Source organism: Anarrhichthys ocellatus, unplaced genomic scaffold (genome assembly GCF_004355925.1).
Source record: "Anarrhichthys ocellatus isolate YVR2014 unplaced genomic scaffold, GSC_Weel_1.0 scaffold30, whole genome shotgun sequence".
In the NCBI taxonomy this organism is placed as follows: Eukaryota; Metazoa; Chordata; class Actinopteri; order Perciformes; family Anarhichadidae; genus Anarrhichthys; species Anarrhichthys ocellatus.
Window position 1 is genome coordinate 3,046,831 of NW_022280060.1, and position 59,952 is coordinate 3,106,782.

The 59,952-nt window shown below is 40.3% G+C and overlaps 4 protein-coding genes across 5 annotated transcripts in view; 1 reads left to right on the plus strand and 3 right to left on the minus strand.

Annotated features, from left to right (window-relative positions):
- Nucleotides 1–1,576, minus strand: part of tpm4a (tropomyosin 4a) — a 22,312-nt gene extending 20,736 nt beyond the window's left edge. For both annotated transcript variants that reach the window (XM_031863899.1, XM_031863898.1), the window contains exon 1: nucleotides 1,254–1,576. In XM_031863899.1, coding sequence (XP_031719759.1) covers nucleotides 1,254–1,367 — 114 coding nt within the window. In that variant the 5' untranslated portion in view covers nucleotides 1,368–1,576. The remainder of the gene's footprint in view (nucleotides 1–1,253) is intronic.
- A 16,184-nt stretch (nucleotides 1,577–17,760) lies between these two features.
- On the plus strand, nucleotides 17,761–42,820 carry LOC116392423 (disintegrin and metalloproteinase domain-containing protein 10). Its single transcript, XM_031863855.1, has 15 exons — nucleotides 17,761–17,911; nucleotides 19,477–19,624; nucleotides 19,775–19,893; nucleotides 20,230–20,382; nucleotides 25,540–25,625; nucleotides 26,432–26,554; nucleotides 29,378–29,470; nucleotides 30,012–30,180; nucleotides 34,662–34,822; nucleotides 38,062–38,233; nucleotides 38,382–38,526; nucleotides 38,811–38,994; nucleotides 40,169–40,265; nucleotides 40,610–40,830; nucleotides 42,480–42,820. Exons 1-15 carry the CDS (start codon nucleotides 17,851–17,853, stop codon nucleotides 42,582–42,584), a joined length of 2,037 nt encoding a protein of 678 aa, XP_031719715.1. The 5' UTR covers nucleotides 17,761–17,850; the 3' UTR covers nucleotides 42,585–42,820.
- Nucleotides 42,821–44,796: 1,976 nt separating this feature from the next.
- Nucleotides 44,797–51,606, minus strand: lpl2a (lipoprotein lipase 2 a). The gene is made up of 10 exons (XM_031864160.1): nucleotides 51,388–51,606; nucleotides 50,410–50,606; nucleotides 49,868–50,047; nucleotides 49,489–49,600; nucleotides 49,138–49,371; nucleotides 47,705–47,947; nucleotides 47,226–47,346; nucleotides 46,722–46,940; nucleotides 46,444–46,551; nucleotides 44,797–46,010 (listed from the first exon to the last, which is right to left on the minus strand). Exons 1-10 carry the CDS (start codon nucleotides 51,485–51,487, stop codon nucleotides 45,989–45,991), a joined length of 1,536 nt encoding a protein of 511 aa, XP_031720020.1. The 5' UTR covers nucleotides 51,488–51,606; the 3' UTR covers nucleotides 44,797–45,988.
- A 5,758-nt stretch (nucleotides 51,607–57,364) lies between these two features.
- lpla (lipoprotein lipase a) overlaps nucleotides 57,365–59,952 on the minus strand; it is an 8,052-nt gene continuing 5,464 nt past the window's right edge. Inside the window, exons 7-10 of the mRNA XM_031864146.1 lie at nucleotides 59,588–59,708; nucleotides 59,139–59,321; nucleotides 58,894–59,001; nucleotides 57,365–58,764 (exon numbers count right to left, since the gene is read on the minus strand). Of these exons, the coding sequence (XP_031720006.1) occupies nucleotides 58,713–58,764; nucleotides 58,894–59,001; nucleotides 59,139–59,321; nucleotides 59,588–59,708 (464 nt within the window). The 3' untranslated portion in view covers nucleotides 57,365–58,712. The remainder of the gene's footprint in view (nucleotides 58,765–58,893; nucleotides 59,002–59,138; nucleotides 59,322–59,587; nucleotides 59,709–59,952) is intronic.

The following is a 59,952-nucleotide window of genomic DNA, read 5'->3' on the forward strand; positions in this document are numbered from 1 at the left end:
TCTCTCTCTCTCTCTCTCTCTCTCTCTCTCACACACACACACTCACAGTGTTTAGTGTTCCCCCTAATCAGTGCCCCCCACAATGGCCCATGAAGTACTTCTGATAATCCTACTGAATTCCATACTCATTCTCTCCTGGTGTCTAAAAATACAGCTGTTATCAGTGAGAACACACAGACGCCTCGGACCATGGGCCTAATAAGTTTGTGTGTGTTTAATCTCCCATATGTGTGTCCGCCTCTATCCATTTGCATGCTTCTCATGTGCGTGTGTTGTCTCCTGTGTTGGATACACCTGTTAAAAAGGCTTTATGACACACAGAGGCTCCATAAACTCTCTTCCAACTGGTCCCGAAGGGAGCTGGACTCGCGTTTTCCTCTCAAGAGACCTGATTCTGGGTGGTCTCATCACCTCAAGTAGCCAAAACCACCATGAGGGGATTTGATGAGCTTTCTATCAGCCTCACTGTAAACAGCATTAATATTGACTTATTTGTGTTACATTCAGTTCCTACTGATCTCTGTCAGTATCTGTTTGTGGTGTTTGGGTGGTGACTCTTGAGTTTTCTTTTACCCATAAGCAACTGCACAGAAATCTACCCTGGTGATCAAAATAATGTGTTTATATTTTGGGATGCCTGGATGTGTTCTTCATATTAGGTTATACATTTTAGTTGGAAATGAAGTACATGATTACATAAAATGGAGACTCCATGGCTTTCGAAAGCCTATGAAAGTGCTGCCTGGCCTTTTAGGGAGGTATTTGTGCTTCCCACAGCCTAATGTCACAACAAGATGTTGAATTTAACATCCAGTGTCTGAGCAATGGCAAAAAAATATATATTTTGAAATATTTTTTAGCTGTGATATGGCGATAGAGCTGTAAATTAGCTTTGAGGAATGTAGTATAGATACATGTGAAATTTGCTTACAGAAAGTTTCATTAAAGGTATGTCTGGTATTATGATTAGTTTAAGAACAGGATAAAGAGGACAGTCTTAAAGGAAAACCTCAAGTAATGCCATATGCCAGGTTTGAAGCACTTTATTTTTATAAATAGGTTTTGCAGCTCATCCACCAAAGGTCAAAGATTAACACTTCCTTCAGGAATAAATTATTCCTTTCTTAATCCATAACTTTAATGTTACTATTGTATTCACTTTTTAAGTGATTGAAAACAGCATCCCTGAATATTTTCTAATTGTGGACATAGTCTTTGTCATGACTACTTTTTATGTCCTCTTTCATTCCCACCTGCTTGCATTTGTCCTCTGCTGCCTTCTTGTCCGTCTCTGCCTGCTCTGCCCGGTCTATGGCGTTCTCCTTGTCCAGTTTCAGCATCTGCATCTTCTTCTTGATGGCCTCCATGGTGGCTGCTTGGTTGGATTTCCCTCTGAGATGGGAAAATTGCAGCTTCAAAAAGCCCTAATCTCCTGTTGTGTTGAGGAGATTCTGTTTTACGTACAGCAGCTGGAGAGAGCTGGAGTCCAACAAGGCTGCAGAGAAAGAGAGAAAGAGAGAGAGAGACAGAAGGGGGGAGAAAGTGGGAAGGAGACAAACAGAGCTGTGATGGAGAGTTGAGCCCTATATGGGTAGTTATTTAAACTGCAAGAGAACCTGCCTCCAGCCTCTGATCACCACCTCCTCCTCCGGCCGTGATCTCACCCCTCCCTCCCTCTTTTCATCCTTTCTCTCCATCGTCTCCATCCATTGCTCCTTCACTCACCACTCTGCTTCCATTCCATGACGATCACTCTCTCAGACACATACCACCCGTCCAAGGTTTTTCTAAGGATTGGTCTGGCTTCTTCACTCACTCTTCCAACGTGGCTGATCTCCTTATTTGGGTTGTTGTGTTTTCAGTGAGAGCCGCAGGTCAGACGGGAGAGAGAGTGCAAGAGAAACGCAGGTCCTATTTCCACATTTAACCTCCTGGATAAAGCTGGCGCACAACATCTCACACTCAGGGCCTTCAACAGTGTATATATTAGAAGATGAGAGAGGGAGAGAGTTAAATGCAAAGTAGACGCTGTCATAATATTTGGGGATTAAAGCTGAAGGTGGTGCCCTGCCAAAGTCCACTGTTATGTCAAGGAGTCTAGTTCTAAAGAGAGATTAGTGTGTTTCACTCAGTTGTGGCACACTATGAAGCAGTGTGATGGTACATACTTTCACATCCTGCAAATGTTTGCCTCTATCATGGTACCACTGAGTTGTTTGGGTTTTATGACAATGTGATGAAATCCAGGCAGCTCCTGTTTGGTTATTTCATATGTGATGATCATTATGGGCAGCGAAAAAAAAAAAAGTGTCAGACGTTGTGAGAGGTTATGAAACACAGTCTGAAATTTGAGCCCTTAGCTCTGTGCACCAAATATTTGAGTTTGATGAGTGAGGGATGAAAAGCAGACTGACAATCAGAGTTATTGTGAACAATGGAGACCAGTGTCCATGGTTGGTCACAGTCAAAGAGAGAATATGCAGAGAGATGGATGGCTCTTAAAGTAGGAGATCCATTGAATATATGCACACAAGTACAAAGAGACACACTTATTCCCAGGACTGGCTCGCACCAGCTACTGTAAATACGTCACTAACTCTGTGTGAACTACTCGCTCATTTCAAAGTACAGAATTTGTAAATCGATTTGCACCATTGAAACTGAAGAAATGTCTTAATTAGTAAAAACTTTAGTAGTTTGAAAATCAGTTGCAATAAGCTAAACATCTGTAGCTTTATCCAATCAAAATCATGTTAACGTCAAGCTGTAGCATAATTTACAAATTTACTAAATGTAAAAACAAGCTGAAAATCCATTCAAAATGTAGGTATATCTAAATATACAAACATGGAGAAAAATATGTCTTTTGGAGTCAATAACATTCATTTAGAATGAAATGCTAAGCTAACCAATGCTATATTTAGTCTCAGCATTAGCTCAGCAAACCTTATTAGCATAGCGTTTTGTCATTTCAGGGATATTGTTTACTTCTATGAAATATAGTTTAAAATCTCCCCAGTTTACATCATCAGTTTAAACATTTGATCAAGTATCAGGTCAGATATGTCGACCATCTTACTCTAACGTTAATTATTTTACTCTTCAATAAAGACGTCCTAGCTAGCAAGCTAACATTAGCGTTGTCTCAGTTATGCTGCGTAGAGGTTAACCTGGCAGTTACAACTCTCAATGTTAAAAGAAGTTTGTGTGGTGCATCAGTTTCTAGTTCAGTGATGCATAAATATTTATTTCACAAATGTAACACTAATGTTATAATAGGCTACGTTTGAACCTACAGACAGGCTGCGCAACTGGCTACCCAACATATAGGCCTAATCTTTTAGCTGTGTGCAATTCCCCACCTCACTTAAGCCCTAAAAAAAAGGGCGTTGTCACATCCTGATTGGTCAAGAGGGGAAAGGCACCAAGCTGCTCTCAATTCCTAATTAGGAACCAGTCCCTACACCCTGCGCAACAGGTGATCTGAATAACCCTCCAATCAACTTCATTCAAATTGTGACATTCAGCTAAAATGAATTGGGAAAAGGGAAATGGCATACCAAAGAATGAGGGACTGCTTTACCAGTCTATCAAGTAAAAAATAAAGGACATTGCTCAGATAACCAACAGTTTGTGTGAGAAACTGACACTGAGAAATGTGACAATGCACCACAGCTTTAGCTACGATACTGCTGATGTATGTAACAAGTAGTGTCTCAAAGACACTTTACAACATCTCCCATTATACCTGACCAGTGGTTATTTGTTGTTCTGCTCATTTTTTTGCATTTATAATGATATATGCATGTCAATTTCAGCTGCATCTTCAAATGGCCTTCACACTTGGCAGATATATTGCTAAGGACCCAAGAAAATGTAGTGTTGAGTGTCAAAATTTGAGATCTACGGTTAGTGATGTTACTGTGTAGTGTATTAGGCAGGGACTCCTATTGACTGTTACAACACCAATGCTGGGTTGTAGCGAGAGGCAGAACACAAGCTGTAGTCTACAGCTTGTGTTCTGCCTCTCGCTACTGTCATGGATGTATAAAGAGAACTGGATACTCTACTGCATTGGACGCGAGGCCCTGTTCATTTTTATAAAAGTTGCTCAGTGGTGTATGAAGCCAGAAAACTCTGACAGCTGGTTATAAAATTACCCAGATCTTCCGCATCCATAGAACAAGTATTCTAGCATTTCTTTTAACTCCGCCTCCCAACTACTGGACTCGCTCACTTGAAGGCTAATTTGGCTAAGAGTAAATTTTATAACTTTTAGGGCATGTTGATTTAGAAATGTAAGTGTTGGTACTAGGAAGTTAATATACCTCTCCTCCAAAAAAAAGCTGCATTGATTTACAGACGTCTCTTTCCAAATGTAATGATCTATGGAAAAAGTATTTTTGTGCCCAATGTCCTCACGTTGTTTGAATGAGCGGATCTCCGGAAAGTTGCAAGCAGCAATACTGGGGTCAAGCAGTCTGCCCGTTCCAAACGCATATGGGAGAAGTTTGCCTTTATAGCTTTCTGCCAGCAATCTCTTAAGACACCAAACCTTCTTGGTGAGGTTTAGGAAAAGATCATGGTTTGGGCTCAAATAAACCCTCTCTGGCAGAAATCCCTGGAGGCAAGTTTCTTCCATTTGCGTTTTGGTCCGTACAGTCCGGCTGTTTTGAGCGAGCATTGCACTAGTTATCGAAATGACAGTGTATCATATCATTAACACCTACAATAAATCCATATTTTTTGTCATTCTAAGACAGATGTTTTGAAGTACTACAGGCTTTACTGATACAAATGTAAAGAGTGCATTACATAACATAACATTGTTCACAAAGACCAGTTATGACCAGTGGAATGCAGACCCTTTGAATACCTCTAACTGCCTGTTCAATCCATCACACAAATTGGGTTTTGATTTAAAGCATCTGCTCTCTTTGCCCGCAAAGCATTCCGAAAGAAAAGCCAGAATGAAGTAAATGGCCAATATCCTAAAGAAATTTCTCAATAAGGTTTTATTAGGAGTAAATGTGTTGCACAGTGCAAAGAAAAACCCTGCTGAAACTGCACAGTTTTCAGCCGCTGATGTGAGTTACAGTCCCTCCTTCTGTGGAGCAGAAAAGAGTGCCCGGAAAATGATCTACTCATAATCAACTGTTGCCTGGTCTCTTCAACGTGTTTCACGATGCAAACGGAGTGATCCACAATCATCATTTAAAGAGTTTTGTACAGTTTTGGAAGAATTACTGAAGACTAGTTTTGTGGTTCAGATTCATGTTCAGCTCAGGTATGAAGTAACTAAACTGCAGCATGGATTGTTTCGTCTGCGGAGGACAAATGATAAATCGGATTCATACATTTGGATGAAACAAGCTGAGGTAGCTTCATGTCAGATTGTTTGCAAATTTAATGGCAGTCCATTGAATATGTATCATTATAATTGACTCAAAAGCAAAGAGGTCAACCTCATATTTGGGCTTGAGGAAAAATGGAGGGGGAAGTCATTAGGTTTTCTTCTCTGGGGACCATGAAATGAACAAACTTTCATGGAATCAAGGCATCCGATTGTTGTTTGGACCAAAATGGTGGAGCGTACAGACCGACACTGCCATCCATAGAGCCATGCCAGCAATGTGGCTAAAAAGACCAACTAAAAGAATGTCTGGGTGTAGCATTAGTTCACTTTTAAATTCTTCATTTTAAAGACACAATGGCATTACAACATGAACACAAGCGAATTGCCATGAGTGTGCATGTTTTACAGCATAGTGGTTTATTTATAGGGATCCTGTTATTATAGTATATATTCCAGTGGGAATCTATTAAATCTGTTGCCAGTGAAAGCATCCCCTCTGTCCTGAATGTGAGCAGCAGTCTCCTGCTCTGATTTGGGAGGCTGCAGTTGTAAGTCTCCTGCATGCACTGCATGAATGTTGCCATGTTCCACCCAGCCGCTCACTGAGTGATAATTTAGTGTCTTCAATATCCTCTCCCGACGTTCCAAGTATGCTTTCTCTAACTTACTCTGCCACAGAAATGCTGCGGAGGGGCCCAGACTAAACATGAAGACATTTTGCAAATGCAAGTTGAGCCGCCAATTAAAGGGTATGCTTTGGATTTATGATGGAAAACGGAGCACATTGGAGAGGATGAAGAAGGGACAGACCTGGAAAACTTTCTGGACTGGTGTCCTGAAAGCTAAACAGAAAAATCATCATGGTTTTAGCATAATTGAAGCTTCGGTCCCTGCTGTAGATCATCAGGTCCTCTTTGTTTGGGTGCATGTGTTAACTCTTATGGCCTGGGGCAGAAATATACGTCATTACTCACCTAGACAGCACACCACCTGGACTCTGGTGACACACATTTCACAGATGTTTGGATCATGTTTGAACACTTCGTTTAAGGTAAGTACAGTGATGTCATAAAGTGATGTCAGAGGGCGCACTGTTTCACAATTTCACCTTCTTCTCACAATCATATCATCAGAAGATCATATCAACTGTGCAATGAACCAAATAAAATGCCCTCATGAATGTGTTGTGCACATTTTAAATGTGATTCTCAGTCAAAAGAACGAGTCTGTCAGGTTTTTGATTGGTCCCAATTGTTATTCTTCCACCTCTCAATAAGTTTATAATCAGTACACAATAAGTCAGCGTGCTGACAAAGAAGCGTTGTCGGGCCATCTGGAGACAGGAACCTGCAGATCAGGTTTAGATAGCAAGAATTTAATCACGGAGCATAAACAGGAATCTGATTGCTCGCATGTGAAGTGGTGAGATCAGAAAGGATCGCGTGTTTTGTTGCATACCTCTTTATTTCCTCTGTGTCTGACAAATACGCTGTGACCTAAACCAGCTCGCAGGTCTGATGGTTCCCAACAGCAACATTGTCAGATTATTGTTTAAATAGGTTTGAAGCAACCATGTTTGTGAAATATATGGTCTAGTTTAGTCTTGTAACATTTACCCAATAATGTAGAGTAATGAAATAGTTTTTACACAATATACCATGACAAACTATCTGTGAATGTCTGATGATTCAACAACTTCCTCTTCTTAAAACAAGGGGGAGCTTTCAAGACTCATTCACGAATTACACATCAAATAGGCTACCTGAGATGGAAGAGATGTGAAAATGCCTTCATTCATTTGAATTAACTATGAAGCCTTTTTCACGGTTCAACAAATATATAAAAGTTGTTAACCCTTAAAATAGTTGATAGATTGCATTTTAATGTAACAAATCTATAACTCTTTAAATCTGCAAATATGATTTATACATGTCTACAGTGAGACAGACTGACAAAAACCTGATGATAGAACAATAAAACCTCTGAAAAGGAGGCTGGGTTTGTATTCACAGACAAAAAGAAACAGATAGAGAAAGTCAGACTGGGTACAGTTTGGGATAGTTATGACTTCATGCTGACATGGTGGTGACACACCAGCAGCTGTAGCTCTGACCAGTTCACCCGTGCAGATTGGTCTTCAGCACTGACCTTATAAGGACATTGTCCCTCTTACTCTTTTACTATCTGACTGACTGACAACTGACGAGCCGACTGTTGAGGGAGAGGAGGCAGGGAAGTGAGGCGCTCAGCGGCTTCAACCTCAAATGATCTGGGGTCCCAGTTGCGTTCATTATCACCGCTCCACACTTCTTCCTTGAATCATAATGCATTTCACTTGCTTCACTTTCACTTTAATTTCTGACACCCCTTTCCTCTCTTTCTCACTTCCCTGTCTTGCCTGCTGTCTTTACTCTTTGTCCCTCTCATTACCGAATTTTCCTGCGTGACCGTGTGTTCAACTCCTGGTAAGTAAAGAGGTCAGCGTGGACAGCACACACACATGAACACAAACTTATACACACACATCTGGCTGAAGCTGGATTTCACCACTTGGTTGGAGTGTAAAAAGGAAGGTGTGTGTGTGTGTGTCTGTGTGTGCGTGTGTGTGTGTGTGTGTAAGTGAGAGTGGGAGTGACTAAAGCCGTCAGGGTGAGAGAGGATGAGGATGGGCCCGGCCTCCAGCTCCAGAGTCAGAGAAGGGAAAGCCCTCCCACAGGAAACCAGCGCTCCACTCCACATGGCCTTTTAAGGTAAAAAACTCCCCAAAACTCTTCTCACTGGGGAATAGAGCTAAGATATAGTCCCATTTAAAGCTACAGAGAGAGCAGGGGAGAGCAGGATGGAAGCCTGTGAGTGAGGACAGACTTCATGAAAAGTTAAACAGAACAAAAATCCAAAAACTTTTTATCAAGACAAAACTTTCTTTCATTTTGTAATAAAATGATACATAATGAGTGCAGCCATTTTCGTGGAATGTGCTTGGCTGTAACTCACATTTTCATAACATTTCACTATCAGATAATTTATGACTGAAGGGACACATTAGTTCTGGTCATGACTGTATCTTTACTGCTGCACAGACATGAGAAACATTCACGTCGTCTGTCTGAGTCATATTAAGTGGAGAGGAGTGTGGGAAACAGACCCCATGCATTTCCTCCACATGGGAAAATTATCTTCAATTTAAAGCAACTGTAAACAAAACATGCCTTAGTGGAAATTGTTGTGTATTGTCAGGAGAGTTGCACAAGTTCCGATATAGGTTTTTGTCTCTTTTGGTTCATTACAATCAGCAAGAGTATTAGGTATATGTGAGCACCTGACATGACTGTATTGTTGATTTAATTGCAACTGCTGCCAGATACGTGTTACCAAGAGATGTAATTATGTACAAACATTCACATGTGATGCCAGGATGCATTAATATCTCTCATGACCTGATCTGTGACATCTGTAACACTCCTGATGTTGTTTTTGCTGACAAAGGCCAGAGAGAAGTTTCAGCAGCATGGCTCTAGTGATGGCAATGTCGGTCTGAAGTCCAGACTGAATTATCTCAACAACTATTTTATGGCTTTTCATGTATTTTTGTGCGTTCATGGTTCCCAGTGGGTGAAGCCTATACTGCCTTTGGTGATTCACTGACCTCTCCTCAGACATTCACGACCCCCTGAGAATGAGATGACGTGAAGCACTGTGTTGGCCAATCATGTACTTGTACACATTCCTGGTGGACTACTTTGTAACGTGAATTTACCTCGCGATCGTTGCAACAAAGAGAAACTAAATGTTTCTAATTTTCCAGAGTTGTAAAATCCTGAGCATTATAAACCTCTGTGCAGCATTTTGGCATCTGTGAAGCCTTTAAATTCATCGGTATGTTACTCAATATCCTCTGAGATCGAATTTTATGTCTCATCGGTGCCTGAAGAAACACATCTTCACCAGATCCATGCCTTGTTTTAACACTGGGCTGAATGTATATTAGAGACATTGAAGCCGTTCACAAACTGACTGTTAACGGGTTAAGATTGGCAGGTTGACACAAACAAAAGAGCAAGACAGCTGGTAAAAGTTGGTAATTTCTGTAAAAATTTGAATCAAAAACAGGCCTCCGGTAAGTGTTGGATTGAAATAAGTTGTGTGTGTGTGTGTGTGTGTTTCCCTGAAAGACTTTATTGTGTGACTCCTGCTTGCGGCGCTGCCCTAAGGAGGGCATGGTAACATGTTAAGTCAACCCTCAGTTCCCTTTATTGGCTTCGCCACGACCAAACCCTTAGCGTGTGCGTGTAGGTGTGTGTGTGTCTGTGTGTGTGTGTGTGTGGGTGTAGTATGCCTATGTGTTCGCGTGTGTGTGCCTCTGTGTTGGTGCTGCCTCATCTTGCCTGCTCTTATCTGGCCTAACATTTGCCTCTTTGACATTGCTCACAAAGGATGTGTAAATAAAGCTTGTGGTTGAATGGCTGGAATGAGAGCCTGTCTTACACCAGTTATTCAGATTGTTTATCACCTCATCACACTCATTCATGAGAGACGGGCTGACAGAAAGAGAGGAAGGAGAGGAGGGTAAGCATACAGTGTACCTTTTCTGGTGGCAGAGGACAGAGAGGAGAGAAAAGGGAAAAAAAGGGGGAACTAGTGTCTTACCTGACACTTGGTATGATGAAGTGGAAAAGGAAGTCTATTTAAAACTATAATAACATTGTATTCTAAATGACCTCAGATCTCATTATAATCACTACATAGATATTTGCAAAGCGTAAATATGTTTCTTTGCAGCTTCCCAACTCTGCTCACACAATTAGCATTCATTGATTCGACTTTTGGTAACATTTTATAATAAGGGATCAAACTCATGTTTATGTAACGCATAAGAAATGATGATTTACTCCATAAATACACATAGTATGTTCTGTATCATGAATTCCTGTTGCTCACCGTTAACAAACAATCAGGTCACTGAGTTTATATGATTTGTAAATACCTAATGGATCATCAATTAATGAATGTTAGCTAACAGTTAGGCATTTCAGATCCATGCAATGGATCAGTAGAAGAGCAGAACTCCTTATTTCATAGAATAATGAATCTATACATGTTGCTGCTAAATATCCTGCTCATTTGACATAATATGACATCATTTAGTTTCAAAAATTCACTCATCATCATGGTACCCTGTGATCAATCATCAACATCTGTTTGAGAACATTGTATTTAATTTATTTCTGGTGATCTGATGAATGTAAATCCTATATTCAGGCTCCTTTTAGCTCTGTTTTATAAACTTTTTTTTTTTTTAGCTGCTAATAGCTCCACTTTTTAAACCAGCCTGTCGATAACTTAGCATGCTAACTGTATCTACTGTTTGGTGCTTTTCACAAAAAAAAAAAACTGCTGCCCACTGGAGAACAAACCCTAAAGTTAAGGGCCGTAAAAACCAAAACAATTAGCTAAAACAGGCTATAATGCTCCGCAGTGCTGAGGGGAACTGCAGAGTTGGGTCATAATTCTCTGTGGGTTTGTCACTGAAAGCAACCCCTTTCACACCACACACATTGGACCCATTGTTCATATAAAAACATTGATTAGTGCAGCTTTCAAAGAGAATTACATGCTGCAAACTGCAAACATAAGATTGTGCATAGTAAATATGCCTCTCCGAATGTACGTTATGTACACAGTATTAAAATAGACCTCATGTCTTTCTAAAAGGTGACTATCCAAGGACAAAGCTGTTAGCAGTTTAACAAAGCAACAAGGTTATCTAGGTGCCACACTCAAGAGCCCATGCAGGAAGAATGTATGACGTTATCCCGCAGCCGTTCTGCTGATATAGCTGCCAGCAGAGCCCAGCTATGTGAACCCAGAAGCACTGCCGCTGCCAACATAGTCATTAGAGGTCAAAGGGTACTGTATGAGTGATCAACACCCTTCCTGGATTAGAAATGAGACAAAGAGGAAGACGAGGTGCTGAGGAGAACAAGTGACGACTGTGTGAGAATCGAGAACGCTGCTGTTAAATCTCACATGAAATGGATCAAATCTAACAGCTGTTTAACATTTCGAATCAAGCTCCTCATCCAGACACTAGTCTTACTGTAACTCCCTCTTGGCTGAACTTCACTCTGTCATACATCAGCACCTCATCCAAAACACTGCTTCATGCCTCGACTTTTACCTCCCCAAAACTCTCTCTTCTTACCCCCCTCCCGTGCTCCCTCCACTGGCTGCTCACATTAAAGTCTGAAATTATAATACTATTGGCACACCCCCAAACGTGCAGAACAGGTCAGCCTTCTTGTCCAGCACTGCTTGAGCTCGATTTGTGACTGCTGGCTGCCACCTCTTCCTGCCCTGCGGTAACCCGCATAACAGCCTGTTCTGCAATGTTCTCTCTCCTGATTTCCCAATGTGAGACTGAACCTCCCACCCACGTCAGGAAACAACGGTCACTCCCTAACTTCTTTTGTAGAGCTTGCTCCTCTCTCTGCTGCACAGCTATCTAACTGTAAAACCACAAATACATTTCTAGCATCTTCCTCCTCGACTAAAGACCAAACTCCTGTTCATTTATCACTTATTTACGACATAAACTATACCAACGTTTTAAACGAGCAAATGAAGGAGATGAACACTCATTACATATGAATAATTTGTCAGGTGGCGCTGCTGGCCATAGTGTGTGTGTGTGTGTGTATTTGCCTGTGGTTGTGTTTTACCTGTCTAGTAGGGACATAAACCTGATTACACAGTTACATTGTGGGGACTTGCCTTCCCTTTGGGCCAAATTGCACGTCCCCACAATGTAACTCATCACGTTTAAGGGCTTCAATGTTAGGGTGGGGTTAGTTTTAGGATAAGGTTAGGGTAAGGGTTAGGATTAGGCTTGTAGCGGTTGGTTAGGGTCAGTCACCAGGAAATTAATGTAAGTCAATGTAGTGTCCCCAAAAGTCAGGAGAAACACGACTGTGTGTGTGTGTGTGTGTCGTGGCTGAGAACAGATCTGTGTCTTTTTGCCTCGCCCACATACTGTTAGACATATGGCTTCATTTAGAGACTAATGGAAGGGGGTCATTTGTCATCAGCAGTATAAACAAACAAGGACACACACACACACACACACACACACACACACACACACACACATAGGCCTGATCTTTTTAGAGATCTTTATGTTATGTTGGCTGTTAGAATATATTGTCTGTTTTCCCATTCATCCAAATCATTTCAAAATCAGTTTTAAAGTGTGATTCTGTGTCAGCCTATTCTCCCGCTCTCCCTGGTAAAACATATTGCTGGTTTCTGTAGGGGTATCCCTTTTACCCTCTGCTGTCCTCACTGCTTTCTCACAAAATCCAGTCCCTTTTCTAAAAGTGTGTGAGCAGCTCCCTCTTCAGGTCTTTCAGAGTATCACGAATGGCGAGGGGAGCGCCAAACTGGCCCCGTTTGTTCTTTCTTAGCATCTTTTTCTTGCAAGTGGGATTCGTGTGGGAATACAGACTTCTTGAACAGATGCATAAATGGAGATTCTCCTATTGTGTCTCTCTCTCTCTCTTCCTGTGTGTGCATGTTTCATTCTCCTTTTCGTGTGAATGATATGCTTAGTTTTGCCTGTATTTGTGGAGCCTTTCCTCTCTCCAGGTTTCCAGGTTTTTGGGTTCTATCTGTTTGGACCTGGGAGTTGCTTGACATCCTCTTGGACCCAATCGCCATGTGTTTTCAATTCGTCTATTATTGGACTTTCTGATTGTCTATACTGTAATTGTTGTTCGGTCCAGTGTGTACACATTAGATCTATTGCATGTTTTTGAATTTCTTTCACAAATTTGTGACTTATGATATACTGGGCTATATAAATAAAATGGACTTGATTTGACTTGAAATACACTCTCCACTCCTTTTGGCCAAGATGAAATCATTTAGTACGATTAAGATCTCTTTTTTTAAACAAAAAAACAACAAGAGCTAAATTACAAGTGTGTAGAATATTTATCATTTATCATATTCGTATTTGACATGTTATCAATATTCTATAAGCTGAATAGAGAGAATGACGCACACTTAAGTAGTTTTGACATGTCACAGTAGAAAAACGTCCTTGTGTTAATAACAAAATGAACAATGCTTGAATTCCATTTAGCTGCTTCAGTTTCGGGGTCCTGGTATTGATCTTGTTGGCTCACTGTCACACTGTCAAAGCTAACTGCAACACTTGGGATAAAACAGTGCCATCATTAATGTTAGCACTGAAGCTCGGATAAAGACCCACTGAGGGAGAGCGACTTCATTCTCTGCTCAGGTAGACACTCTGCAATATGTTTATATGGCAATAGTTGTTTGCTGGTCTTTCATACATCTCCTTTTAAGCAAACAAGCAAACATGGAAAATCTGTGTATGTCAGTGTGGAGATAGAAGGAATCCGTGGTTGGACACATTGTCTTTTTTTGTTTATTATTGTAACACAATTCAACATGACACTGCATTTTACCTTGAAGCCATACCAAATAAGTTGATCCTGATGTTAGTTTAATGGGCATGATACTGTTCCTATCTCTATTGATCGTCCCCACAGTTGTTCTGTAGTCTTCTGTCCTAAAGACGTCGGCTGACGGGGGTGTGAGCTCGGCCTTTAAAATCGACTGCGAGTCTTCTCAGTCATGTGCGATATCAAGGGATTTGAGATAGTGCTGCAGGGGGATGTTTGCGCCCAGTACCACGCTTGTCTCTGTTGAATAAGTCATGCTGACTTCTTCCACTTATGTCATCATGATTAGGAAAGGCAACATGAAATGTATACTTCAAGTAATTGTAGTGGCAGTAGACAAAAATATAAATGGGACTGTCATAAAATTTGATTTTTTTAACATCATGCAACAAGGACAATTTCAAAACTCTTTCAAAATATTAAAAGGAAATCATGATGAAGATGTGCACAAACAATGAAAAAAGGAAACATAACTACATTACATATGAATGAATAATCCATGCAGCTCTCTGGTTTGTATGCTTAATTTCTACACGTTGACTCTAGGGGGAAGCATTGCACTGCAAGTGGACTGACTTTTGCAGTAAAACTCTTGACAATTCAACTGGCTTCCTGTCTTTGCCTGAACTCAGAGATTCCACCTGAGTGAAGATTACTTTAACAAATATGCTAAACTTTCAGATGACTCCTAAATCTTTTATGTTCGCTGCAACAAGGAATTAACGGTAATTTACTTCCAAATTTTGCAAAAGAAACTTTGTGACCTATTAACATACACAAGGCAATATCTTGTTTATGATGACTTAACTGACATTTTAACTATGAATATTATAGATGTATGATACATGGTTGCATTCAACAAATGCTTTCCAGAGTGTGAAATCAATATTTCTATCCTACATTTAGGTTAAATCAATATTTCTATCCAACATTTAGGTCGAATCAATATTTCTGAAACTACAATGCAGAGCCATGTCAAAATACAGTTTTTTAAAGTACAATAGGTGTAAAAGAGGGCGCAGCACACTGATTTGGAAACAAATTAATTAGCATAATGGAGAAACATGCAGTAAGTCTTTCGAGTGCTGAGTGTATCAGCTGTCAGAGATCAGGCGAAGGCATCACATGCATCAATAACAAGACATAAGATGGCAGCTTGCTTATCTGCTTAGCTCAGATCTATGTCAACGACTTGAATACAATGCACTCAGTATGGTGTGTGACACAGGCTGGATATTGTATGGTGCCCGGGCATGAAGAAAGGGAAGGCTGCGGCCCTTTGTGAAGTGGGTCAAGTCCATGCTAAGAAACCTGCTAACGGCCTGCAGTCGCACAATCCCATGATCCTTTGTCTGGCACTAAATAACAAGACGTTGTGAGGTCAGATTGGATGTCATGTGTAGTGTTGGTTTGAATTAGCCTCAAACGCAACCAGAAACCCCAATGAAAACATTTCAGTCAAGCGGTAAGCAAACCCCATGGGAGCCTCACATCCTGCAAAACCCAAAAGTAGAACAAACGTGAATCTTGAATGTTGAGCAGAGAATCCATAAGTGGACGCATTCCCAGGACTGACAGGATCAGTTATCAGTGGTGCGACCTGAAAATTATTTTACATACATCATGTAAAAGTTTGCCATTCATGTAGAGATCCAAGTATTTTGGAAATAAGCATATATTTGTACCTCTCAATGCTTCCTCTGTCAAGATTCTGGTATTGTAGCTCTTTTAAATGAGCCTTTGGGCGTGAATTTAAATGCTGACATCATATCACTTTTTGCGAGAAAAATCTTCAAGTCAACATACTATAGTCACCTTCACACACTTCTAAATAAATTGAATTACAGGAGGAATAAAGGTTTAACGAGGGCTCTTCATGAGGTGTAAAAGTTGTGGAGGTGTAACTTTTCATTGCATGTTCATTTTATTGTTATGTTGTTTATGGATGAGATCACATGCAAAAGCTCTTAAAATAGCCAAACTCATTAAAACGCTGAAAACATTGTCCTCTGGTGCTCACAAGGACAACATGAGAACATGAGTGATACACGAGGGTGTCAGGTTGCAAGTAGACAACCTCCATATGGGAAAGTGAGTGTGTGTGCTGCAGTGTGCATATTTTTAAGAGCCTGAATTCTACCCGTGGGTGTGTCTGAATCTGTGATGTCATGGCTTCGATCCGGGTGATCCCTTCCCGGCCAATCAGTGCGAAGCACGAGTTTTCTGGTGGAGGTAGTCAGTGGATGATTAAAGGACGGGGGAGGTTAAGCTCTAAACCAGGCTGTAAAACATTGACCTGAGGGATTAAGTCAGTGGTGTAGTATGTGGTATTGCAGAACCTGTCTGCAGGGCCCCGAGTGTGAAACCTGTTGCCAGACGTGACCCAGCTAAGACATGAGAGGAACTGTTATAGATAGAGGATGGTATGTCACCGTCTTGACGCCAGTCAGGTTGGACATCGCATCCAAATCATAATTAAATTTCCTCAATAAGGATTGTAAGAAATGAACAGAACTCTCTGGGTGTATGTAAGCAAAGATGGATCACCAGAACACCAATAAGATCATAAAATACTTTTAAATGTAATTCATACTTTTACTGGATGCAGGAACATTTATATTTATTATCTTATCATAATTGTAGAGCATACATTTCCTTTTAATCTGTATACAGTCAATGTGGTTTACTGGTATGTGGTTTTCAACAACCTTACTTGCAGCACATAGTCCTAAATTATAAGCACCCAGTGGCTTCTTCTTGGACACAGCACTGAGACAAACCGATTCAGAAAAAATGTACAAGCTAAAGTTCAGTGCTTGTTTGATGCTTGTTAACGCATGACTGATCTTTAGTGTATAGTTTCTCTTTATTTTCATATTCATCAAATATTTGCATCCGTCAAGGTGGCTTTTATGTTAAGTTGCAAAATCTTTGTTTCAATTGCTCTCATTTCCAAATCAAATTGTTTCCCATTTCCTTTTGAAAGGTTATTGTTCCTCAAAAGTACCTAAAACCGTCACATTTTCTCTATGAGCCCACTGAATACCTTTGACACAGTGTGACTCATACAAATGATTCTTTCCTTCCTATATTTAAAACCATTTTGGGAATGTATCTACCACACAAATGTCTATGATAAGACCAGTGGGAGGTCTTTTCCTTTGTCAAGAAATAAAGAAAATTAATGAAAGTTCAAAACATGGCATTTATAATCATGACTCACAAATTCAAGTTCTTTTTAGCTCCACCAGTGGCTCGAGGGAAATATCTGTCATGTCTGTTGGTTGAGCAGTTCAGCACTTTGTTCCAGACTGAAATATCTTAACAACTGTTGTCATGACATTTTCTACAGACATGCATGGTCCCCAGATGAATCCCAAAGACTTTCCCCCTGACATTAGAGGTTTAGAGTGAAATGTATTTGATCTATGGCATAAAATATGTCCTCTTCAATAATCAGGTCAAAACGGTTGCACCCCCAGTTCCCCTTAGCCTCAGCTGTACTTTCTGTTTAGTGCTCATTAGTAAACAGGCATGGTAAATCTGAAAAATCCATCAGAAATAAATCCAGCATTGAAAATTGTTTTAGAGGACATTGGGTATGATTTTTAGGCTCTTGTGCAGTGCTCTGTACCCTAAAACTGGTTGTCGGCCTATTACATGAAAAGTGTCACTGCAAAAGACCTGGAATCACCTCAACAAACCGCAGCACTCTTACTATTTCAGTAGAAATCCTCCTTCATCTGTATCTCAAAGCCCTCCTTTAACTGTGCAGATATCTCATAATATGTTAGCAAACAAGTCTGAATATGCCTCTCTGCTGTCAGTGTTTTTATCTTCTCTGGGTTGAACTTCCCAACTAGTCACATTCCAGTGTGGGAAGAACACAGGTACGAGGCTGGTGAGGAGAAAGGTAAAGTCAGAAGGGATGAAAAAGAGACGGGTGTGAGCGAAGGAGAGGGAAGAAAAAACAGGGTAAAAAAACAAAAACACACCAATGAGGAGACCATGGGGCTTCAACACTACTGGCTGCTGCTGCTGTTGGTCGACTGCCATGACCAGATTACAGGTAGTGTATGTGTGCATGTGTGTGTGTGTGTTTCTTTGTCTGAACGAGAGGTATTTCCTCAACTGCACCCTAAATAATGTGAGGTTGTTTGAGGTTGTACAGCCGTGTGTGTAATGTGCGAGAGTCAGTCTGTGTGAATGTGCATGTGGATTTGCTTGTATGTTGGCTGCTGTGGCGGACTGGCCTCCTCTGGGTCCATACATGTGTCAACTTGTCTTCTCAGGAATGCTGCAAACAGGAGGCTTAGTACAAAACCTGCCAGTGATGTAGACATAATAGTTGTATTAGTCAGTTGTGTCATACACACAATTATTAAGGGTGTTGGTTAATGTTATTCACTCAGGAGGGGCAACGGTGATGAACACCTTGTGCAGGAGAGCACGAGCCTCTTCCAAAGATTTGCCCGGTTAGTCAGCACTTTCAGTCAACAGTAGATTGACAGATGACAGATCAGTCACACAGTGTAAGGGCAGTCCAGAATTGGTCTGACGGTGGCAATGGGGAAAATTCACAAACGATTTTTTTGGTCTATTAATTATTATTTATTATTTGGTTAAAGATTTGTATCACAATGTATTCTAAAGAGGTGGCAGTCAGAGCTAAATGTTACAGTTTCGGACACAAATGAAAAAGGCTAGAGAAGAGTTGATAAGAGAGAAGAGGGGCTGTGATCCGCCAACAAAGACTCCCCAGAAAAAGAAGCTATGACAGCTATGTCAGTACTTTTAATTGATTTATAACAGCCTCGATATTAGTGTCAATGTTGTCGGTAGCAGCCTCTCACCAACGGTTTGACAACAGCGTTGGTCCACCCCATGGCGCAGATTGGGTAATTATTGTCCCCCTGTGGCACTTATTGGTTTCATAACTTTCTAATTGAGAAACCGCTGTTTCATGTCACAATGCCAGATGAATTAGTCGACACGAACTCTGTGGAGTTAGCGGATTTGAAGGTCTGGACCCAGGCAAATCCATTTTACAATATCCTGCAAATATATTCCGTGCCAAAAAACATTTTCCAAATAATAACATTTAGTGCTAATAGTTTGGACTGTTTGGATCAAAGCGCAAGAAATCAATAAGGTAGTTTTGTCTCAGACAAATAATCAGTATTGGATATGTTGTTTCTATTTTTACTCTTAGTACACCTTTTTAAATGAAATGAGTGAAAGAATAAATAAATAAGTAACCAACAGCAAAATATAGTAAATAGCTTGACAAGATATCTTGATGTTTTATTTTTGTCCTCAATCTTTCCCAAACCTTTGGTTTTAGTTGTCCAACAACTAACAAACCTGACTCATGCTGTGCTGAATTTTCCCAAGCATCTTCAGATGAGGATTATTCATGTTTCAGTTTAATGTAAAACATTAGACATTAACATGTGAAAATCTAAGTATAACAATGTGTCACATGCATAAAGGCTAATGTTATGATGAGAGGCGTTGCAGCGATTGGTTCAGTGAAGACGATAAACATACAAGGAGAAAGTGGGCATCCTTGTCTGGTTACCCTGTGAGGTGTGAAGCTCTGTCAAGTTACTGGAAGGTCTTCCTTTCCACCAGGTGCTGTGAGTGACATCAGTCCATATATAAAGCATTATGAGGGCTTGTCGTATGACAGGGAAGATCTTCACAGGAAGCACCTGAGAGCCAGGAGAGCCTCACACCCTCATGAGTACACACTGCAGCTGGACTTGACTGCTTTCCACAGGTAACTTCATAGGTGTGGCAATTGTTTTAAAAGACCCAGTCTGGCTTAATGTACATCCTTCTCCTGTTTGAACCCTTTATTCCTGTTCCATCTACATACCTCCCACTAGTTGACAGAGCTTTGAGCTGTTTTTGTTTTTGTTTCCTGCAGAACTTTCCGTCTGCATTTGAAACGCGATGCAGCAGCATTTTACGAAGATTTCACAGTGATCAGTGAAAATGGTTCCACGCCGGCTGACCTCTCCCACATATATACAGGAACACTAACAGGTGGGTATGACTGAGATGTCTGGCCCACCAGGGCTGGTAACAGTTTACCTGCGAGTCAAGTATAAGCGAATTTACTGGGATCAAAGTTTTTAATCACCGAACATCAACAGTCATTTATCTTTATGGTTTTGATTAAACATCTGTATAAAATGTAACTGTGCTTTATCTTAAAAAGTAAATTCTTTGCTTTCTCAATCTTGCCTTTAATCCTGCCTTTACTCTTAAAATGTCTCTCAGTCTCTTATCTATTTAATCTTTCTGTCTGACCTTTTGGCTCAGTTATCTCTTTCACCTCTCTGACCCTGACCTGTCATCTCTCTTGACCTGGTCTTGCAGGTGAACACGGTTCCTGCCATGGCTCAGTGTTGCAGGGTCAGTTTGAGGGAACCATCCATACAGACAACGGGACCTATCACGTAGAGCCAGTAGATAGATACACCAGCAGCCCAACAGATCACCACTCTATAATCTACCACGAGGATGACATGGGTAAGACTACCTCCTGTTTTCCACTTCAGGAATAAAGTTTTCAGAACATGTTGTCTCTACATTGATTTTCAAGCGTCTGTTGGCTCTGTAGTTACATCTATCTACCCCCAGTGTCCAGGATGAAAAATTGAACTTTGAAGCTTGTGCATCTGTAGACTTAAACTGTCCAAATGAAACGCCCTGCCATTAGCTGCTTTTTCTGGTAATTTTGTGATGATGGCAAGAGCACAATAAGAAATTCCTTTTTGTAATAGATCTCCTCCAAAAGTTTGATTCATGGCCCTCTTGGCAGTCTCATACAAAGACAAACAACAGCATCTAAATGCATATCATTCCTTCCTGTTATCCTCATTGCTCTGTTCCCACACAGAATGTGTTCATTATCTGCAGCGTCAAGCTCTATACAAACTAAGGTTACCAGTGGTCAATGAATTATCTTTACCTTTAATAAGGGGGAGTTATAATGTACCAGCAGAATCTATTTAGAGCTCTGTGGGGGTGGTGGCACCCTGGCTGGGCACAGATAAACCTAAGATGGTGTGACTCTTGAAGAAGGGGGAGGAGAGATGTGGGCTGAAGTAAGGAGGAAGTTATAATGGTGAAAGAAGAGGGGGAAGGGGTACAGTAAAATGCCAGGAGAAGAAAAGTTTCTAAATTGAAAGGAGAGAAGAAAAGAGGAGCATGTAGAGGAACTTACAGGGTTTGAAAAAGTTGGAAACAAATTCTTAGTTGGCTTAACATTAGTCAGTTTATGGTTTGGCCAGATGGCAATCATCAGTAAGAGCTGTCAAAATGTTCTTTGTGTATGTGCGTATGTGTTTCTATTTGCATGTGTTTCTCTGCCTGCACAGGAATACACATCGGAATAACATTATTTCGAAGAAAGCATTTTCCTGGAAATGTGCAGATGGTGCCAAACCCCCCCCCCCCTGTGTTTGTCCTTAAATCTACTCACACTCTATGGCCACCTTCCTCCCTTTGCTTCCCGCCATATTTTCAACCCTTTTCAAGACTATAGCAACACTTGAATGAGATAACATCGTTACAGCTGACAACATCCTGTTCTTTCATTCACAGGTCTGCATACCTGCAGGAAACTGTGAATGATTTAGCACATGATATTTCAATAAACAAACAATGCTTCCCTGCAAGTGGTAAATTAGGACACGCAGGCTGACTTAATGTGTCTACTCCTGTGTGTATTTCCACTCCCTGGTTGTCATCTGGGGGAAACAAAGGTTGTTTAACGACCGTTCTTTCCCCTGCGCTGTAGGATGCCGTGAGGTCTTTCAGATCTGAGAAGGCCCATGGGGGCCATTTTGCAACAAAAACAGTGCAATGACACTTTTGAAAAATTAAAGGTATCGTTTTACATATTTGAATTGAATACTAAACAGTACATATTAAAAAAGAAACCGTCACAATGTATTTTTTGAAGGGAGCATGAGTAGGACAACAAATATCCTTTGATGGAGTCTAGACACTGGAGGTGGTGGGCGAAGGGATAAAGGGAAATGCCTGGTAATCTGGATGGATCTGATAGAGCTGTGATCAGGCCTAAGCCTGACGTGTGTGTGTGTGTGTGTGTGTGTGTGTGTGTGTGTGTGTGTTGCACCCTGGTTTATGGGACTTTCCGTTTGCAGTTCATTATGAAAGATGGGTAACTATTAACCTCATACTTTATTGAGGTAAATCAATAGTAGCACACATACTTAATTCCAGGGCTATTCATTGTTGTTTCAAACCGAAAGTGATTTTACAGTCAGGAAGTAATTTGTGTGAAGTTGTGTGTGATCTCTTTGCATTTTCCTTTGCTGGAACTTTCAATTCGATTCAACACTTAAAAACCTGTGAAGTATTCAGTTAAACTATCATGTAGCTGATTCTGCAACCATTTATTTTTTATGGTATACATTGCTAAAGTATATCATGGAGGATTTGAGAAATATCTTCATGGAAAACTGGTTGCACTTTCTGTTTTGCTGCAATGGCTTAAGGTTATCGGTGTTTTGTATTAGTGCTAAAGACACAGCAGTTACAGTTGCAGTGATTGGTCCCTAACAGATAGCCATACAGTATCATACCAGTGGAAGACAGCTTCAGCTCTATAGACCTTTCATCACTTGCGTAAATGGGAAGGATGCGGATTGATACGAGTTATCTGGACTACATGAGGCATACAATCTGGACTAAGCGGAAAATGTGCCACCAAGTGTGTGAATTAATTATTTGTCAGAACATGATTCACACTTAGGTTTTTGTGGTAAATAGATTAGAGGTTTAATACAAGCGATGGATATACTGTATATTCCTGACTCTCTCATAGGCGGGGGGGGGGGGGGGGGGGAGAGCTTAGTGTTGTGTTATATTTAGGAATAAGATTATTTTGCACTTGAGCTAACCAATGGGGCACTTGAGGGCACTTGGCCTGACCAAAGGGTCATTCGTGGGGCACTTGGGCAGTGACTTTAGAGCAGAAAATGCAACAGTCCCACTGCAGTACAGACTTATCCTGGTTTAAGAAGAGACATTTCAATACTCAATGCCTTTTGTATGCCAGTGTTGTGTTTACCCCGATAAAGTAAACTTCCTGATGCAAGAATACAAGGAAATGTTTTGTTGGTGTGTTGCTTAAACATACTTTCACTGTTGTCAAGCTGAAATGAGATTCAAGAGGCTGTGGCTTAAATTATTATTATTTTTTTACATTACCCTTAACAGTAGAACTAGTTTCCAACAGCTGCTGGGAAGTCTGGACTGAAATGTGACACTATTTTTTCAATTCGGAAATTGTTTTTTTCTAGGCAAGTCTTGCACTGATACGGCAGTTTGTAATTGTAATGGAGCTTCATTCATTACAATTTAATCAACAAAAGCAAATTTGGCAAAAACAGACCAGAAACATGTATCTCCTGTAATGTGATGGAGAAGAAACAGATGCAGAAACAAACTGGGAAAGAGTTCAACAAGTAGAAAGGTCTGGAAGTAATTCTGTGGGGTCGACGCCCGGCATTTAGGCCTCCACATCCACCTCCACCCCCACGGCTCACCCCCACTCATGCATGCCATATATATATCTGGTTTGGGATTGGCTAGAGGACTTTCGTAGAGTGGTGTGATCCAATCACGTGCCTATCCCTCATTGTCTGATGTAGGGATCTCGGGAGATTGTACTGCTGAATGAATGTTTCACGCGCACCTACATGCACATCCATACACGCAAAGACACTTTGCATTACTCCTTGAAGTTCTTACGGTCACCAGTTACCTGGCAAAACATTGCCTGATTCTGTCATTCTCATATTACTGCAAACGACATGTGAAAGTGATTATCATGTCATGTGACTCCACTGTAAGTTGTGGAATTCAAAACCCCTTTTTGTACATAGGATTGTAGCTGGAATAGTTTGTTCTCTCAACATTGGAATCAGGCTATAACCACAGGGTTTGTGCTACATCCCACTCAATTATTTTACATTATTCTGTAACATTTTGCAGCAGTCTACTTTACTTTACATTTTCATATGCAGAATCCCCACAGTACCAGATTGTAAACCTAATACACTGGTATTACTGTTACACTGTTGCAGTGTCCTTTTGGCTCCTTGCATTTAGAGGAATTCTGTGTGTTTGCCACTGTAACAAGAAGAGCCAATTTATGCATTTGTAATGCCTCCCTTGACTGCAATCCCATTTTATTGCATCAATCAAACGAAGCAGCCGTCCCAGAGGTGTTGCAAATCGCAGACGACGATGTTGTTTTGGTGGTGGTCACTTCACAGCGTTTTCCACAGGCCGCCCAATGGCTCCCACTCCAGACCACAATGCTGATTTCCAAATGTGGTGTCCTCTGCTCACTAAGGAACCAATTTCAATTGATTTCTGCACTTTTTGTTTGAACTGAAAATACTGTAAATTGTTTAGTATGGGAAATAACATGAACTTTTGTATTTTAAATCCGTAAAGTATAAAGTAAGTATTGTGATCTAGTGCACCTGTTGAGTAAACAAGAGAAGCACGTGATCTAGCATTTTTACTTTGTATCAAATGCAGAGACTTACTCTGTTACAAGACCTTGAAATCCGAGGAAAGATATCAGGAAACATCACAATAACTTTTAATTAAAATCTCTTCCTTGATTTGACGCTGTCTCCTATCTGATAATGACTCTATCTGATAAATATTCCCCACATTTTATCAAAGCACATGGGCGCTTCTTGGGCCCCAAAAGAGATAATATCTGAAATACCTGGGATGTTTCAATCAGCATTCCCACCCTGATCATTGCTCCTGGTGAAGCACACACACACACACACACACAACGCAACAGGTTGTACCATTTCAGCACAAACAACACATCTTTTTCAGACTGTGGCCCTGGTCTACATCACTGGTTTGTTTATTTGCGAGCTAATCTTACACAATGTCCTGTTTGCTCCAACAAATAAACAGTAGTGGGTTGAACCAAACCCGGTGTTTGATCTCTGTTCAATTATTTATTATGATTGGCGAACACTGTATTATTTGGGACACTACACCCACGTTCAAGTGAATCACTGACTTTTTGCAAAAACGTTCATTAGCTGACGGAACATTTTCAAGGACAAGATTGCACATGACAGTGTTTGCACATTTGTGTTTTTCACCCTGCATCTTTGTGTGTATTTGACTGAAGGAGGGTGTGACGGCCCTCTGGCCCGTTTGGTTGTACCTTGTTTGTGCTTCCTTTGCAGGTTCATCTATTTTGTAGGCAGGTCTGTCAACTTTGGTCCCTATCCCTATTTAGTCCACAGAGGACTATGGTGGCTGCCATAGTACACTACGGCTCCTTTTTTTGGGGGGGGGTTATAATTTTTCTCATCAACACCCATATTTTTTCCACCACACATTCACTCACTTACACAACTGAATTTACTGCCATCCCCATCTCATCTCTTTTTGCGATTTAATTCATGTTTCAGTAAATAAATCAGTTAATTTAAGTGCATTTTTGGTGTCTCTCCCTTTGTTTGCTACGGCGCTTCTTACCGGTCGTGACAAGAGACAGACGACAAAGAAGATGAGACAAAAAACTAGACCGAAAAACTGTTACATGTACCTCGACATATGCACATCTACGTATATCTTCAACAAGTGTCTCTGCTTGTTTTCATCTAGTCCTACCATCCATGAGAACGGGCCCTGATGGATTCTGTGGTGCAGAACATCTGAGCCTCCTCGCCCAAAGCCTCGGACCAGATGAGGTAGGGCAGTCCAGACATCACCTCAGTGACTGCTCACACAAAAACACTTACGCACACTTTGCCTTGCTTTCTTTTTCTGTCCTCACCCTCGAAGCTTCCTCCTCTGCAAATCCATTTATAGACAATTAATTCACCATTGGGTCTGATTCATCTGTAAATATAACTGACCTTTTTCATGAGGGCATTCATTCTTTTGGGTACTTCTATTTAGCCTGTTGAGTCACCAAGAGCAAATTACAGGATTTAATTCCAGCAGGATGATATGACAGTCGCAGAAATGATGTGTAAGATACAGAAAGCTTAAAGATGAGCCGCCACATTTACAGTAAAAGTTATATAAAGACGGTGATTGACTGTGATTATAAAACCAGGTATGATGTAATAAACATCTGCCAAATCTATTTAGCTAATCTCCCCTTTGGGTATTTATGTTAACCTTTGACCAACTAGGTGGTGGTCCAAATGTTCATTGTAAACAATGGATTTCAGGACATTGGTATGGATCCATTTTTAGCAGCGTGCCTGTTTGAGTCTTGGAATGGTCTGAACAGATGTTGTTCCAAGTGGAGCGTCCATGTTGTGTTCTTGTCTCTACATGTCCCACTGGGACATCGTGTGTTGATGTTTTAATATACACATACTCAGGGCTTTATGACTTTACACCTGCAAAATAAGGATGAATATTCACTAAATCTAAGTACATGCGGGTGATTTAGCATGATTCAAATCTGCCTTCTACACTGTGACCCCTTTCAAGTCTGTTCAGGTGTGATTCCTCCTTCCTGCCTCTGCCATGTCACCCACAGGAGGCACCAGCGAGCCGGTGGAGGAGAACAGTGGATGAGTCAAAGACCAGCTGCCTGCTCCACCTCCATGCTGACCACCTCTACTACAAGAAGTTCAAGTCCGTTGAAGCGGTCGTGGCTCAGGTGACCGGTCCAAATCTGTTCTCATCATTTATTTTGGTTTGACTTTGACAAGACGTGGTGGTTTATATGTGGTACACACTTGGACAACAACTGTTCTTGATCTGCCGGTAGTCGAAGGAGTTAAAAACAAAATGGCAATAACTTATAGCCATATTTCTCTCTACACAATGAAGATGCTCACCCCCCTCATAGTGATGCCCTTAGATGCTGCTGATACCTGAGCTGCCCGATGTTTGGGCACACAGAGAACACAATGTACTGCGGAGCATTATAGTGTAATGGAACATGCAGCAGGAGCATCAAAATATAACAGGACATAACATCCTGACTTTACAAGCCTGTCCCTGAATACAATGTCCTGGAATTTGGGAACATGGTGCTGCAATCAAAGTTCACCTGATGTAATTGTCAGTCTCACAAACTTACCTTGATGGAACAAGTGAAGCTATATGCAGGAGGTGTCATTTTTACTTTGTCTTGTTTCAAAATAGTGAACAAAAGGGGAATACTGAATTTAAATTAGTTTAATGCTAAATTTCCCTTCATTAAGCTAAACTGACCTAATATGAGCAGGCTGTGCTAATCAGTTAGAGTCTGTTAACAGATGTCGTTGTGAAATATTGAAAGATCTCTGATTAAAGGAGCTGTTTGCTGGGACAAGGCAAAGATTTTGATCTTGATTAAAACTTTTTTTTCCGGCAGTTTTCCTCTGATGACCAACATTTAACGACTAAGAGGAAATTAGAGGAAAACTTATTTTTTTGAAGTAGTAGATTATTTACAATTGAGATATTCAACAATACTAAATAAAGGACCAAACTGTTGCCAGGCAGAATAAAGCATCACATGCCAGTGCCTGCACATGGGCAAGCAGCTGTCACATCGCAGCAGTAAGGAGCCTCCTCGCTCTCTCAGGACATGGTGGCACATGGATTGCAGATATTTTGCCAAATAAGGTTCAGGTATAAAGGCCTGGCACGGGGCCGCCAGTCCACAAGGTGAAGAAGCAGGACCGGTCACCTCCTCTTCTTCCCTTCAGCTGAACCCAGCAGCCCCTGTATGTACCTTCAGCATAGAGTAACAACGTGCCACAAGGACAAGCTGCAGATATAGTTAAAAGTGCACCATTGCAACGATGCAATCTGTTGCATTTAATTCCCTCTGTGAACTCTGAGGTGGTCATTACATTTAAAAGGTCAAATATTTTTACCCCCCATCTCCTGCGCTCTCGACCTTTGACCTTATTAGAGCAACAAAACGTCTGCAGCGAGCCTCAGAGCTTCCCTGAGGAGGGGTCGGTGGGTGAAAAAGCATTAGTTTGATCTTCAGAATAATGTTCTTTTTTTCAGCTCAAGCTGCACACAAACCAGAATTTACAGATGCAAAGTTGATGAGGAAGATGCATTTTAGTTTTTTTAGCTTTGATTTTTGTGTTGGCTGACCCACGGTGAACTCAGATTTGAGTCACATACTGGGTTAAAAGCTGCCTGCCTGCTGGCGCGCCTGCGTTGCCTCAGTGCCATGACAAAGATAACAGTCTTTCTGTGTTGAAGTTTCTCTGTCTGAACAAAGCGCTTGTCGTTGGGGTCAGAGGTCACATGAGATGCTACCCTGATATTGAGTTCAGCCACATACTGATATGAGCATCCAGTGACATAGCTTCAACATGAATACTTTTGTAGTTCTCCCTAAATTAAAACCAATAAACAGTATTTATTATTGCATTCCCTATTTGCTGCAAAGTAAAAACATCACAGATGTTTATTAATTTAATTTGATTATTTTAGATTAATTCTCAGAATCTGATACAGGTTGAGTTTCGAACAAGTTTTACATTTGTAATGTTTTTAATTACATCTCTGTGGTCAAAACAAGGCCAGTTATTGAGTAACTACGTCTGTCATTAGCTGCGGCCACACTATTCTCTCTCTGGTGTTCCTCCTGCTGTTTGTCCTCTCATCACTTCCTTTAGAGTCTTTCCACCTTAAACACACACACACACACACACACACACACACACACACACACACTTGCTGTTGTCTCTGGTTCAGTGCCAGACCTTTGTTACACCGGTTGAGAAAATACACTGTAAGTGATGCCGCAGTGTGATCTTTGAGTGTAAATAGACAAAATGCTGTTGTCACAATCTCTGCTGATCTGGTTTGAGTGTCACTTAATGCGTTTGAGGTGTCAGTATTTACATTTTCGGATAATCCCCGCAGATTCTACTGTATGTTCATGTCCTGCTGTATGGACTCAGACCTTCACATGTGACTGGTTTGCACATGTTCTTAGTGGATGTGTAAAAGGTTGTGCCACCCACGCTTGCAAATACTTTGTGGATCGCCTCACTTGACTTTATGGATTACCTCGCGTGGTCTGTTAATGAATCATGATCAAAACTTGGTCGAGGATGTATGGGTTTAAACCACCGGACAGGTGGGGCAGTTGAGAGAGAGTCAAAACGATAGAATGCTAAATCTACTTAAAATACTATTTTGGGATTATCAAAACCTTCTGTCAGTCATTTTACTTCCTTCTGATGCTACGGTGGCCCTGAGAACTCACTGCGAAAAAGAAGGGAAACGAAGATGACATCTTCACCAATTTCACAACAAAGTGGTGAATGTGTTGGTCAGTTTGCTGTCAGTTTTTTTTACAGGCTGCATATGTGATGTCACATTGAAGAAAATATTATGTTCTTCATTTGCTTGTGTGTTGTCCAGCTGTATGTGTTTTTCAAGATGTAAACTTCAGCCACCCAGCAACTATACTCTGTACGAAGCAGGAGATGTCATTGATGGTTTTCTCCCATAAACGTAGGTTGCCTCCTACATACAAGCTGTGAATGACATCTATGCCAAGATGGACTTCGTTGGAATCAAGCTGGTCAACTTTAAAGTTAAATCCCTCCACGTAAGATCCCTCTGCACTCAAGCAATGACTCGATTGTGCCACATCTTAGGGCTGTCACGATAACAGATTATACACGATTATTGCAGCCAAAAGAATTCACAATACCAATATTATGACAAAAATATTTATAAGAAATAAATAAATAATAATAATGTTATCTTGCAAAAACATCTTTAACTTTTTATTGTTTGTTTTTTCTCTTTTTTGGCAAATGAATTACACTGTGTACAAGTGAGAGAGAGTCTTTATCCATATTATTTACACAATATTATCATATGTGTATTATTAACATGATATCAACATTTCATTTTTCGGGTGACACACCTCAGATGCAGTTCTCTGATAACTCCCTTCATCAAATTTTTATTACACAAACCCTTGAGAGAAATGCATCAGATGGTGCATATGTGTGCCAGTGGTAGTGAAACTAGTACGGACTGTCAGCCTCAAGATTATTCAAAATGACTGACGTACAATGCTAACTTTCTTAGAGCTGGGCAGGAGGTATGTAAAGTGAGCTCCTTGTCTCATCTCTCTCCAGGTGATGACAGAGGAAGATAAAAGCGATCCTCTGAACCCTTTGTACATCGGGTCTGAGAAATTGTTGAGTCTGTACTCCGAGAACAACTGGGGGAACTTCTGCCTGTCCTATCTGCTCACTAACAGAGACTACAGCGGAACGCTGGGGGTTGCCTGGGAGGGCAAAGCTGGTGAGTCAGACTCACTGTGACACGAATGCACGGAAATCAGAAACACATGCACTCACACATACTGTATATAGACAGTGATTTGCATATTTGTCTGAGAGCAATGAGTTCCTAAAATCCTTAAGGTGCCCTGAATTGTTCTGGCCTCCCCACATTAAAAACGACATGTTGCTGAGGTATTATGATTACTGCCATTACCTTGTTTTGCTTAAAGGACGATGCCATAAAACAGCAGGCTGATTAATAAGAACAGTAGTCAAACTGTAATTATATTACTCAGATATATTGACGTTCAATGCAATTGTCAAGATGTCTTTTGTCCCTTTATGTATCATTTAAAATGAACTCACACTGTGCAGACAAACATTGGTGCACAAGGAATTAAGAATATTTTCATTAGATGGAATAATATATATAGCCTTGAAATTTTAAAACATCATATAGCTTATGATACAGAGTAAATATTGTATGCTCAGACATTATGGAATTAGATCATTTCAACAACATTAAAGCTACTAAAGAGCTTTAATGTTGTTGAAACAACCTAACCCTGGGAACAACATGGGGGAATGTGTGTTAGTGCGTTAAATTACCTTAATCTAAAACCTTCACCTAAACTTAGCTTGAACTTTGTCAAAATGACTTTATTACTTCATCTTTAACAAAACTATTTTAACCATAACCCCCCCCCAAAATATGTAGGAGTTAGTGGATATTAGAATACATTGAACAGATTATTACACATGCAATATTTACAGCCCTCTAACAGAAAGGACAAACTTGAAAGTTTGTGTTGAGAACACATGGCGGGCTGAGCAGGAAGGTAACAGATATGAGTCTGTCCACGATAAAAAATAGAGACATCGAAGGTGAAATAATGTTTTGCTGTTCTGGCGCTCTGTTTAAATCTCTGCATGAAACTCTATTGCTCTGTCAAAGTGCAGCGTCTTCTCTGGCAAACAGGACTCTCAGGCCTTCATTTGACACAAGTTCGCTAGAGGTGGCATTCAACACTCCTAGACACACTCACAGTTTGCATAAAGCAGGTGTAAACACTCACACTACCTGTCTAGTCCATTAGTGGGGTCAGTTAAAGAGTTGCAGTAAAAATGCATGTAAGCCTCCCTTGGTTTTCCTGGATCAAATGATGTTGTGGCACACAGAGTTGCAGGATTAACAGCTCCTATTAGGCTGCTGTTAGGCTGAAAATCATTTGGAAATGCCATTTAGGGACTACATTGTGGACATATCTTATTACTGTCTTTTAATTGTGTTATATACGGAAAAGATCTAAATGACATATCACATTTACAAAAAAATTGACAAATAAGCAAAAAATACAGAAACAAATACACCACACTCTTTCGTTGAGAATTAAGCAATAACACAATATGTTTTAGCTACATTGCCCAACAAGCCAACATGTGCAAGTGTACAGTGATGGTGCAAAGCTGGTCCTAAAAATATAGACTTGTACTGTCAGAGAAACTCACAAAGCAATGTTACTGAACTTGATAATAACTCTAATATCTGACATTTTATCAAAGAGCAATGTCCATAATTTGCTTTAAGATTTGAAATACAAACAAAATTCACAAACTTTCTCAGTCACCTTATATATTTAGGACATTATAGTTCCATGACCTAAATAGACAAATTAACTACAACTTAACTAATAAGCCACGTCTATCAGCTCTGGTGACAGACTCTCTGTGTGTCGGAGGAATTTGGACACGTGTGTTGGAATTATTGTGGTAGGAGGTTCTTCCGTCATGTTTCTATAATGTTCACTCAGACGCTGCTTATGATTGGCTAAGCTGAGGGGCGTGAGAGCAGACCACCACAATGACATGAACCTTTGACACGCACACACACACACACACACACACACACACACACACACACATACACACACACACCACTCCCAGATGTCTTAGTCAGGATTTCTGACTACATTCCCCAGCTTGATCGCCATGGTGACATCTCACGTGAAGCACACACACATTCATAGTGGCAGTGACATTGCTGTGACCTACTTTTACATTAACACAGTCTAGATGTCCAACAAGGGGATACAAATCATCCCAAACATCTCAAAAGCAAGGCAAGGCACTCCAGATACCCAAATGTATGTCACAAGCACTGGAAAAAAAGTTGTTTTTATTGATATGTCCCCTTTAAGCAAAAAGCGACAGATGTTCAGAAAGTTTAGGCAATCTATCTTATAAACGTATGTTGCAGTGGTACTTCCTGGTCCAACAGTGATGATGTCCCACTGTTGAGGCATATATATTACCATTAAGTTGGAGAATTATTTGCTGTCTTTCCAATACATTTTCTTGTTGAGCATGAGTCAAATTTTATCACAACTAATATCGAAGAGAGCGAATACAACAAAATAAGTCTCAAGTTTAAATAAGTTGAACAAGACGCATTAGTGAGTAAATCCTATTAAAATTTGTATAAACCCGATTGAAATGTGTAATGTGAAGGTCAATGAACTCTGGAGACAAAGAGACCAGTGATGGAAAGTCATCGGCTTCAGTTATAGCCTACTATAGAGAGCAAATCCACTGTACTTTTCTAAGAACTTTGATCGGTGTTATTAGCGGTCAACTCGCTCTCTGTGTCTGTTTTTGTTGTTAAAGGTGTTATTAGTACACTCGGAATCCCCCCGCTTCTTTATACAAATAAAGACTGCCCCTTACTATTGTTTGTCAGCTCATATTAAACTGTGTGAAAGAGTGTGTGTGTGCGCTTTTATGTGTGTGTATGATGTTATGTGATACCAAATATTCCTAGAAGTGGGAGTTACTGTGTGTATGTTTCTGCGTAATTGTGACTTGTTTCCTCCTGACGGTGAGTGTGTGTATTATGTGCAAGTGATCCGGAGGGTCGCTTGTTTCTCCGGACTGTGTTTTTCCAGCCAGCTAATAATAGGAGTCTTTCATTGCAACTCCTTTCTGTGACAAAGACAGGAGGGAGGAGGGGACAAAATCGCTCTCTCCTCGCGCTGCCAAAAACCACAACGCAGTCCGTCCAAAGTAAGCTCTTTCTAGGAAACCCGGCTCCTTGAATAGCCCACCAGGGAGGCCATTTTAGGTCAAAAGCTGGGAATGCGAGAGTTGCATCCAGAATTTTTGATTTGTATGGCTGGATTAAATATTTGTTGATATGAAACTGATGTCTTTATACTTTTAGCAGAGAGGAGTACAGTTACCGATGACTGACAATTCCTCTAAGCTGAAAAACAAATCAATGTGCTGTCTAATTTCTGGTAAAAGTCGTCATGTCATATCAAACACCAAGGGATGAAATAAAGTATAATACTGTATTATCTCTGGCAGCGTCCTTCACCCGACATATGACAGTGGCGTAACTGTGTCCCTCCTACAGTACCCTCATTGTTTCTACAAAAACACAGATAAGGTGCACTGTTTTGATTTGTCAACTTCTAACGGTCCTTCACCGTCCCTGGACGTCACACTAACGCCCACTGTGTAACAAAAACACAGATGCCCGCACCTGGTTCCCACATTTCTCAACAACTACTGAACTCAGATTTCTCTGAAACTGGCGCTGACTATCTTTAACAGACGCACATCTCACGAGCCTTACCCCTCAAAATGGTAGTGCTGACCACATTGTGTAAGAGGTGTTACATAAAAGGCACGTGACTGCATGAGGGCCGCTGAGACCTCCAACCTGAACCTCAGGTGTGCGTGAATGGAGGGAAACCAATAAAGAAGAGAGAGGATGGACACATGGAAATAACTCCCACTGCAGCGGATTGAAAGACTTGGTGGTGACAATAAGTGCAGACAAAATGATGATGTAAGAGCTTGAATAAAGATGGCTGTCTATGCTGTTAGGTAATAATTGGCCCATATGTGCTGTATAATAAGACTGCATTCAAGTGTAAGATGCCACAAATGGTCTTGTTGAAGTACCTGAAGTCAAGTCTAACCGCTTTACTCAGATCCATGAGCTGCCTCTCTGAGGAACCCTATCACAGACGCTCGGTTCGACCACTGGGATTCGTTTCTGTTAAAGCATGCTGGCCAGCTGGAAGATGATGTCACAACCCAGCCACCCATCCATGTGAATGTGGCCAGCTGTTTGTAATTGTGGGAACCCAAAGGCAGATTGAGACCATTGTAGGCCGAATGGCTCTGCAGGCTTTGATGTGAAACTAAAGAAGCTCAGCAGGTCCGTTGGTCTCTCTGTCCATACCTCCCAGACTGGGGCCCTCAAAGGTCGACGCTTCAGTGGCTGAACATTGTTGGTTTAAAGTATTTCCAGTAGCAAAAGGGCAATTCTGCAACCATACTGTACTGCAAAGTGACAAGGGGGATTGTTTACATTAGGTCTGACAAACTCTGCTTTTTTATATTATATAATATTTACTTTGATTGTCATTTAACCTATACAACCTCAGTGGAAACCAAACTCCAGGTTTATCCTCTCATCTGTGTGCACTTCAGGTAACTTGGGAGGAATATGTTCGAAGCAGACCCTGCATAAGGGCCGGATCTCCACCCTGAACACAGGTCTGGTCACAATACAGAACTACGGACAGTTCCTGCCTCCTCGACAAGTCCAGCTGACCTTTGCTCATGAGCTCGGCCACAGCCTGGGATCCCCGGTTAGTCGCAATCACTGAGTTTACAAAGTACTTAAAACATCTGTCTGATACTGAATGAAGAGGGGGTCTTCCAAAAGTGTCTCAATCAAACCAATCACTCATGGTTACAATGAATAGTACACAATTTATCCCATTACATTCCCCTGATAATGTGAATTTCTTTTTGTGCCCTACATTTATATAATTTGCATGTAATATTTAAAACTAAGATTCCTTAGCAGATGCAGAAAAAAAAAAACTCCAACAAAAACAACAAATTCAACAAATTCAACTTCAGATTTAAAGTTAAGAGTAGACAGTTGCAGATAGCTGTCCGTTGTCACTGAAATTGCACAATGTAGAGTCTGTTTTGAGGGTGGATTTTCCCTTTAAATTATTGTTCATTAATAGTGGTTTACAGGCATATTACATGATGTTTTAGGGGTAGTCCTTCAATCAGAGGATCAAAGGTTCAATCGCCAGCTCCGCTAGTTCATGTGTCCTTGGGCAAGACCCTTAACCCTAAATTACTCAGGCTGTGCCTGCTGTGAATGAATGACTATGAATGGTGAGTTTGAGTCCTGATGGGTAGGTGGCCCCTTGCATGGTAGCCCCTGCCATCAGTGTATGAATGGGTGTGAATGGATGAATGATGACATGTAGCGTTGAAGTGATTTGGGTAGTTGGAAGATACAAGTACGATACAAGTACAAGTCCATTTACCATCCATTTACCAATGGCTTTAAAGGCTTTTTTCACAGCAGACATTCTTACGTTCCATTGGGGGATATTCACAGGATATTCACAGGTCTAGTATCATTTTGCATTGCAAAGTGTTCAGGATGCTGGTATTGGTATTGTGAAAGCTTGTTTAATCAATGGAGCCATCGACAATGTTATTATTTACACCTGTGTTTGTATTTCAGATGTTTGCTGAACTTTACCAGTTTTACTCTGAACCCATTTTCTAGTCTAACATGAGCCCGCGTGGGTTGTGTACTGAATGATAATTCAACATGACGAATCCCTGTTATTCAAAATGTAGACATAGCTCACGTATTCTCACAAGGCATACATGGTTGTTTGCACTGCACCGCAACAAATTTGCCTGTGAATGATTCACTTATGTGGGCATTAGAGACCTTGGCCTGTAGTGACTGGTTTGTTTCATAGATACTCTTGGCTCAGCCTCGCTGGATAATCGGAAATAAGAGAACAGGAAGATCCCTGATTTCTCTCGCCAACGTTATTTTAATTTTTAACCTCTACTCCCACCAAAACAACACACAGGCTGATGTAAACACACAAATGCAGGCAGCTGTGTCCTTGTCTTTTGGCCGCTAACACCTGCAACCTTTCTCCCAATGCCCAAAATGCCAGCAGCGTTTTTCACCCTGCCCTTTGTTATTCACACTTGGACAGACCAAAGAGTCCTCTGGGGCCGTTCCTGACCAGATTAGTTCTGCTATGTCAGAACCTGGAGGCTTTTTATAAGTTAAACTACTGTAAATGATGGTTTCCTGGCTCCTGTGACAGGCATGTCTCATTGTTTCCAGGCTGCAAAAAACACACAAAGAGATGTCAGCACGGGCTTCACCTGAGATTTGTAGCAAACACGGTGGAGGAAAGAGGGGGGGGGCTTTTTACCCAGTTACCCTTGGTAAAGAGCTGCTTTGGCCTTTGGCCTACTTCCCTTGCAACCACACATTCATACAGTGGCTTTTAGAACTGTGGGCTGTTGATCAATTTGCTGCTCAGGTAAAAGATAAATTGAAATACAGTAAATAGAAATATCTATCTAATCCTGCTCCTTCCTTACATTTTATTCACTATTAGTTGCTACATTTTGTATACATATAACTTTAAATTAGGGCAGCAACTAACAATTATTTTTTAATCGATTAAGAATTATTTTGATTGTTATTCATCATTTTGGCTGTAAAATGTTAAAAAATAGTTTGAATCTTTGTTATAATTTTTCAAACCCCAATGTGACATCATCAAATGTCCGACCAACAGTCCAAAACCCCAAGACTGTCAGTTTACCTTTTACATGGCGAAAAAAGCCGCAAATTCTTACATTAGAGTCGCTGGAACCAGATGATCTGAAACTATTAATCTATTATCAAAATGGTTGCCGATTACATTTTTGTCAATTGACTGATCAATTAATCGACTGATTGTTTCATCTCTACTTGAAATAATTAGATCATGTTTGAAATTATAAATTGTTAACGAGATAAATGCTTGACACAAAATACAGAACAGTGATTACAAGCCACAGCATTAGATTTAGAAAAGACTTGACTTCTTGATGGGTTGTTTGTCCTAAAATTGCATCTGTTGTAACAACATCTGTAAAAACCACTACAGGTGTTCAAGAAGTTAACAGGAAGGTCAGGAAATCTGAAAATTGACACAGTACAGTACCATACTTCCCTGTTCCTCCTTTTCTTACTGCTTCCCACTGTTTCCGTTGTTGTGACCGCAGCAGTAAATGTTAATCCCAATGTGAAACCAAAAGACACCAACAAATAACACAAACAAAAATAAATCTACTATTCTTTTGAAACCACACCAACATCTGCTGTGAAAGACAGTTTTGTTAACCACAGAGCAGCAGATACTGACAGATACAGTGAAGACTATATCATTTCGTCCTCTAAACTAATCAAGAACAGATGCAGAAATACTTTAAAACATGAACACAAAGATGATCAAAACATGTTCCATGTTAATTTCGAGGCTCACCCGACCCTTGTTCTCTTAATTCACCGGTGAGTTTGACGTCCAGAAAACACCAGCGCTACAAAACGCTTCACAAATACGTCTCTGACACTACAGGAGGAGCTCTCTGTCTGTTCTCGCTGTGACATGACATTCCTCATCTGTTTCATGGTCATCAGATATCAGGGAAATCTTTTGACTGCAAAAAGTATTTTGTTATTTGGAAGTATTTTGTTATTTGGAAATATAACAAAGATATTAAAGTTACAGAAAAGTGTCTTCATGCCCTTCCAGAAAGGGCCTGTCAAATAAATGTCCATGAAAACATTTTCACTGTCTGCGATGATGACCTTTAACAAATGGTTCCAGCTTGATCATCGGTTTCCCTTTGCTGTTTCTACCTACGGCTGAGCACTTTTAATGGAAATGTCCAAAAAACAGCTTATTCCATTTGCTGAGTGTGTAGATACATAATAAGTCCAGAAAAACACAGGAATTAAAAGTCAATTTCTGATGTTTTGTGCGTGTTCCAGCACGATAAGGGCTCAAACTGTGGGAACCTCGGCTCCAGCGGTGGCAAAGGCAGGTATCTGATGTTCCCTGAAGCCACAGACAAGGTGCATGAAAACAACGATAAGTTCTCGCCCTGCAGCATCCAACACATCAGCAAGATCCTGAAGCTGAAGAAGGATGACTGCTTCGTGGGTGAGGAAGAAAAGATCAGACAGTGTCCACATGCATGTTGCCTGCTAAGTTGGGGGCCAGATGTGTGTATTAGTCACTGTAAATAATTATACATTCTGTGTGTGTTTACTTGCCTGTGTTTATCTGCATGCCTGCTCTTTCTGGCCAGTCAGTGATCAGCCCATCTGTGGAAACCAGATTGTCGAGGAAGACGAGGAGTGTGACATTGGTCACAACGACACCGACCTCTGCTGCTTCAGCGCTAAGCAGCCTGTAGGAGTCCAGTGTCACCTCAAGCCTGGTAAAGCCTGCAGGTACACAGACCAGTAGAGTCTGCATGAAAGCATCGAGCATTGAAATTTACACGTCTAATGACATGAAATGCTGCATCTGCGTGCAAACTTGTTGTAACATGTCCAACATGTATTGTTTTTAATTAGTTTTTCTCTTTCATCATTTTTAATTGAAGCAGCACACCACATTCATCTAAACTATTTTGTTGATGTTCTGTCTTCTCGGCGCATCGTTTGTTTTGTTTGTATGTGGCTTTCATGTTTATCCGTCACCCTGGCTCTTTGTGTACGATGCTTTCACTCAGTCCGAGTCGGGGCCTGTGCTGCGGTCAGGACTGTGGGTTTAAGCCTGCGGGTCAGACCTGCGATGAGGAGACAGACTGTCAGAGAGAGGCTGTGTGTTCAGGCTTCTCCCCACATTGCCCCGAGCCAAGCGCCAAGGAAAACCTCACAGTCTGCAGTCAGGGCACACGTCTCTGTCTGAACGGGGTGAGGCAGCCACAGCACCGGGCAGTAGTGAAACACTACAATTTAGTCTAATAAAGTTACTTTTGAATGATATTCTTTAAAACCTTAAAGTGACTATAACATTAATTGGAATACCTACAAGCATTTCATTAGCTTATTGTAGTTGGAAATAAGTTCTAGATATTAATAGATTATTGTTATTAAGAAACAAATTCAGTGCCATGTGAAGTGTTTATATATCAGCTGCATGACAAAGAAACATAACATTTTCTGGTTTCAATCAATGTTTCTTCAAATAAGTGTGCTTACGTGCTCTATTTGTAAACAATCGCAGCATTACAACACAGTGCTACTTAGAAAAGATCTGATCTAATTCATTTTTCCTCCAGACAATAGCGTGTGACTCCATAATTGTTTTTTCTTGACCAGATTTCCTCCTTTGTTAAACGCATTCTGAGTATTGGTAATTGACGATGTCTTCTTAGCAGGAGAGGCAAGGAATTCATTCCAGCTGTGAATATTGTTCTGGATATGTATTACTCCCCAGAGGTGCTAAGCTCTGACAATCTCATCCAGGAATATTGTTCATAACAACTGGAAAAGCAAAGGAATGCAAAAATGAAGGTGGAGTTTTAGTTATCGTCTTCAAATCAATCGTAAATTATTTCAACTGACTTATTCTGTAACAAACAGAGTTGAATCCAAATTCTGGTTCAGTTCCTCAAAACACCATCTTCACTTCACCTTCATGTTTATTTCAGCCTTTTGAAGAAAATCAAATGTGTGAAGCTGTGGTGCTACTGATTCCCCAGATTTCAGGTAATCTGGAAGAAGCCTGAGAACCAGTTCCCAACCATTATAAAATAAATGTTTACATAAAGAAACACATCTCACAAGTGCCTTCACAATGACACAATTTACATTCGTAAAAATAACTTTGTCATATTTGCTCAAACTGTCACAATATTCTGACAGTAGTTCATGGGGCAGGTAATCTGTGAAGAAATCTGGTTACTCTGCCTCTTTTTATTTTCATATCATTCAGAGATGAGTGGAAAGGAATGGATGCCTGGAACCGAGGACAAATCACATAATACTTTTACCTATACTTAAACTTCTTCAGCTTTATCCAGAACCAGGGATGTTTAATCTTTACAACGTCTTCTTCTTAATGAGCGTCTGGTTCTCTCTGCAGGTCTGTGCAGAGTCTGTGTGTGTGAAGCACAGTCTGCAGCAGTGCGACTGTCCAGGAGACATGAAGGAGAAATGCCACATGTGCTGCCAGCAGCCCGGTAACTATACAGGCCAATGTGTCCTCTACCACTGAGGAATGTGTTTACACCTTTTGTCCTAACACGTCAGCCTGTGTGAATTTGTACTGAGGTTACTTAATTGTTTTCCAATAGATCATAACTATTACAACAGACATAATCTGACATGATGGTTCGTGGTTCTTGTTGTTGTCCCGGATGATTTGGTGCAAATGAGAGGCAATTTGTTTTTCAAATTCCTTTTCTTTTAGTTTGTTTTTGTTTGCCGAAAAATGTACCGAAGTCAGACATTTTAAAATTATATACACAGTGGCTTAGATATATATGATCTGTATTATAGTACATCTAATGTGTTTCAATGGCAGATAAGCCTGAGACATGTGCCAGCACTACCTCCTCCGTGCTGTCCCGTCACTTCCAGAGGACGGCGTTGCCGTTGGTCGGCGGGGCTCCGTGCTCAGGGAACCGGGGATACTGCGACAAATTCCACATGTGTCGTCTGCTGGATGCAGACGGCCCCATCGCAAGACTGAAAAACTCCTTCCTCAATTTGGATGACTTCGACGACATAGCAGAGTGGATGAAGGTGAAGGTTTCCTATGATTAGTTTAATAACACCTATAAAAGATAACAGCATAATGTTAAATGATGTTGGGTGATGCTGTAAATCAGAATCAGAAACAGTGTATTACCAAGTACGTTACACATACAAGGAATTTGGCTTGGTGATTGGTGCATAACAATAAACACATAAAATAAAAATATAAAAAAATAAAGGTGAAGAACAGCTAATATGGATGTCATCACATGAAGGAAACTAAAAGGAAGCTCTCAACATGGTGACGGCTGAGCCGACGGCTTGCAGCTTACTGTGCTAACAGCGCTAACAGTGCAAACAACGGCAACAGCGCTGACAGAGCTAATAGTGTTTGTAGAAGCTCAGATTACAACACACACAAAGGGAGAGTGACTTTTATTCTCTGCTAGAGCTTAGGCTACTCATCTATGTCTTTACTTAGCAAATAGTTACATTAATGCTCTGAGAGGCTGTTTAGCAATAGTTTCATCATTTAACTTTAAAGGCATCCTGCTGAGTTTTTGACCTAGTGGCGCTGTGGAGTAATGTTTTGGTGAGCAGGTCCTTCTGCAGTTTTAATTGTGCTGTACATTTAAGCTGTCTGCAGCAGGCTGTAACAGCTGCTGGTGATAATTCCCCTAAAAGGCATACACAATGTGAATGTAAACAAGTCTGTTTTTGTTTATAATGAAAGCTCGATGTTGTTTATCAAATCAGCGTTTCAGTTACCAGATTCTTTATTCATTGTATAGGACATAAAGTTGCTCCACGGTCTCAAATGACCTGATCAATGGCTTTCTGACCATCAGGTCGGACAGTATACGCAAAATGATAATTTGCTGTATTCTATGGCTGTGGATGTCGTCTTTGTTAAGACGCAGCAGATGTTTGCTTGATGTGACATCCTCAGCTCAGTGTGTTTGTTAAACTTCCTGCCCTGATTTTCAGCTGTCTTCGATGTTTCAGTCGTAGCTACCTTTGAGGATTAGTTCCTCATGACAGCGTGGAGAATCAGGAATGAATTTGGGTTGAAGACCAGCCATCCATTTCACTGGAGACAGAAATGACCCCTCAATTCAGGAACCGGTGTGTTGTTTTATATCGATGTTTACATATATATTTGATCAATATATAGATTAAAAGCATCAATGACCAACAATAGAATAAAAATAAAATGTTTATGTACAAGTCGTGTGTTCTGTGAGTTGTAATACAGAGAGGATAGGAGTTCAAATGAATCTAAACTACACTGCAATGTTTTGCTGTTGCAGATAACAGCATATTGTATGTGGGTCAACTTTATGAGTTTATAGATTTTACTGTGAAAGCAAAATTACATTTTGAATTAGAGTTACCACGACTTGTCATTTATGAAGTCAATAGACAGATCTGCAACAGCATCATCGTTTAAGTTCAACAAAAAAATATTCTAAATATTCTCTGGTTCGAGCTTCTCAAATGAGATGATTTGAAAACAAGATATGTGAAGACGTTAAGTATTCTGTCTTGGGATGTAATGCTGTGTCAATTTGAATTGTTTGTTGTATATCCTGTAACCCCAAAAAGCTGCTTCAATCTAATTTAGGGGGCTGATGTTTTTAGTCCATGCCAACAGAAATCCAAAACTCACATCCAATATTCGTATGTATCCACTGCAGGTTTATTGGTGGGCCATCCTGCTGGCTATCCTGACGCTGTCTGGAGTGATGGGCGGCACCGTCTGCCTCTGCGGCCACAAGCTGGACACCAGCGACTTGGAGTGACCTCTGACTTTTGGTCATCATTGGGAATATGCAGTATTTTCATTCAAGGCACACAAATTCATTTCAATCAGGAGAGACTTGTTTTATAATTTAACAATGATTTATTATACATGCATCAAATATGAAAAGTGCAAAGTCTTTGGCGATTGGACTCTATCCTGAAGTACTATCAGCGAGGGTAGGGATACTGAGGTGCAATAGGCCTAATCCCCCCTGGAGTCCAGACACTGGTGGTGGTGGTGGTGGTGAAAGGAGCTGCTGCAATATGATGATGAATGAGGAGCATGACTGTGATGCTGACTGGAGGTGACTGGGGTGGAGGAGGGTCGCATCTGCTTAGCTGAAATGACAACTGACAGCAGCAGAGAGGAGAACACTATTTAAAGTTTGACAGCAACGATATGATTGGCTTCAGGAACCGGTGTGCAGAATCTGGTTGGTTACTTGAAAGTGCACGCCCCCAATCAGCTGACAGAGTAATTACAAGGAGAGGAGAGACAGAGATTATGAGTGAGGGTCTTCCTGACTGAACTTGTGCTTGAGCTATATTAGGATTCATTAATCTGGGATTTTTAAGTGTCAAAGTCACATTGAAGAGATTGAACTTTGTTCCACAAACCTGACCTGTGACGACACACCTGCTCAACGCCTCTCACACTCTTTTGGTCACTGATATCTTTGTGCGTCACTATGCATCTGACATTTATTTTCCTCTTGTCACTTGTCTGTTCACAGTTCAACAAGCGGCCTGACTGCTGTCATTTGCATTGCATGTTAAGAAGCTAATAAAGTCAATAAAGTCACCGTCAACATGTCTGTAATCTCAAAGAGTACTTGTTTACTATTTATGATTTACAGTAAAGATACAAAGTATATTATTAAATATATTCACTTAGTTACTGTACTGTAGAAATTTCTACTTCTATTGCTTCAGAGCATCGTTGTAACAGTTCTGAATTTTCAATTAGTATTTATTTTATTTTTGACGTTTCAATTTTATTTTAGTTTTTTTTTCAGAATGCTTTTGCTATTTTTCTTTCATTTACATTTTTCAGAAAAGTTTAGTTGTAGTTTTACAGTAGTTTGTTTTTGTTAGGGCCAGGTATAATGTCTTAGAAGTACAGCTACATTATGTATATAAAAGTGTTAGAGAACTGTATAGGAATGGTTATAATGTTTATGTTTATTATTTGCGCTACTTTAGCGTTCGATGTAAAGCAATTGCGGTATAAGGCCATCTTCTGGAAGGTCAAGTCTGTAAACTCAATTTCTGTGGTTCAAAACTCCTTTTTTCAGTCGCAATATTTTATAGCTAAAAATTAAATCAAAATGAATTTACGTTAATTTCTATTTTATTTTTATTAGTTTTTTGTAACCAGGTAATATTATTTCAGTTTAGCTTAATTTTTTCTTGAAGGATATTGTTTACTAAGTGTCAGTTTACTAACAATATTTTTCACTGGTTATTTGAGTTATTTACAGTTTTTACTGTAATAACCCTGCTTCAGTAAATATTATTCCAGTTTTTATTTGACTGCTATAGATACAAATTACATTATTTTAATGAAAGGTTAACATTTTTCGTGAACATTGTTGACATATTTAAATACTGCAATCTTTTTGAAAAACAGCAAAGGCTAGAGAAATATAAAAAAAACACAAATCTGTGGAGCATATCTTCTTCTTTCTCTTCTTTCCAACCCCAATAATCATCTCACGGCCCCCCACATAGATTAAAGGTTCCCCGACCCCCTTGGTTAGGAACCACTGCAATAAACTGCTGTACATAAAGCAGTTACAACTACTTTCAATACCAAAAGTACATTTAACTGATAATGCTTGTGTGCTTTTCCTATGAATACTTCCTCCACCACTAATGATTCACATGTCATAACTAAAAGGTTTATTTGGGGATGAATCTAAAGCTGTGTGATCGTGTCATCGTGTTAATCTCTTGGGTCACATTGACACAGTCGGCCAATGGCGTCACAACTACAAGGACATTTAACAAATCCTAGCACTTTTGTATCAAAAACCAGACGTGAGAGTTTAAATTGTTAGGATCACAGACAGGTTTTCTACTGATAATGAAGAAGAAAAGGAATAAAACAACCTTGTGCTGGTAAGTTTGAGCGATAACAATGGAACATTTTCATGATTGTAAAGTTTATTATTGTTTTTCACCGTCACAACCTGAAAATAAAAGTCAGGCTCAGGGTGACCACCCAGGTGGCAGTTTTGGTTTATTAAAGAATTTATACAGTACAGTGACTATTTACAAATATGTACAAAATGCATTGATATAAATGCACATTTTACGGATTAAATTCATCCAGACGTAAAAATATATAACTGACAGTGTTCCATACAACAAAATTAAACGTCTGTATTAAGGTATTTACATAACTCTACAAGTAACTAGGTTTCGCAATCTCCCCTGTTGTCAGTGCAAAAAACGTTTCTATATTGCTAAAGTAGGCGGAGATGAAGTCACGATGATCACAGTACCGATCGCAAACGAGCCAAGGTTTAGATTTTGCTCCCAGAAGAAAACTGCAGTCAAGAGAGGCCTGTGATAGACTACATAGAGAAACACTGTTTTCTAACTCACACTGAGCCTCAATAGAACTTTAATAGAACTATGACAGACAAAATGTCAGGAGCATATTTGAGGTAACAGCTTCAAAGTGTCATTTCACAGAGGTGTAGATGTGACAATAAGTGTTTAAAACAACTTTTGAAAGTTCAGATGTTTAAAAAAGTTAATAGAATAACAATAGTAAAGTACACTGAGCAGAAAAACAGCAACAAAGTTAAGACAAGTTCACTTTGCAGCTGCTTACTTCTGGCGGCAGTCTACAGTAAGGCACACTGTTACAGGACCCACAGTCACATACAGTGCAGTGAGCCACAGTGGTGAATGCTCGGTCAGTTAGATAATACATAAATAAACTGTACCCTATTGCAAAAAAACCTTAAGAAAGTCATCTTAACTGCTATTTTGCCTTCTTTTTGAGAAGTGCCTGCAGACCTCCATGAACTCAAAGAAGATGTTATTCTTCACAGTGGCCGCTATATGAAATTTAACTTGAAGTATTTTACACAATGGGACGTCAGTACCTTCAGAACTATTAAGGTAAATCCAGTCAGTCACACCTCTCAGTATGTGAGGCTCTCACTAGTATCCATCTCTTTGAATACAGAACACGCACCAAAGACCACAGCATTTACTTTTTTTGTGTAACAATAAAGTTACAGTTAGTATCATAAAAACAAAATGTTCTTAACATAAATATTTTACAGGATTCATACACATTTTTTTTTAAATAACAAATGTACTTTTACAGGTGTATAAATTAAAAAGTGCAGAAATGGACTTCAACGGTGGATTCTCTTCTCCGAGGTCAGTGTTTCTCCAGAGTTATTCTACAGAAAGAGAAAAGTGTGTTTTTACTTAAAAGCATGAACAGTATTGGAAAACGCTAACTTTTATTTCCTAACTTTTTTTCAACCTGGACCTTATTCTCTCATGTTTTTTTTTTTCTCAGTGACTAATGGGGACAACAATTTTGTTATTGTGTAATGTGACTTGTTGCTGGAAGACAACAGCGCATCGTAGCTTGGTGATATTTCAAAGATTATCACTGTCGTGGCTGAATATTCAGCTGATTTCGAAAATGTGGATGCGACACAAGATTCCAGAACGAGACTTCTCCGAGAGACTGATTTTCATTTTCTGTGCACGTAACGAGAGGGGACACGCCGTCCCTCACAAAGACATGAGAAAATAGGCTCCAGGTTGAAAAATACAGAAGTTACCCTTTAACGGTGATTGGGGAAACTGTATAGGGTAGCTTACCTTTTCGGAGTGTGTTTCGTGTTTGGCCTCCATGCATCCTTACATTTAACAAATGTGACCTCTTGTGTTAATTTCTGAGCTTCATGGTCTTTTACACAGAACACCATCCTGAAAAAGAAAATACAATCCATCTGCATGAGCACTTCATCCACTGAAATAGCTTCATTCATGGCAAGATTTTGTACTACTTCTACTGCTAGAAATTATGTGTTTTTTGTCACATCATGAGTATTATTTTGGTTCTACATCAGTATTTATCCCAATATAGCACTTCTTACTTTTGTTGGGTCTCGCCAGCTCGGATGCGGATCTTGTGAACCTCCATGTTGGCGCTGTCTGAGTCACCGGACCACCAAGAGGAAACCATCTTCAACATGTTGGAGGCTGACCAACCATTTGTCTCCTCCCATTTAAACTTCAACATCAGCAGATCTCCGATATCTTCCTCTGTCACCAGCAGGAATGAATGGGTCTTATTCGTCGCTATCTTCTCCTTTCTGTCACATAAAAACAGAGAGAAATGTTAGTGTTCTACTCGTAGTCAGTAGGGATGTTTTATTTAGCTTAGCCTCATAAATGCTGCACCATAAACCATGATGTAACCCCACATAGCGAGAGTCAATGCTGTCAAGTCTGCGCTTTATATGACGGTTTATAGTTTCTACTTCATGCTTTTTTCTTTTGACTACTGTGCGGCTGTTACAAAACAACTCGTAACCTACAAGATGCAAGTCACAGTGCTGTTATTCTCTTTTATGAAAGTTTTTAAATCACCCACTCACAGTTTAAGCTCCAGGTTTTCAGTCTCTCCTTTTGTTCCGTACAGTGAGACAGTGAGTGACGGCTCCATCTCTGAACGATTCACCTTACTGGAGAAGTGGATCTTCAGCTGAAAGTGGTAAACTGTAGAGCAAGAGAGCATTTGGAACATTTTAAACATGCATGAAGCTGCTCCAACTTAGATTTAGTTGTTTTAGAAAAAACTAAGCTGCAGATGATCAGACTTTTGCTGTCAAACCCACCTGGAACTGAAACACTATTGAGCTCAGAAATCTTTAATTCCTTTGGACGTTTAGAACTGAATTTTAAGGCCACCTAAGAGGGCACTGCTTTACATTTCACATACAGGAAACCCTATAGGGCATTTCATCATGTTTTCTCAAGTGAAAGTGCACCCTGGAGGGCACTTTTGCTGAAAGTTTATTCAAACATGGGACAACACCAATGAAAACAAACACCACTACTGATCAAGTCCACTGACCTCTGAAAGGCATGGAGGCTCGAGTCCTGGTGTACATCTGAACGTTGCGTGCCTTGCGGACCTTGCTGATGTCGTAGCCCACTGCGTTGCAGCGGCTTTTTCGGCAACTGAGACACATGCCGCGGTCAAACATGTCATTGCTGCCGCATCTGTAGGCCTTGGCTGCTTCCCGCTTGTTCAGTAGAGAGTCGATGAACAGGTGGACCGAGCGTTCGTGTTCACACTTCACTGCATCAGTAATAGCTGATGAGGAAATAGGGAACCATATTTAATTACACATACATAATTACGTAAATGTGTTACTTTTGCTTTACCTATCAACCTCCTCAGCCAAAAGGTCTGACATTCTATCTGACCTTTCCTCAGCCATGTTTGGAGCCCTCTGTTTATTTTCAGCCCATTGTATATAGGGTCAGAAACAACGTTAACTCCCAACACAGACTAATGACAGGCAGCTAGTAGCTTGCTTCTGGACAATGAACTCTATGTGTATCTACTAATATTCACAAAAATGTGCCTTATAACCTGTTTGCAGCCGATGCATCACTGTTGGTTATACTGGCTTTAAATACTTAGCAGCCGAGGCGTGGACTCCAGTTACATGACTTGGACTCAAGTCAGACTCGAGTTAAAAATTTGACGGCTTTAGACCCGACTTGACAAAATCAAAACAGACATTCAACTCGACTTGGACGTTAACACCATTGACTAATAAGTCACATGGACTTGATTCTAAAATACTCAAGACTAAAGATCAAAAAGTATGTTATTTACAAAGTGTGCCACAAATCCATGTATTCCCCTACATTACCTGAATCAATGAACGTTCAGGCTATTCATCCCAGCAAGTCAACACTTAATTCCCCAGTTTGTTTTCTTTATGATTAAGTTCAATCGCCCTTGTGTTAACAAACAATTATAAATCTTTAAATTGAATACTGTATGTTATTACTCTGTTTTTAAAATGGCACAGCATTTGGTGAAGAGCCCATTATGACTTGTTTAGGATTGTGACTCAGGACTTGCCTGCCTTAACTTGGGACTTGAGTGCAAAAACTTACTTACTTGCAAAATAATGACTGCTTCGCAGAAATGTTAAATAATGCATGATTATGTGAAGCCAAAATATCAATGAGGCTTTTTGCCTGTATAAAACAACATGTATGGTCATCCTGAGTGAGGCTGGGTGATTAAAAAACAAATATTATGACATTCGAAAAATGTTCTGCTGATATCACAATAACTGACTATTATGGGAAATTAAACAGAAACTTGTCTCACGTATTTCAGAAATCTTACAGGGAGAAGTCTACATCAGTAAGTACGTTTATGTCCACAAAAGTAACCCTAGATCAAAATACAATCATTTAGTTTTAAACTAAGTTCAAGTTCATGCTTTTACATTTTGCAGTTACATTAGAAGTCATTCTCACCGAATAACCCGAAGTTGGCGATCTTCTCCAGGGCCCCCCTGAGGTTGCAGCCTGGCTGGAAGCTGCCTCCGTTGGGGTAAATGTCAATGTGGCCGACAGGCTGCTGGATCCCGATGCTGAGACCCAGGGAGCCCCGCGTGAAGGTGTGGAGGACGTCCACAAAATGAGCGTCGTCAGGGGACAGACGCCTGTGGGCATGCTGTCCCTCAAAGTCAGGACCAGCTGGGTCCAGACCTGCAGACAGAGGCCGATGACAGTGAATTAACCAATCAACTCCCAATGAACTGATGGTTACCAAGTTAAACTGCAAGATGTATTATGAAATACATTGTTTGGGCTTGTTTTTTTTACCAGTTATTCTTCCAACTTTATTGGTTGCGTGGCTTCCAGCAAATCCTGCCACGTGAGCCCCGAGGCTGTAGCCAATCAGGTGGATGTTCTCTAGAGGCATGTTGGTGGTTTCCTAGTACATAAATGAATACTGTGTTTACTAGCTAGCAGACCTGAACAGTACTATTTTGCAATAAGGTATAAGACAGTGTCTACTTAAAAAGTTACTAATGGTCATATTATCTGTAAAAGTGTTTTGGCTTGTTGTAAAGAGTAACAGCTTTAATAACAACTCTCTGATCATTTAAAATACATTTGTTTTCTTGTTGGTGAGTGGAAAAACGAGTGACCATTTGTAATTTTTTTTTACTGTTACAGTTATCAACTCTATCCCACTGACCTCGATCCAGTCAATGAAGCGAGCGATCTCGTGTCCCACTTCTTTGGTGTTCTGAGCTGCGACCACATAGTGGTTCTGTGCCGAGGTGAGCCAGTCCACCACGATGACGTTGGCCGTCTGCTCTCTGTCGTACAGCGCTGAAACCAGCTTCGCCACCCAGCTTTCAAACATCCCACTCAACTGTTGAAAAGACAGTCGGAACATTAAACTTTCAATGCAACAACGCCATAGCTGCTAATAAAACTGGTATTAATTAAATGAAGTTCAGGGAGAATTAGCTTAAAGGTCATATTGTAAAATCAGAGCCACCTCTAGTCCACCTCCTCTTTACAGCATGTTCTTTGGCATTTACATGTTGTTGCTTGTCAAGAAAGTTGGTTCGGTGAATTTAAGACTCAATGGCAGTGGAATTTGGCGATATAATGACACATTCCGAGTCACAGGTGTTTTTGCGAAACCAAAGGAAAGTGAAGTGAACAAAGCCCTTGGGTGTTTTAAAGACCGGGAGGCAGGTCACAACAGGCTGAAGCATCTCCACTCACCGTCCATCCGTGGATTACCAGGAAGGTCTTGGAGGTGCTGTTGAAGGTGCAGGCTGCCAGGGAGTCGGGTTTGCCGGGAACGATGTAACACAGGTCATCATCGGGATGGGATGGTTTGCGGAGGGAGAATTTGGCGACAGTTTGATTGCTGTCATCTTTGTGTTCAAACAAGTCTTTCAGGGGGTCGAGGAAGTTATCTGAAAGAGAGGAAGGACGAGCAATTAGCTGTGTGAACAAATGTATTAGAAGAGAAGAGAATAAAACCCTCTGTCAAGCTGGTGTCAGATGTGTAAAGCAGATCTAAGAGTCTCCGAGATGGCTGACTAGCTAACGGAGAGAATGGCTCTAATAAGACCCGGCCCCTCAGTAAACGAGCCTCCCCCGTAAACAAGATCCATCCTAAGAGGTTACAGGGGATCACTTGGTCAGGCTGAGCTCCATGGTAACAACAGGGGAGTTTTCCCCAGCTTTGTTCCTGCCACCTCACCGACTCTAATCTGTGCAAGTTTCAGTGGTCCCGGCTCAGTCAGCTGACTCAACTCAACCAGGGGTTGTGCCGGTTTTCAGAGTGGGAGGGTGGGGAGGTGAATGCAGGAAGCATACTGACCATTACATTGAGAAAGTATTGCAGCAGTTTAGGGGACATATTGAAAACAAAAATGATGTAAAACTGCATTTGGATAACTGAAATTATGTTGAGACTATTCAGTAGCCTGAATGTTTTCACCACTTTGTTCCTCTCTGAAAGTGAAAAGCACCTTGTCTCTCACAGCCAAAAGTAATAAAGTTGGATATTCGCCAAAAAGCACAAAGACAACCATAGACACGTCATACATAGCCTACAAACAGTTGATTTTATTATCAGTCCAAACTACACACACCCAGCTCATACAAATTAATGCGGTAAATTAGACACAAATACCCTCCATATGCGCTCAAATCCCGCAGTTTTGAATCAAGTTTGAACTGGCAACTCACCAAAAATAGAATCGGTGAGCTCTTCTTCCAGAGACGTCACATACTGCACAGCTGCATTCAACACCAGAAAGTACAGAAACCGAACTCGCCACGCTTTCATCGCTTTTCCAGCTGCTTCCTTCTGGAGATTGAACAATGATTGAACAATGAATTCAATCAATCGGATCTCGCGGCGGAAGAGTTTATGTATTCCTTCTAAGAATAATTCACTACGTCCTGTTGCGCTCACAGCGCTGATATCTGAGCCACCTTGAACTGTCCGCGTCTTAAATAGCACCTCTGACAAGTCATTGGCTGCTCAGCCCCGGGCGGGGAATGGGAAAATATGCGTTTGGTAAATCATTACGAGAAGAATTAACAACGCTGGTTGGCAGGAACGGCTTATTAAAACCAGTAAAGTGTATTAATCATGTCTCTAACTTTATTCAATTTATGTTTCAATCACCAACATGGAATAAATGAGAAGGTAGGCTACTACTGCATGTTGGGCTTACTGCCTAATTGCTTTCTTGTTTGTTTAATTGATTAATTTATTGATTGAATAATTACTCCATTAGCTGCAGGAAAGGGTGAAAATTGTATTCATTCATCAAATGTTATACAAAAAGATAGAATGTGCTGCACAAAAAGATGATGAGACGGTTGCAAGAAATAAGACATTAAAAACAAAACAAAAAGTAACAACAAATGGAGGACATATTTTAAATGGTATATAAAGTATAGTAAACGTTTAGGTTGACACAGATGAGTTTCAAGTTTTCTTGCTTCGACTGTATCAGACAAAGTTCATAATAATAATAATAAACTTGATTTATATACCAATTTTCTTAACCCTAAATGCTTGACCACAAGGAAATAATTAAATAATAATGAAATACAACAAATACGGCTGTAATCACTGATGAACTTTCAGACCTCTGGTTTAATCTGTTGTCAGAATGTACAGTCGGTTTGTGTGTTGCAGGCTGCAGAAGCAGGTCATGAATGTTTCAGGAGAGTGTTGTGCACTGCAGCAGACAGACTAATAAAATAGCCTACTGTATGTCAGTGGTTACCTACATGGCTGTCTCTCCCTGACATTCCAGGATGCAAGCAGCTTGGCTGGACATAAGGGCCCCTTAAGGGCAATTTGGGGCCCCTTTTCACTGATCTGCTGTTGTCATGGCACCAAAGACATTAGAGAGAGAGAGAATACAAAGGAGACACAAACCTGCATCAAGCAGTATTATGTTTAGTGTGCTGAAAGCATGCAAGCATCAGGTTTTAACTCTCTGTTTCAAAAAATGCTGTCATTAACTAACCATCAAGGTTATTGAAAGATTAATTAACCGATTTTGCATTCGTCCTTCAAACTTTGACTCACGATAGACAGTAAATTCCATACATTATTTTTCCTTCACAACATGACAACTACATTAACCACAATGCAACTCGACCACCGGTGTGTTATGCTAGTAATGCTATTGTAGCCTCGAGCCTCTAGCCTCAAGCAGAGATGAGGAGACAACAGAAGCTCACTTCTTTCTGACTCCACAGCCCCAGATTTGTTTCTCATTCAAACTTCCGCCCCAACCGACACCTACTCAAGTGACATCACTTGAGTCAATTCATCACACTTAGTGCAGCTCCTGCTGGAGTCACAAAAGGTTTTATAACACCATACAAATACAATACTCACATACAAGACAGTTAAAGAGACTTTGATGTGTAAAAATCAGTGGAGTTCCCCTTTAATAACTTATTAAGTTGAATTAATGATTATTTCCAAGTTTTACGGGGTTTGAAAGAACATTCTGTTTATTAAGAATACATTCTTGTGGCATGTCAACTATTTGATGCTGAATATCCGAATAGATATCTAATATTTTGTAAATATTATTACTTACAACATATTATTAATGGACTGTATAATCATTAAAGTTACCGTCTTCGGGTTCCAGTACTCAGACTCCACTCCGCCGTGGTGACATGTTGGCAGAGTCGACTTGACCAATCGAAACATATACCTGGTATCAAGCATCAGCAACATTTGAATAGTGTGTGTTACAATTTGCAATCATTACAGCTTTGGCCATCACCTGGCAATCACCTACGTCTGTTATAGAAATTTCATAGTTTCCATTGAACTCTGACCTTTGACCTATTGCATGAAGCAGTTTACTCACTAACTGTAAAAATGTTGTTACATGCCACCTGGGGATTGTGTGCAAACGTTCGGGCAAGAGTACTTGGCTTCATTGCGGCTGATTTGTTGCCTAAAACTCTGGCTCGAGATGCCAAGATAAACTGGGCAGGAGGCCGATGAGGCGAGGGTTGTAAAGTTACAAGCTTGTTGCTTGTGAAGGTCAATTGAACAACAAAGTTCACAGACATGATAGCACTTGTTAACAAACCACTGACAGTGTAGCCAATTTTTAGTTAACAGTGTGATACCAGCATAATAAAACCTAATATTTCTCCCAAATGAATTGTCTTTAATTATTTTGGATGAAAGGACATTGGATATACATGCACACCGTGCTAGTGCTGTGAAAGGTGCAACATTTGAAATTAGAGCATTTCTATTGCTTCCACAAAGCTCCCAACATGGCAATGGCTGAGCCGGCAGCTTGCAGCTAACAGTGCTAACAGTGCTAACAGTACAAATAACGGCAAAAGGGCTGACAGAGCTAACAGTGTTAACCTGAGGGGCAACCATCTGTTTACTTTCATCCAGTCAAGCAGGTGTGCAGCATCTGAAGCCTCTTGTGAATGTACTAAAATAAGCTACATGCAAGGACAAGTCTTAACACAATAATCATTATTTTAACTAACCTGCAGCTATTTGCAAAAAACTTTATTTATTTGAAAAACAAATCATGAAAACTGCAAAATACCGGCGAATTGAGAGCTGCTGTGCTACAAGAGTCATATACACGCAAACTCCCACAGCAGACCAGCTGGCTTCATGAGCTGTTTCTCTTCCATGAACATAACATTTTCCTCGAAAAGCAGTGACTGCATTTGTATTTCTCCTCACCTCTGTTGGGGGAAAGACTCAGTTGTGATGACAAGGAGTTGATGAAGAGCCGAGTGAATCGAATGCCAGACCTCCACAGCAGAGAGTCGCTGGTGCCAGCAGAGTGGGAGAGCGGACACACAGCAACTCCTCCACAAAGTTTACCGGCAATTTGTTATTCCAAGACTTATTTCCTAAGCTGATTTCTAGGTATAGCACATGATCACATGTTGTACAAATACTGATACAAAGTCTGATGATTCTTGTCGGACAAGACAAACACAAACAAAAACTTTTGTGAATCAGTAGAGGGCCATGCCGCAGGTTTGTGCAGGCTACTGAACAGGTTTTAAAAGTCACCTTTGTGGCTTCAACAACACCCGTCCACTAACAACACAAAGTCACGACGGAGTGTTTCCACTGTGTATCTGTTTTGTTTTCGTTGTGAAAGATGTAACCAATTTACTCAACTTTGACACTGTTGTTTTAATGGCAATATGATTTTTACTCCTTTTGGAATTAGTATAATATCTGATAAGCTTTGAATACTTTCAGATACTGAAGTTTTAGACTTTACTCCAGCTCATTCTCAGCCTAGACTCTCAATTGTAGCTGCGAATACAATTTAACTTCTTTCACTTACAGTTTATAACTGTTTCTCAACGCCTTTCCTGCCTTTCAGCAGTCTTGTGGGAATCTCTTTCAGAGGAACTAATCCACAAACCTGAGGAATCAGAGATGCAACTTCTTCTTACTCCTGTTGGTCGGTTCAGTGTTACGTAATATGTTTTGATTTTCTAGCAAAGCTGGCTTAGTGATCACATCCAACTATAATCCTGTGCTATTAAAACATGTTGGATGTGGGCTTCACGTGGCTTCAGATGTTGGCTGATCGACAATGACCTCTGTGTTTGACGAGCACAACCGTTAACTCAGACGTAAGCCATGTGGGAGAGGTAGCTCGGCTCTACAGTTCCAATCTTATTTAAAACACACTGTGGCACTGCAGAGCAATGTTCTGTTGAGCGGCTTCCCTTTATTGTCGGTTTAAAAGTACACAGCCCTTTGGTCAACTGTGCTTGTTTTTAAATGTGCTGTACAAATAGAGTTTGACTTAACTTGAGTACACAGTGTGTACAGAGGCAGCGTAGAGCGGCACATCAGCAGACGTGTCTAACTGCTGTTGAAGTTACTATGCAGTGTGTGAAAAGGATGCAATCAGGCACAATACAAAATGTAGGGCACTGATGTTTGGTCTCAGAGTGCAATACACAGCTGTTGTAGTTATAGTTCAGAACGCAGCAGCTCGGCTTCTCACTGGTTTTAACAGACGACATCACATCACCCCAGTCCTGGCTTCTCTTCACTGGCTCCCTGTTCGTTTTAGAATTGATTTTTTAAAGATTTTACTGATTATTTTGAAGCACGTATGGGTCTGCCCCCAAAATAGAGGAAATGTCGACCCCCTATATAAGCCAGCTCGCAGCCTTCTGTTCCAAAGTCGAGGCTGAAAACTAAAGGTGACCGCGCTTTTGCCATCAGGGCCCCTCGACTTTGGAACAAACTGCCTGAGGAGATAAGACTCGCTGAATCAGTAATCTCTTTTAAATCACTTCTTAAAACACATTTTTACAGACTGGCATTTATGTGATGTTGTTGCTTTACTGCTTCATTTTTATTTGTTGATTTTGCTAAATTATTTTACTAAATTATTTTGTTTTATTTTATTTATTTCTTAGTATATTTTTATCGCATCAACAGTTTTTTTCCTATTCATTTATTGTACTGTGTTATCTGGGTTTAACTCTTACTTTAGCAGCTGTGCTTTGTTGGGCCTCACTGTTGAGCTTTCTGTTGTTATTATTACCTTGCTTTTGCTGCTTTGTCTGTCAAAGCACTTTGTAAACTCTGTTTTTAAAGGTGCTATATAAATAAAGTTATTATTATTATTATTATACGCTTTAGGTCGCAAAACACACTTGGTCAACAGCTGTATTGATTTAAATATACCGGATGTGTTTCATCAGACACGGACAACTGAAAAACGGGGCCCCGTTTGGAGAGCCACATGTAATTTTCCAACCACAGTTAGTGACAGCTGTTAAAAAAACATAGTGTTACAATGCTATGGTAGAATAATCTCAAAGTATAGTTGAGGTAATTCGTTTTTGGATTCGATATCTCAAAATCTGCCACCAACACCAAATCATTACCAAAGTCATTGAGATTCCTCCCTTCAGGACGAGGGATGTGTGTAGCAAATTAAAAAGCAGTCCATCCAATAGTCCGAAAATATTTCACACTGGAACCAACTGACATTGTCAGCCCTAACATCATGACGGTGGTTTTAATTTAGATTACAAAGAAAGAGGAGCATGACATGTGACCAAAGCATTTTAAAATAACAGTCTTTAGAAATGTAGAAACTTTGGATGTGAATGAAAATGTGTCTGATCACAATAAAAAGCTCCACAGGGTACTTTTTAAACTACTAGTACTTGTGCTATTCAGTGTGTTTTGTTTGAAATACTGCATATACAAGACTCTTCAGTTGTTTAAAAGTTTATAAAACTCTCTTTACAGGTGCTAGAATCACGTCTGATGCAAATAAGCTCAAACTCATAGCTAACAAACGATACATTTTTTGATCACCAAAACTGATATCATATGGAGTATAGTTTAATATTTAGCACATTTTAAGTCAGCTTGTCAGCCTGAATCAAGGAGCTGTTACCCTCAAGATGCTTAGGTGAATCCCTCAGAGTGATCAGACTTCATCACTGATATTTAAATATATATATTTCACCTGCTTCTAAAACCGATGAGCTATGATGATGACGATGATGCTACCAGGCAGATGTGCTTTTATCTGATTGAACATCAGATTGGAGAGTGACAATTCATTCCTACAATCTTTTGATGCTTTAATCATCTTATCATTATCTAAAAGCAACTAAAGCAGTCAGGAGTATTGGAATATGTGGTTTATCTCTTTATTAAACCATCCTGGGCTCTTTATTTATACAGTGCACTGCATCTCAGTTCATGAAAGTAAATTCACTGAACAGCTGGCATGGAGAACAATTTAATTGATCTTTCCAAAGCCCCCTGCATAAAATGACAAAACGCTTCATTTATAAAAAAAAAAAAAATACAGATGACAATGAAAGCCTCCCAAAATATATTACAGCTTAATATACAAATATACATTCAGTAAATACAATATGAAGTATTCTTGAGATGTATTATGGCTAACATGTAGGCCAGTCCATCACAAATTATCAGGGCTTGCATGTTTATTTTCAGCAATTTTGTAAAGTACAGTTTGACATTTTGAAAATAAGGGCACGTTGTAGACAGAGTTAAGTCAATGATGTCAACTATTGCAGGGGAGACACTGTTGGCCCATTCATGAAGTAATTAAAGAGCACCGAGCCATTATTGGATTTAAAAGTGACCTCAGTTCAATTTCAGGACAAAAAAATACCCAAATTAAAAGATGCATTTCCCTGTTGGACCGCAATCTCAATGACATTTGACATCTAAATGGCTGCAGGGGACAGAGAGCATTTTAAAGTGACCAGTGACACAATAACCAAAACACAATCAAAGAACAAGCAAGGCTTCAAAAGATCAGATATTAACACATTACTCATATTTATATATATAATACTGATCAAAAAAGGTATTTAGACCACTGTGATTCTCCATTCAGTAGATAGTAAATACTTCTTTGGTCCCTGTCGATTGTTTGCAATTAGTGGTTCGGTAAAGAAAAACATTAGAGACAAAATTATCATTTTGCACATTTAAGAAATAAAAAACAAACAAAAAGATGTGCCTAAATTATGCCTATCACTCTGAATCATTTATATATAAACAATAATCCAAGTTCACAAAGGCAAAGAAAAAAAACACTTCAGGGGTTAAAAGTACATCAAAATCAGTATTAACAGTATATATGGGCTATAGAAGCATAAACAAATGATTACAAAGATGTGCAGAAATGCTACAGAAAGTGTACATTTGTCATATGTGAGCACATCATCACGAAGAAAGCTGTAACATGTGTCAGCAGCAGAATATGCGGAGAGACAGGAGAGAGTTTGTGAGCAGACTGATTTCCAGCACTGTAGATGAGGTTGTGTTGGTTGTAAGTTAAGAGGCACAACAGGAGGAAAATTTAGAAGAAGAAAAAAAAAAAAGGCAGCATTCAGTATATGTCCAGTTGCTTGCTATGGCTTTCCCAGTGTTGCAGTGTGCGGCCCATCTTTGGCTATGTGTGTAGAGATGGATGCTGTGCATGATGTGTGTTCAAGTGCAACTTTCAAGCGCCGTTCTGCTCAAAAAGACTGCCCTCCATTTTCAGCTTGTGCATCCTGCAGAGAAGAAAAGACAACAGTGAACAGGAGAGCTTCTGCTTCTGATAAAACTGGGTTTTGAAATATGTCAATTGATAATTGATAATAAATAACAATACATATACAGGAAGCTTCTCCTCAACTTACAATTTTTCGTTACGGCTCATGTTGTCTTCTTTCAACTTGACAAAGACTCCATCTTCTCCTCCCCTGACGAGGTACGCAAACTCTCCTTCCTTCGAGCTGAAGATCACCCTGAGATCACATGGAGAAAGAAAAAACACTTTAAAGTAACAACAAATTTAAAAAAAAAAAGAAATTCCAGTCTGAAGTGTCAATGGATCTATTCTAGTTTATTCTAGATATATTTGTGATGGAGACCAAGAACTCACTTGGACTGGGTCTCCCCGGACTTGATGCGCAGTTTTCGGATGTGGAACTTGCTGCTACCCCACCAGTTTGACCAGCTGATGATTGTGTCCTTCTCCCAGCGCAGCTTCACGATCATCAGGTCTCCAATATCCACATCGGTGGTGATGAGGAACGACAAAGTGGTGTTACCGGTCAGGATCGGCCTAAGGGGTGACAAGAAGAGCAAAGTTCAAAGGTCAGCAGCTCAGTTTGGACTATCTATGTTGACGCAGTGCAGGAGTCCGTGGTAGGTGAGTGTGTGTATGTGTATGTGTTTGTTATATAGCAATGGTGCCAATATGGTCTGTATTTATGGTCAGGAAACACTGTTGTTGACCATGTGTCAACTTTCTCTTGTAATTTCCACATGCATGTTTTGTTTTTCACATGACAGTATGTTAAAAAAAATGGTGCTGTTTAATGTACGTACAGGACGAAGGAAATGTCCTCCTTCTCTCCGTGGGTTCCATACAGAGAAATCTTCATTGGCTGCTCGGTGAAGCTCTGCTGGTCCTCACTGAAGAGATGCACCTTGACTTGATAGTGGAAAACTACGACAGAAGAAACAGAGTTTACACTTTAGACACGCTCTCACGCAGATTGACGGGTTCTCAGCAACTGGCCCACGTCTCTCATAAACCACTACTTAAAGTTAGTTTAATACTTTTAACGCCCTTATGCAACCGTTCTCTGTCTTCATGTGACTGCCACAGTGCTGCATTTAAACACAGATTTGTGCTGAATCCGGCTTGGTTACATTCACACACCCTCATATATATATATATATATATATAT

Excerpts from the sequence above, each read along its gene's own strand:
- lpl2a (XM_031864160.1), bottom strand. The coding sequence starts at position 51,487 with ATGAAAGCGTGGCGAGTTCGGTTTCTGTACTTTCTGGTGTTGAATGCA. Across the intron at positions 50,048-50,409 it reads TGGTAATCCACGGATGGACG|TTGAGTGGGATGTTTGAAAG; the intron begins GTGAGTGGAGAT and ends TCTTTTCAACAG. Across the intron at positions 49,372-49,488 it reads TAAAGTTGGAAGAATAACTG|GTCTGGACCCAGCTGGTCCT; the intron begins GTAAAAAAAACA and ends CTCTGTCTGCAG.
- LOC116392423 (XM_031863855.1), top strand. The coding sequence starts at position 17,851 with ATGGGGCTTCAACACTACTGGCTGCTGCTGCTGTTGGTCGACTGCCAT. Across the intron at positions 26,555-29,377 it reads TTGAAGCGGTCGTGGCTCAG|GTTGCCTCCTACATACAAGC; the intron begins GTGACCGGTCCA and ends CCATAAACGTAG. Across the intron at positions 38,527-38,810 it reads AAGCCTGGTAAAGCCTGCAG|TCCGAGTCGGGGCCTGTGCT; the intron begins GTACACAGACCA and ends GCTTTCACTCAG.